At 38.2% G+C, this 53,441-nt stretch overlaps 1 protein-coding gene across 4 annotated transcripts; it reads left to right on the forward strand.

The window, feature by feature from the left end:
- Positions 1–6,586: 6,586 nt before the first annotated feature.
- On the forward strand, positions 6,587–40,796 carry LOC122402453 (protein fem-1 homolog CG6966). Of its 4 annotated transcripts, none has more exons than XM_043405241.1 (9): positions 6,587–7,059; positions 33,732–33,811; positions 34,768–34,927; positions 36,965–37,165; positions 37,374–37,625; positions 37,768–37,924; positions 38,300–38,732; positions 38,819–39,022; positions 39,137–40,796. In XM_043405241.1, exons 1-9 carry the CDS (start codon positions 7,050–7,052, stop codon positions 39,530–39,532), a joined length of 1,893 nt encoding a protein of 630 aa, XP_043261176.1. In that variant the 5' UTR covers positions 6,587–7,049; the 3' UTR covers positions 39,533–40,796. The 4 variants fall into 4 exon arrangements, with proteins under 4 accessions (XP_043261176.1, XP_043261177.1, XP_043261178.1 ...); XM_043405243.1 differs by lacking the exons at positions 6,587–7,059; positions 33,732–33,811 and adding exons at positions 26,198–26,667; positions 26,773–26,936; XM_043405242.1 differs by lacking the exon at positions 33,732–33,811.
- Positions 40,797–53,441: the final 12,645 nt, after the last annotated feature.

Below are 53,441 nucleotides of genomic sequence, written 5' to 3' on the forward strand. Positions count from 1 at the left end.
ATGACGAACAGGATCGGACACGTCTCTCGCGCGAGGAGTGGGGAGTGGGGTGAGGTAGTCACGTAGTCCGTCTCGACTCTTGATGTGTATCTTCGAAATAAAGGTTAAACCTTATATCTCGAAGAACTGAAAATAAATAAAATTAAGACATGAAGAAAATAAAATTAATATAAAAAGATATCAAACAAACAATTAATTAATAATTTATAATCTTTATACTCCTGTGACGTCACAATGAGCAGCATCCGACTTTCGATTATTCGATAGATTCAATAGTGTCTCTTAAAGATTAAATATCGATATAAATAGGGAACTCATTTTATCGAAATATGTACTAATGAATATGTAAATATATTGATTTTTAATTGAAATTTTAATAAATGCTTTTCATATAAATTGAGTGAACGCAACAACAATAAACAAATAATATGTATAAAATATACAAATATATTAATTTTTCACGATGTTTTTCTTTTGCGTTATAGGACTCCCACTGAATACTGTTCCTGTCTGTTACTCGTCTGTAGCTATTTCTAGTGTATTCTATAATATTCTTTAAAAATAATTTTATTCTTATCATTGTTAGCATTCCTAAGCCAAGGATAATGACGCGATACGTTTCTTATCTTTTAAAAGCTCGGTCAGGTTGTGTTTACATTCTCGGACGCCGGCCTCTCGACTTCACCTTGGAGATGGACTCATGAATTCCTGATCTGCGAGACACTAACACTGTTGTTTTATGCGTCTATACTATGTATTGTCTGTGCCCTTAATCCCTGTGTTACGAAAAAATATCGCGTTCGGCGTCTACTACACACTTCGTTTATGCCTGTAGAAGACTTCTTACCAAACTGCGTCAAGTTCAATGTTATCGACACCGCGTCACAGAAGGTTGGATATCTAGTGAGAATTAAAATAAATATCTTTAGAAAATTTAGTAGAAACAAAAAAAACTTTTATATGAAAAACTGATTGAAATTTAGATTGAAAGTTAATACTTACGCATTATATGGTTATAATTAATATATTTTAATTGATCTAGTTATATACGCAACCAATAACAGATCGATATTAGATGAGCCAATGACAGCTTCTCATTGTGACGTCACAGGAGTATAAAGATTATAAATCATTAATTAATTGTTTGTTTGATATCTTTTTATATTAATTTTATTTTCTTCATGTCTTAATTTTATTTATTTTCAGTTCTTCGAGATACAAGGTTTAACCTTTATTTCGAAGATACACATCAAGAGTCGAGACGGACTACGTGACTCCCTCACCCCACTCCTGACACCACTCCCCACTCCTCGCGCGAGAGAGGTGTCCGATCCTGTTCGTCATTCTTCGTCTGGAAAGTGGTGTGATAAGTGCGTTGACAGCTTCGCGTATAATTGGGTACGTATTTTTTATTTTTGACCATTTCTATTCTCTTCGTCATTCTCCATCGATGCAATTATACAATATTAATAAGTGCATATTAACAAATTTGTGTTTTATTTCTCTAAGAGCCCGTAATTACAATTCAAACACGGGACGCTCAACTACGGTCAAACGTATTTTTCATTTTTAACCGGTTCTCTTCTTTTCGTCATTATCCATCGATGCATTTATCCAATATTAATAAGTGTCTGTTAACAAATTTGTGTTTTATTTCTGTGGCAGCTCGTAATTACAATTCAACCACATGAGACTCTCAACTGCGGCCAAACTACGGTCACGCCATAATGCTTTGAGAGTTTGTGAACACGTTTCGACAGGAAACCTGTATCTATACGAAAAAGAGTATTTGGCGATGCTCACGTGCGAAAAATGTAAGTATCCTTTGTATTTTGTTCCGAGTACGCTTAAAAAAAATTGTTTGATTTAAATTTGCCATCAAGTTTTCAAATACGGTAGAAACCTTTCGTAAAAACATTTACTCTTTCCTTCTAAAGGATCCTGACATCTCATCATCGTACTTGTGGATCCAGAGAAACTCGACGATGATCTCGCTGCTGACCTTGATGCTGACTTCGTTTCTAACGTCCCTGATGACTTCGCTGATGACTCCTATTAGGCAACATCGTCGCCCGGGTGATTGAATTCTACAGTTGGTGAGTCGCATGCTATTTTGTTTCCTCTGGTCCCCAACCATGTTGTAGGATAAAATATCCGAATCAACACGGGTGACCAGTTGTATACTTGGTATTTTTGACGAGTTAAGTGACCGTGGGTATGAAAAATACCCATGAGTTATATTTTTTTAGTGCAGGCTAGGGTCTTCTTGCACTCGCGTTCTTTAATGTTATCAATAAATATTACACAATATGATTATTACACAATTTTGATCAAATATATGAAATATGCTTATTATCTTTATATGAATTAAATAATTGAGTAGAATATGAATTAATATAATGTGAAAACATTATATTAATCGTATGATTGAGTAAAATATCTTTCATCATTAATATAATTATTAAATATTCGTTTTATTAATTAATACATCATATGATGTATTTTATGTGCAAGAAGGCGTTTCGCGACTGGTCGATTTTCAACTCAAAGGAACATGCATGTTAATTTTATTTTTTTTTAAATTTACTTTGACGACAGAATCGACCAAGGTTAATTGAATATTTTGAATAATAATTTAACAAATTTATTTCAATTTGCAATGTAAATTATTTTATCATGAAATCTTTATTAAAGTCTTACATTTTGAACAATTAAATTTCAATCACAAATTTTTCTTGAATAATGATATCTTTCAATATTAACTTACTCTGTTGTTGATATATTACATATAACAAGTCGAGTCATTTTAACTGAGAATAGATACCGTTTAGTTAATTATTAATAACCAGTTGTTTTAGTCAGGATTTTCAGGATACTTTCCCGTGTTCGTTGCCTAAGTTCATGCACATGCCCAAGTGTTATTTGCACGAGCGAAGGCAACGGGGCACGATGACTTAGTTTGTAACATTTATAATAATAATTTATCTGTGCGACTGACAATGCTAGTGTCTCGCGCACGATGTACTGTCCACATATGTGTGTTTGTGGTTAGATTGTGGAAGTGCATCGTATCAAAAGTTCATCACAATTCAGATACAGAATTTTTTGACATTAGATTCATAACAATCACAATAATAATATTAAACTTATAGTTATTATTTACTTGGCAATTGTTCGTATTGCATACACGTCGATAATATTGTAAAATGCATAATGAATTAGCTTTTCAATCTTATATAATCATATATGTATAGAGTATATTTTAATAAAGACTATATCAGATATATTAAAATGTTTTACATAAATAATAAAAGTACGCAATGGGCACTAGCTTTGTCAGTCCACTGCAAAAACTGGTACGTACACAATTAGAGTATGAATGAGGTTGTGTCCGGGTGTCGGAGGAACCCCGGGGAGTCCTCTCTAGTTTAGGTCGCGCCCGGACATTGAGAATGAGAACCGTGGAGTGTTTGTTTGAGAGACTGAGTTTTGCATTTTTTTAAATATAGGGTTAGGTAGGTAGGTAACTTATTCTCTGGTGTGTGTGTTTAAACCTAAGTAGGTAGGGTCAGGGCAGGACTGTCCACATTAGTAATTCGGGTAGGCGCGTTTTCGCGTGGCAGTTCTGTTCCTGTAGTTACGATTTCGAGAGTAGAAATGTTGCTGATTCAAACGGTGCACTTGTGCTGTTTGTTTCGGCTTTATTTTCGACTCCTCGAATCGCGCGACTCTTAAAGTCGCTCTCTCGCGCTCGCGGTCGGGATTAGGTCCCTTTCGAAACGTTCGTCCCGCTCGAGATTCACCACGTATGCTCTTGCAACAATTCGTATATTGTTGGAAGACTACGTATTGCACAAAATCTCGAGCCCGGTCTTTCGTAAGTTTCAGGCATCGGCAGGACCGCCGAAGAAAGAAAAGGCTCTCAATGAGCCGAAGAGGCCCTGACAAACTGTCTCAAGAGTGGGCTGCAACAAATGGCTTTTCATCTTCATCCTCGGATGAGAATGGAAAGTCATTCCTGTTACTACTTTGTCACTTAACTCGTCTGTAGTTGTAGTTAGTTTATTTTTCTGACTCGCTCACATATGCATGTACCTGATGGTACATAGTTGCACCATACATGTCAGCCATCCGTCCCCATAACTCGCGGTTATGATATACATAGAGTTGCGAATATCCAATAATCGCGTTTGCTTGTAGAGTTGCGAATCACTGTTTTTCGCGTTTCCTTTTCAGGGTAGTGTTGCGCCTTGACACGATACGTGATTGGTTTTTTGCAAACTTAGGTACCGAATGTTTGCTTAAAAATAGCGTTGCGAATTATTGATAAACGTGATTGCTCGTAGAGTTGCGAAATACTATTTTTCGCGTTTGCTTTTCAGGGTAGTGTTGCGAATAATCACGATTCGCGTCGCTTTTTTACTCTTTTATATATATGTATAATAATGGATGTCAACCGCGTTTGTAATTTTCACGTTATAAATTAGCGTTGCGATCTTGATTAATCGTGCGATTTTTGATTTAGCGTTGCGATATTTTCAATGCCCAAATTCTACCCCAATTGTAGTACTAGTAGTAGTTAGTTTATTTTGTGGCCAGTACATGTCTATGTACATGTACCAATAGCCCCTGATTAAGGTTAGATTTGCGAATAATATACAATGTTCGCGTTTGCTCGTAGAGTTGCGAACAAATATTTATCGCGTTGATATATTAGTGCTGCGAATAAATACGATTCGTGATTGTCTTTATGCAAACCTAGGAACCGGGCGTTTGCTTTAAAAATAGCGTTGCGAATTTTTAGTAAACGCGATTGCGAATTAGAGTTGCGAATTACTATTTTTCGCGTTTGCTTTTCAGGGTAGTGTTGCGAATAATTACCATTCGCGGGTTGCTTTTATTCTAACAAGTCGCGTTTGGAATTTTTTCTATTATAAATTAGCGTTGCGATTGTTGATTTATCGCGTTGTTGCCCCGTAGTGTTGCGATATTTAAAACGTCTAACTTCATCCCCATATGTGCCACTCTATTGTAGTTTGAAGTAGCTTGATGTAGTTAGTTTCTTTGTACAATTTTATTTATTGTCTGATTTATGTTTCAGGGAAACATCGTGGGATTAATCAAGACACCAAGAAGAAATATTTTTTCATATTTATTTGTTTTATATGAGTTATATATTTTATTGGATATGAGTTTTTGTTTCAGGAAAACATCGTGGGAGTGACGAAGACACCAAGAAGAAAATATCTTGTCGTATTTCTTTGTTTCATGTCGGTTATAATTTATCGTATATTAGTGTATGTTTTAGAAAAACATTAAGCAGACTTAATGATTCCTCCCAGCCTCGTCCCTTTCACTTATTTTTCACTTCGCCGAATCGGTAATCATACTTTTATGTGCAAATTAGTGGTTTCGGTTTCTAAATTATCATAAAATTATTTTCACTTACACATTAATAAACACGGATTGTACGTGAAAGTAGGATGGATATCAATTATAGCGTGCATCGTGTTATTAATTCTAAGGACATTGCGATACTTAAAATATCAAGGATGAAACGATACGTTGCAAATAAACAATCGATGTAATGTAACAGCTGAACATGATCTGTATTGTTTTTTTGTCCCTACGTGTAGGTTCTTTTTAGATAATTTTCATTATTTTCATGTGTAATATATTTATTGATAATACGTTTTAATGTCACCGTTGTGGCTTTGTGACCTTTTAGAACGTTTATAAGCGTTGTATTGTAATTCAGGTATGTAGATATGATTGTATAGTTAAACAAATAGGATATTGGTAAATTTACTTGTGGCGTGTACAATTTGATATTAATTCCCACGTTGGTGGAAGTAGCATATCGCGTGGAAATTATTCTCGCAATAAATATATATGTATATTTTGAAATGTTGCTTTTGTATAGATTTTGTGTATTAGGTTATATACTCTATTGATCAATGGTCATTGAAGTTGGTACATTATCGGTTATTAATAAAATTTGTTTACAGCGAAACCTCGATTTAGCAGACTGTTGGGGGGGGGGGAGTTTAGCATTACTGTATTTCTATAAAAAACAGAAGCGCATTCTAGCAATTTCTTCTTTATTGTCTTCGTTTCGACTTAAAGAAATACGTGACATTATTTTTAAAAAATAATAATAAAAATCGTGGAAATATAGTTTTCTGCCACAAGTAATATTCGACCTATAAGTGGTTCTTCTTTATCAACGGCGCTCTTTTAAGCTAGTATCGTGCTGCACTCTATCGGCACGCATACGAATACGACACCATGCAACGCATGAACAAATCTGTGTGCAGGCAGCAAGTACGACGAAGACAACAAAATCTCCGTTGTCCATTTGGAAACGTTTAATGACAATAACAAGCGCCGACAAACTGTTGGAAAAATCAAGCTTCACGTATTTCACGTACTCGGACGGCAGGCAATTCTGGATGCGATTAGGATAAAACGTGTTTACGAAAGTGCAACGCCAAAGAGCGAGAAAGAGAGAAATAGCGAACAGCTGGCACTAACACGATTGATCCCACACGTAGCTGGCGACGAGAGCTCAGTTGTTGACGGACTGTCGAACCGAAAGAACAGGTATCGCCATCTGATGATCGGGCGGGACGTGTGTTCGCAAAACTACCGAAACAAGGCGCTCGAAGATAAGAATTGGTCGGTGTTTGTGTTTCATGCATACGCGTGCATCTAACTGTAAACTGTTCCTCAAGGGAAGCGAAAAACATTAACGGTATCGGTTGATCTTTCGTACGTTTTTTCGGTCGTCTTTTGTATCTACTCCACGAGACAAGTCGTCGTCCTCGCAATAGTGATACAGAGGTTGCGGGTGAAGGACGACGAGAGAACTGACTAGTAACTCAACGCGTTCGCCCGTGCTTACGGACAAAGGGGTACGCCAACCGTGAATCTGGAGAACCTACAACACACGAGGGTCGGACAGTGTCGCCGTGTTTCACGGGATCGTGGCATGTGAAAATGGATTTTAAAAACGTGGTGTACAACGCTGCGAGGGACGGCAAGCTGAAATGCTTGAAGGTGAGTTTTTACGAGATTTTCTTCTCGACGGGGAGTCTGCCGCGACAGTGTAACCAGTCACGGTTTCCGATTCAATGTTTTTCTGTCTAGATTTCGTAAAACTATCACTAATTCTCGATACAGTTGCGGCTATAAATAAACTCGACCATGTTACAAGAATGTACATACACGTTTAGTAATTGACAGAGGCCAACATTTTACCGGTTATTGATTTATCATTAATTGCCGTGATTAAACATCAACATTCGTAACAGTATGATCAATGCTGGCTGTTCTCGCACTTAGTAACTCATATATCGAATTCCGATAGTGTGCAGCATAGATATATACTGTTCTGTATTCGGTAGAAATTTGAGGTTATAAAAACTCTCGATATTAGTATATTGTTCAAAACATTTCTACTTTTGCATTTTACGAACGTTTTCTTAAGGCCACGATTTTATTTACAAAGGGAAGATTAGATATTTCTATAGAAATGTATTCAGTTACATCCATTTTCCAATCAGCAGGATAAAATCAAAATTTTTGTGTTTTAACCCTTTGTAGACGGTCTTGATATACCAGAAAACGTACTGTTACCGTTTTGGAAGCGTGTCAAAAAATTCTCTATAAACACAACGCGACAAATGAACAACTGGTTTTTTAAATACGTATGTGTATCACAGTTCGTTAAACATGTAACGTAGCTTTTACAAACATTATTTTCCTGCTGTTTGTTTCAAAACCGTCCCATTATGCCTTACTGTTCATCTGCAAAGGGGCTAACCAAATTTTGTCCTTTTAATTATCCGAAGTTTTCCGTACTTTATCGTTTCTATGTAAAGATTTACGAAAGTATACTTTATGATTTCTTTTCAGAAATTTTCCAGATATGAGAATTAAGAATTTCTATCGAAAACCTCGTCAAACTTAACATCAATATCGAAACGTCTGATACGTTTTCACAAGATGGTTTACCATCTTCATTCGTACCACGTATGTACTATAATACACCCTATCTTAACACGCAATGAATATAGCTATTTAGCGTCACGTCTGGTTTTATTAATAATTGTCACCTACGCAGTAAACCAAACTACTCGATATCTAAAAACTGTCATGAAAGCAACATTGTGGTACATACGTGTGTCGAGTTATAAATGATTTTAACAAAGGCAAGAAACTAATTTCTGTGTGTTAATTGCACAACGAAAACGTTTAAGAATTCGCGTTTTATTTACTTACGGTCGTCCAGATTTACCCAAAACAGCCGCATGTCATTTTAATGACATTTCGCGTATTCGCGTTATGAAACTTTGAACCCGCATAACTCTCTGTCGTCTATACATGATCTATGGCGTCCTCGTCTTAGTCGCCGTCGAACCTGTGGTCGACACTTAACGCGACAACGGAAAAATTCGTTCGTCCCGTCTTTCCGAACTTATTGCGGCGAAGGGAAGCGAGTTTCCACTCCCTTGGCTCGCGTTTATCTCGAGTAGGAAATAGCCACGGCAAACAGCAGTTATATTTAGCGATCGGAACGTCCATAGACGCTAATGGGAAGTCAGCGTGGTTAGCTTTCCGTACGTATTGCGCTTTTATACTCGTGTATCTACACGCGTCTTGTCCACCATGGTGCACGAAACATAAGAAAGAAAGGTGGCGGAGGGAACGAGATAGACTCGCTAAGATTGCGCTCGTTGGTTGATATCAAAAGTCACTTGCGACAATTTTTCTTGAATAGAAATATCGGCTGTTCCATTAACGTGGATAACTAGGGAAAAATTACGATTTCAAAATAGAAAGTCACGGTAGAGTCGCGGTTGTATAGGCACCGGAGATTTATTTATAGATTGCATTATACATTCTACTCTTTGGCGTAGGTTATAGATTGAGATTGCGATTCCAACAAGCGAGTAGTTCCCTGGAAAAAGGACGTATGTATGCATTTCATAAATTTTAGACGATAGTGAAAACACGTTTACCATCGTGATATTTTTATCATTAATATATCGTCATAACCCCTTTGTAGAAATTCTAATACTTTCACTTCAAAACATAATATCCCAATTTCTTCACTTGTGTGGTAAGTATAAAAATACGTCGTTTTATCCTTTTATTTGATAGTTTTTTATGTGTATTCGAGTGACACAAATTCTAGATACGCCACTGGTTAGATGCGTCATAGTACTCAAACCTATGTTCTGGCTGATAAACTTCTTTAAGTAGATAATTGTTTGATCAGATCCTGTTTCGATGCTAATAATCTTGTTTTCGTTATGTTCGAAATTTTAGTGTTTGCGGTGTATTCTATCGCACGATCGATTAGTCACATAACACAATATTTTTCGAAGGCCTGCGGTTACGTTGTTCCGTGTCAAAATAGTAATTAAATGCTGGGGGTCAATGTCAGTATATCGATCAAGCTGATAATTCAAGTATGTTCTATTTTGTGTATAATTTAGCGACGCTAATATGGTACTTGGCAAACCAACGTTGTTATAGCGCAAGCGTTAACGTGACGCCTACATTGTTCTCAGGCTCACGTTGACAAACTCATTCGATCTGGCTTGTAGCCGACGATCAATATACATAGTATGTATAATACAATGGACAATAATGTTTGTTCTTAATACGCTAATGGCTAAAATATCAGCCGCAGCGTTCAGTTCTCGCGATGGAATTTAAGTATAACATTTTGGTCGCGGTTGAATTTTCGTTAAAATAATTGTATTGAAAAGCGTGGAATCCATTGGGTGAAGAATTTCATTACCTTCAGCCACGATTACAGAATAATTCTACTAAAATTAGATTCTAATTAGTCAGTAATTATCATACGATTATCATTGAATGCTCATAAATCGTAGAATTGTATAATTGCTACATAATTAAGTGCAATTATGATGCAGTTACTTTATAGAAGTATTCATGGCTAATATAATCAGATTTAGTTTTCCCAACATCGGTAGAATTTGACGAATTGTATAGACATGTATACTCCAAACGCTTGTCCCGTTAACGTTGTGTGATCGTGGCTGTTTTGCATAGTGTAAAATAGTCCCAGCAAATGGGAACAAATTGCGTAAATTACAAACAATGGATTACATTAAGTTTCGTCTACCGAACTCGATCGCCAAGACAATCGAACCGCGTGGGACTCTACACAGTCTTAACAAATACATAGTCGAGTATGCTTAGGGCAACGATACTTGGTGATGTTTGAACCATAGGTAGACCAGAATTGAATTTTAACTATTTTAATCGGAAATTGAATCAACTTATTGTTTCGCTGTTCAATAATAATAGAATGAATACCATCAATTTCTTTAATGAATGCACCAACAATTAAAAGGCATGGTTTTTAAATAGCATTCTACACGCGCCCGGGATTTTAACTGTGAAAGCACAATCATGTCCCGATAAAATTATATAATTTGTTTCGTGTTTAGAATTTCTGAATGAAAGAGTTACGAAAGCTAATCAGCGTTTAGTAAAGCTAAGTCAAGCGAATTTTTCCTTAGACGCAACAAAGTTTCGATAACCACTGGCTTGTAATGTCAGCGATCAAGTTTATATACTCAAATATATAAATAATATGTAAATTATAATACGTGTTTGTATTACACCAGAGCTGCGTGCATTATGAAATGTGGAAATCAAAATAAACAAACGTGTATATGGTCCAGAAATACAATTCTATATTGTTATTAGCCTAACCCAAACGAATCGATTATTATTCGGGTAAACAAAAATACACAGGGCATCCTGATGGTGGTAGTTTTATGCCGAAAGTGGAGCTTTTTGAATGAGAATTTGAAATGGTTTCCTACGTTTGATATTATATGCTGCTACTTTGTCAATATCATTTTGCTAGCAGTTGTTTGTCAACTGTCGCGGCACGTGACCACAGAAAAAGCATTGCACAGCTATAAAACTAACTCCACTTATGCATCGATCGTAAACAACAAAGTAGATACAGCGCAGAGATCATAATAAATTGCCATTGAATCCAATGCCAATGAATTTTTTTTGAGAAATGTACTACGTTGCTCTATAAGCCCATCTAAAAATATGTACGCGGGTCATTCAATAAGTAAAGGGTCAAACAGTCAATTTAATACAACCGTTTGATAATTATTTCAGAACGAAACAAACGCGACACGTGCAGTAATCACGCGTACGGAACACGTTTTTAAGTTATTTCGCTACTACGTCGCGTTTTGTTGGATTTTAAAATATTCCTCGACGATTATAACGCCGTTCCGAAGGAAAGTTTCCAACTTCCGATCATTTGCGACTGGTCGATGTTACCCGAGATAATTAAATTCGCTGAATAAAACCGCCTGGAATGACGACAGATTAGATGAATTAAGTCAGTGTTATTTAACGATTTCGTGTTTTGTAGGATAACAATGAAAAATCTCGTAAATTAGCAGTGAAATGTTAATTATCGAATAGGGAATCAAATGGAACGAAAGACCCAATTATTATCCCCTTAATAAAAAATCAAATTTATGCGTTAACGAAGTTCGAGAATTCTAATGAAATCATGTTTCATTTTGTTTATACCTCGGATGCCTACAATAATAGCCTCTCCTAGTATCTTGTTTTCACAAAACGTGCCGCGTTGTTCAGAGAATTCCTCAATCGTTTAACCGCGTTTGAATGAATTCGTGTTGTAAGAATGCTGCTTATAGTGGGGATTCCCGCAGTTCTCGAACCGTGTTGGAGCGAAATCGCGTTGCACAAGTACCATATAAGGTGGTTGACTGCATTATAAGAGGATAGACAGTAAGGATATTCTATGTCGTGTCCAGGGTTAACTCTTGAGAATAAAATTCAGTCAGGTTCGATATATTTCCGCAGATACAACGCAGAATTAACGTTACTAACGAGTCGTTCTCGCGGTCCATTGAATAAACGTGTCTCGACTCTTATTTTGATCGCGATAAATCGTTCGAAACGTCCTACGTAACTCCACGAACAGGCTCGATAACACGTGCTTCGTAGCATTCAGCGAACAAAGAGGAAACGCAGTTTTTCAGTAATTTTTTTTTAGCAAGTTCCTGTCCGTGAAAATCTTGCTGATCCGCTGTAATCGCATTACCGCGGCACACGGTCGCTTATTAAGAGCGATGTCGCGTAATCTACGTTCGGTGTAAATGCACTAGTATCGACGCAGTATGTAATATACGTATGCATATTATGCAAGACGTCGGAGTTGTCGAACTAGCTCGTTCGAGACGGTTTTCCGCGTCTACGTGTAATTGCATAACTCCAATTCTTACGATTCAAGGCTGACACCAATTTGTTTCACTCACGGTCTTGATTTCACGGAGACCTCTCGGGGATCTCGAGCAATATGTACATGTCGACACTGGATACATGAAATATCAGTAAAAAGAGCAGATGCAGCGTCGTGATCACTCTGTACGGTTTCCTTGATTTCGATTTTAAGATAGCTCGGGGAGAAATGGTGCCAATGCAGACTTTACACAACTTCAAGCTCATAGTTCGAACGTACAGAAAAAAGGGACTCGTATCGCGCTACTTTTTGCGAATCGACGAAATTCATGCGACTCGAAAATGGTACTGGAAATATGGGTTAAGATCTCTGTGACAGAATACACTTAGTCAAGGTATTCCCGCTGCAAGGTTCTGTTCTTTGCGTGTTCAGCGCGGCTTTCGAAACACGTTCATTTCATGCCCACACGGATATCCACGAAGACGATCAAGAAGTGTGAAATCTAGGTTAGGATTGTGCACACGTATGGCACCTAACGTCCCAATTACCGAAATAACTCCGAGAAGGGAGCAACATTCTTTTCCATACCGTCTCATATTTTATTACGAGTTTTTCACCGTGTCGATAAAGAGATATATTTCGAGAACATTGTTAAATGCATCCGAACGTATTCAGATTGCATCGCCCTTTCATCTTGGAGATATTTCAACGCTTCGGTGTTGCCTGGACCATTAAAAAAATCTTATTTTTGGACAGGTTAGCGATCTAGATTTCCTCACAGAAGCAACTGTAATGCTGCACAAATTTCATTCTTAGCGTTCTTCGTTTCGTTGGATTTCTGTATTCAACCACGATACGCGTCTTATCTAATCAAACAGACGTTGATGATAACGTGTATACGACTTTTTGTATAAAGTTCATCGTTCGTGCGATTATCGAGATGAAGTTTATGAATCCGCAGTATTGCTGTACTTTACGATATTTTGCAGATAGTATCAATTCGTTAATTCGTCGTTAGTTCAGCAGAATCAATTGGTTGACGATTGTTTATTATTTCTCAGTTCCACGTACAAGAAATATTTAGTTTTTTATTTGAAATTGTTTTCGGTTTATTAAATTATAGCTTAAGGCATAGAACACGAACGAACGTATGATTCATGTAACCATGCATATCGCGTTTTTTCCCGTTACGTAAATTAAACATGAATTATACGTAGTTCCCAATTAAGTGCTACATTCTTCCTTTCTCTGAACGTTATGCTCGCAGAAAAATATACAAATCGTGCGTTGATTAGTAGGAAATATAGTAAGTAATCGTGAAAGTGTGAAAATGGTAACTAATTTTTTTAATCGTATGATTTTCTTAACCGCACACTTTCTTTCTTTTTTTTGTCTCGAAAAGTGGTTTGGAATGTTGTTTAACCAAGTTTTCATTCTACTTGTGATATGCTTAAACCTACTATTAATTAACCTCGTTCAATGTTTAACCGTAATTGTTCACAGTTGATATATTATTTGAGTATAGTTGCATCGATGTACAACGTTCAAGGTCCGTAACTTGGAAAGGCATTTACGGACCCGTGTCTTTTTAATATGTATTTGTTATTACAACGATTATTCGAACACGATATGAAACGTATATCTATAGCAGCATAAGCCTTTGGACAAAACTGTTTATGTTTCGAAACCAATATCCGTCATACGTAAACAATTTGACTAACCTGCACGATGTAATGTATCAGCCGTACTAGTGTCCTAGTTTAGCGTCTCGCAAGTATTACATTCATGTACAGCATGAGTAACGATAGTACAAACGTGATGTTGGAATTGGAGTAACCGTTAAATATCAGTAAATGTTTAAAGAGAATCGAAATAGACTCAAGTTTAGCTAGAGACTACGTGTGTGCAGTGTTGGGAAGTCAACGTTATCAGAATGGAAAATAGTCATTCACGGATATTAGAATTTCAAAACAAGCTCATTGATCAAGGCAATAATCAAGCCGGAAGAGTATAAAATTAGCAGTAGGCGATAAGCGAGACTCGATAATACAAAAATAGACATTGCAAAAAACGAAGCGTCTCTTTGCAACTATTTTCTTCGCGCGAATCGACACTTTTTATAACTAATTTGAATTTTCTAACATTTTTAATTTTCGCGTACCAGTTCAGTACTGTGAAAAATATGTTTGTATAAAAACCCAAGGGCGATACAGTGTTACACAAATTTCACTCGCTATAAGTTCGGATAATCGACGTTCTATTGTATATGCTTAAAGTTTGGCTGTGTATTTTAGGTATACCTTGTATATTAATATTTATACAATAGAACCTGGATTATTTTAGATAACTAATTCATTAAGTAGCCTGGTAGAGCTTATAGTCAGTACTCATACTCCGTGTGTAGCGCCTCGAAGTTTACTTGTTGCTTAGCGATCATCCCCTCTACTTGTCGACATCATGCGATGAATGAGGTTTCATGATCGAGGTTTTACTGTACTCGAAAGTTCACGTCTATTAGGCTGAAATCGGAGGATGCAACTTTTGATCTTTCCCTCTTTGAGTACAAATTAGAATTTTCACATTGAACGAATAAAATCTCCGGTGCTTTTATCCATCATCGATTCTTGGGATCAAATTTTTCATTATATTGTATAATCGTCGAAACAGTTATCGCGTAAAACAATCAGTTTTCAAATGTACTTCGGCCGCAGTAATTCCTTTCATGGTGCTGTTAATTTCCATTTGGTCGTGTTACATAAAGTCTGGTAGCTTCTGAAGCTGCTTGGAAATCGATAAGACTCCGCGTCGGTGTTCCGTGCTTCTTGTTCCCCGAGTATAGGATAAACAAGTCAAACCGAACTACCTAACCTCCTTTACGACCCTGACGTTCGATAATCGACTTGTCGGAAGGTTTCGTTCTGTACCTTGACATTGGATACTCAATCCCTCGCATATCTTATCTTCGTTATACGAATTAATGGCACCGAAATTCATGTTGACCCTGTCTCGTCGAATTCTAGAAATCTCAGGACATTTTGATCGTCACAGTCGAAAGACTATAGGCAATAGGGCTCTAGTTCAAACACATTTCTACTAGAGATGTGTACACGAATTTATTCAGGGCAGGTTGCAAGAATATAGTGCGATCGTTAATTTCTTTTAAGTTTTGTACGAACGAGACACAGTGCGCTTATGTAAATTAAATTAAGTAACAGCACATAAATGCATTGATTTTGCAAGTATCAATTACACGGGAAACAGCGACGATGCAATGCGTCGATTATGTAACTGGTATGGAGTAGATAAGAATTTAATGAATATTGATTATAAAGTACACACCAGTGAAGATGAAGTCTTGTCGTCTTTAGCTTTTTTCGAGCATTTCGAGACTTGGTTGTATTTTAAAAAAATGTAAATATTCAGTCACTCGCGTCAAGACGTTTGTTCCTGAATGTTTCTCGATGCATTCGACGGGCCAACGACTTTTCGTTGTCCTCCTTTTTTTTTTTCTGCGCGTGACCAAGCTGGCTGCACGCTGAGAGTAGTTGACTGACACAGCAGGTTATTCTAATTCTCGACAAGCGGTATCGGAATTCTCGGAAAGCTCGTTCTGCGGTTACGTTTCACAGCTTTGGCTACGCGGTTTGTACGAGAAAGAATTCTGCCATAAATTCTTCACGCTGGAAGATGAAATGAGGTGCATCATCGTCATCCCTCTTCTTGTACCACGTCAACGTACATTAGGTATTCACTTTTCGTGCGCTGCTCTCATTGAAAATTTATGATAGCGATCCGGTTACGTTTACTGGATCGAACGACGAATTCGACGACTTTCAACCCTCGCGCGGCGGATGCGGGGTCATTTTGGCCCAGTTGCAGCTGTTGCCGTATTGTTCAAGGATGACAGTCGTATTCGTGTCATTTCATATCGAATCAGATACTTTTTGGAGCTATTCCAACGTATCTTCAAGGACTCTTCTTCGCCATTAACCTCTCGAATGAAAATAACAAGTTACGCCTTCCAAAACATTAACATTCGATCCGAATAAATTGCTTGGGGCTGGATCGCGAGGCAAGGGGTTGATAATTTTTCATTTTTAAATTTTAAACGCTCGACGCGGACTGGCCTAGCCGCCGCGTGAAAAATGGTTACGGTGTAAACTAAGTCAGTAACGGTCTCGAGAACATTGGAAAGAGTACCAGAAAGTTCCCGTGCAAGCATCCTTTCTTGGTTCGCGTTCGCAGAAATAGAATTGTCTTTGTTCTCGGCCGTTATTCAACATACTTTCACCTTGGTCCGTGCTTAGCTTCGGCCGCGCGTGCACGCGCCCTTTTCTTTCTCCGTTGCAATTAATCCGTCTGTGTCGCGCGAACCAAGAGGAAAAACCGGGAACGGAGGAAGAGTGACCCCGAGGTACGTGTAAGTCAACACTTCTGGCACGTTCTAATATTACTCGCCCGGTGGTATACACCGTGAGTCAGTGGCATAATCGGGCACGTAACGACGCGTCGAGAGGAGACGTCGCGACGCGGGAGCGGAAAAGAGTGGAATGCTCGTGTGCAGCGCGCTTCGCTGCCTTTTAATATGTCCCGCGACCCTTTATTCGCCCTTATACATGAGGGAAATCAAACATACCTCGCGTGCGCTGGGATATTTCCCTCGAAAAGACCAAAAGTCGATTTCAACGCGATTTCGCGTAAACTGAACTATTTTTATCAATTAACGTGGACGAATACTTAAGTCTAGCCAAATCAGAATAGTTAAGAGCTTTTATCGTACGTGTTTCTTTCTTAACGATCATAACTCCTACAATAGTGAACCTATCTCATTGATATTTAGTAGTGGAAGTAGAGCTCAAAATTAAAATATTTCAAATCATTCGAAAAAAATTATTTTTGTTTGCGGGGATCAATTTCAATCATTTTTGGTGAATAGACATACCCACGAAATCCTACGCAGTTTCGAGAAAAAAATTCGGTAGGTGCAGAAATTTTTCGACAAAATTAAAATATTTCAAATCATTCTAAAAAAATTATTTTTGTTTGCGGGGGTCAATTTCAATTATTTTTGGTGAATATACATACCCTCGAAATTCTACGCACTTTCGAGAAAAAAATTCGTATACGTAGAGAAATTTTATTAATAATTTTGTTGATAACTTTTTAACGAAGCTTCAATCAACTAATTGGTATTGTTGATTTTTGTCTTATTTTGGCCTCTAGAATCTCTCATTAAAATTTTTTCCAGGGGTGGCCGAACACCCTGTATGTTTTGAGGGAATTTGCGTACGCTTTATGAATTTAACATTACGCTAAATTGAATAAAATATTTATACACGTTCGATGAAACGTTACAACGATTCGAATAATACACGGTGTAGGACACGGTAAATGTATGTCGTACATATTACCTGCACATTTTGCATGTTTGCCGTGCATATATGCTTATTGTACATGCAGAAATGTCATATGTTCTTAGCGTAACTTAACGTCTATAAACATCCGCAGTCTAGTCATAAGCGATAGGAACTTCCTTTTATTTTTCTGGAAAATGGTATGCGACAATTTGCATACATATATGCAGTTATGCGGAACGATTCCCTATCCAGTCAACGACTTGACGACAACGAGAAATAAATTTACTATTATTAACTACCTGTAAATTTTCATATTCTGTGAACCTTAATTCTGGACGATACTCCTGTGGTTGATGATTTTATTATCTTTTGTCTATAAATAACTACCGTCGTAAAGTTCTAAGATGATACATAGTCGGTTAACGCAACGTTTGGGAAGCGTTTTATATGACTTATGCTTTCCAAGTCAAATTCTTCCAGTTACAGCAATATCCCTTTTATACGATCGTACGTTATGTGGACTGAAAAGTTTCTTATAGTCGTCATTAGGTATAATTATTGTTTTTGAGAGAACTTTTCAGTAGAAACTTCTTCGACTTCTTTAAAATTCTTTACGTATGCCGCAAACAATCGTGGATTTATTTGATTAATGACTGATTCAACAAGATAGCTTTGATAAAAATATTTGATAACATTTACACGAATAAAGTTGATATCGAAATCTCTGAGACAATCTCATAAAATTCCAAGTCGAATTCTACGTTCTTCAACAAATCGAACAATCTTTCTGCATATCGAATAGTTTACGAAATCGTTGCTCATATCGGATATACGGATATATCGATGAGTTTTACAGATAGATTTTAAGTCTTTTTGTCGCGATGACGGAATAAACATAAAACCGAATCAAACAGTCTATTAATTCGCAAGGACAAGCGGAAGATGTTATTTAAGGCTATTAATTTTATGATCGGCGAACGACCTAGCTCGGAGTTATTAATCGTTTTCAGCATCCTTGAAGAATGTCTGAATATTTCTTGATATGTATTTTAATAGAGGTTCCTTGTTCGATCAATTTTGTGGCCTTGGCTATTGGGTCGTTGACTTCTTAATACAGACTACAGGATTCAACACTTTCTAACTTTGAGAGTTCAGCAGCTATAAATCCTTTGATTCAGAAATTATTAATCGATGCACTCTATTGAATTCGATCTGGAGAAAATAGACTCACGAAATAATTCATAGCGATCAGAAAAATTAAGTATCATTGAGATCTCCAAAATTCCATTGTTTGCTTTAGTTTCGTGTCATTTGAACACACGTACCACAATAACTTTAATAGTGTCTTGCGACATACAGGAAGCGATAGGAGCTGATATGGATATAATAATTTACTGGATTAATATGGCACGTCCTTGCACTTGTACGGCCGAGAACCAACAACTGCCGGTCTCTTTAGATTTACATAATCGGTAATATACTCTTTAAGAACGATTACATGATTACATGATTACATGACAATATTCGTAATAATTATATAACATTCATTACAGCTTATTATTTGCTATTTAGCGAAGAAAATAATTCATATCTTTTACATCGCGTCACACTCGTTGCAGATAATAAATATTACGTAACATCGAAACCAATTAAACTTTTACCAATATTGTGATACAATGTGCTTCTTGAAATTAGTTACGTATTCCGTTAATATTCTGTACGTGCAATTTCTTCGTCTTACGTACACTGTCCTATTTAAGCGCGAAGCTTTTCATTACTTATGCAAGACATCTTTGAGGATATCCTTTATTTAACGCCCCAACGATCAATAATATTTCCAACGTCACGACTGTCAGATTACTTTAACTCCTAATTGTTGATTCTATGGACACTCTTTATTAATTTACTTAGTGCATGTATGTACGTTTCACAGCATCTGCGCAAAAGTAGCACAACGTTCTCAACTGTCCTTAAAAATCCAATGTACGGTACATGAAAATTTGTACAGCACTTTCTCCATAAATTAAGAGAAAAAAAATAATTAAAAATAATGGAGTGGGGGATATAATGTAGTGGCCTTCATTTCATTCTAGGTTAAAGTGCCAAAGACATTTCATGTTCATTAATTTTGTTCTAAATATAAGACGAATACAGTGGCCTACAGTTCAAGACTATCCGAGGATACTAAATAACAGTTACAACAAACAAAATATATTAATTCAAGAGAATGACGTAAAAGTTCAGAAATTTGCATCTTCGTATAATTAGTCCCGTTTTAACTGTTCAAAATTGTAATCTTGAACGACACTCTATTATTCCTGAATTATTGGCATTTAAACTTGTAATAAATATAGATCAAATATTTTAAAAAATATGTCGTCCAACGTAGAATGTAATTAATAACTTTGAAATGTCCTCGACGTTTTCACCTGAAATATTTATTTTCGATGTATTTTTCTGAAAATACTGACATCGAGTGATTGACACTATTTTTTCTACTATGTTGAAATATTAATAAGTGTTTACGAGTAGTATTCGAACCATTAATTACGGATAATTTCGAACGTGCGGTTTGACGTACTGCAAATTAGTGTTTGCAAAGTTGGAGTGTCAATTTCCGTCCAAGCTTGTTTTACCGCATTTTTAAGATCTGGAATGTTATTACGCTGCTCGTTGTTTCCGCAAATTTTTCTGACCGGAATCCCCGATGAGTTTTCAATCGAATTCACGCCAGAAGAATGCGCAGACCATTCTATCAACGTTATTTCCTATTGACGAAACTACTTTTTAGTAAAACGTGAACCGTGAACCGTTGCACTATTCTGTTTAAAAATACAGTTTTCTATTTCAGAATCTTCCAGGAAAGGAATTATTACGTCTACTAGCATTTCTGTGTACCTTTCAGAATTCATTGTATGTGTTACACAACAGATCGTGTCTTTTTATTCTAACAAAATTCAGCTCATATCATCCACACTTTCACCACAGAAATGTCTGCTCCTACAAACGTCTTTCTTTTTGTTTACAACTTGCTGGTAATATTTGAAAACACCTGATCCATCCAGATTGAACTTTTCCTCGCTGGAAAATATCACATTTCATTATGCAACTCATGTTATATGATACTAATCACAGTATCTCATTCTTCCATTAGATCACAGTGGAAGTGGAAGTGGAAAAATTCTTTTGTGACTTGTTTAACGTCAGTTTTATTTTTCGAATTTCTAGATTCGAAGTAATTTTGCCTGCTGCCTCATAAATATTTATTTCTGTAATCAAAAACCGTTCTCATATTTGACATTGAGCATTAACGAATTCATTCTTTCGGCTGCTAATTTAAACTCGTTTCGAAATTTAATTCGTCTTCACGAATAATATTATAAACTTTTACATATTCGGTAGCAGTCATTACACGTGTCATATTTCGAACTAGTTTAAAAAAATCTATTCAGAATTTTAACTAAGAAATTAGTGAAGCATCTCGACGACTTTCCAAATGTAAAAAAAAAAACTAAGAATAAACGGATGAGCTGGTTGTATAATCGGAGTGTATTAATTTATACAGACACGTGTCTTATATTGTATATGTTTTATTAAAGTTCTCGAGATTGCAAAAACTTTTCTTCGGGAATCCCGAACTATTTAGAAATCGTTTCCACGAGAAACAGGAATGGAAATTTATTACAAATCACTATTCATTACTGATCGTCTCGGTAGCATGTTACGAAACGAACGAAAACGTAAAACGATAAGTAATATTGTTCGCCAATTGATTGTGGAACACGTGGCGTTCGATGTATTAAATTTAATACAGAACGAGCGAAAAGATTGAGAAACAAAAAATCTTTTATCTTCGACTTCGAACAAATCGAATAAAAGATTCTGACGTCCGTTCGTCGAGATATAATTATTGCGACGATCAGGGCACAATCAATATCGGTTGCTTTGCGACATTTCCGTTGGGCTGCGAAACCACGCGATTGTTTACGCGTTAGAATCGGTCAGGAAGTCCGTAACAAGCAGGCCATTCGTAAAGAAAATAGAAACTTACGCGAGAATAAAGAGCAGCAAATATTTGATTCACTTTGATCATTTTCACGCGACGGTAAATCAACGACCAATGAATGAATCATGTTTCTAAGTTAAACGACGAGTCTGAATAGGTGTTTCATTAAACATTTGTATCTCTAATTCTTTTTGTGGGATAATTGCACGCGGTTTTCCTTATAATAGTAATCTCTTTAAGGCAAGAAACTATGCGATACGCAGTAACGTGTATACAATAAACGTTTTGTTTTGGTCTGCGAGGTGACTATTGTCGTAAGTTCTCAAGGCTTTCCTTTGCAGTCGCGAGAGATTGTAGTAAACAACAGTTTTTCAATTCTGTATAACTTACAAAAATTCAGGATTTTTTTAAAAGATATTATGCATCTCGACACAGAAATGATATTGATGCAAAAGAAATATTAGAATATAACGATCAGTTCTTAAATATACTGGAGTCGTTATTTCTCACGCTTTTATCTTGGTCGATTATAATTTATTTACTCGGTAGTACATCTGTTTGTTGATTAATCATCGACGCTTCAAGGCATTAACGATTTAATAGACACCTGTATCGTGGATTAAACTTCCTAATTCCTCACATGGAGTAGCCAGAAACCTTGAAAATTACAAAGATATTCGAAGGAATTGTAGTGAAATACAGAAAAAGACTTACGTATAATCTATTTTTATCTAACCCAGTCAGCAAAATAGTACCCAGAAAGATTTTAAACAATTTTGATACGATCTTTAATCAACTACTTGAAAGCAACACAAAATTTTACCTTTGCTTATATTTTTAAAAAGAGTCCATTAAAATAGGCATTAAACGACAATGAGTAAGTTATTGCTTCATACAGTTCGTAGACTTTCCGTCAGTATTTTCCCCAAGCCTGTATGCGGGATGGCCTCTATTTTAATTCATAAACGCAATCCCACAAGGAAATTCCCACTGTACTTTTCTACGAACGAATCAACCGGAGATGAGATCTTTCGGAGATCTATTAGAAGTAGTAAACCCCCTGAAACAATCGCGTTATCTGAAATTTTCCCGCAAGAAAATGCATTACAAATGATTCCAACGTAGTTCTATTGTATCGCGAGTATACTAATTTAACCTCAATGCCATTCATCGTTTGTCTGATGAAATACTTACTAATATTTCATCATAATTATGAGATAAACACATCAGAATTTCTCGACGCGCGATCGATACATTTTTTGTTTCTACATTCTTTCGCACGTTATCCGTGTACTCATGCCCTCAGTATCATGCAAATTTTCGAGGACTATCGTTACACCGTCTGGGAAATCTTGTCCAGATATTGTGGTAATGAAGTGCAAATGATACAGCGTAATATTTTTAATGATTCATTTATCGACAGCTGGGATTTACCCATGCCTAATGATGCCGATGAGGGGCTTCCTAAACAAATCGTGTTGTGTACATGTTCAAGGATACATCTTTCCTCGCGATTATGCATGCGCAGGTCGAGAAAACCAGTTGCTAGAATTTCGTTTCATAGTGGTACAATTATTCTGACCCCAGTTGTAAACAACGGTCCGGAGTATACAATAACAAAGCTTTTCCTCGAGATTGATAGGATGTTCCAACTACACCTTATATTCAAATGGAAATTTATATACAAACATTTTTGCGACGCACGTATTCATTTTCATAAAGGACGAACCAGTCTATTTTCGGAAATTATTTTATCGATGTGACACGCGTGTAGAAGCACGTGTCGCGGAAAGGAACGGAAACACCGATTAAACATCGAGGAAAACACGTGAATATTGCGCGTCATTTTACGATCCTCTCGTACGCCGTCGATTCGGTCGTTAATTATCATTAGGGATGCGTCGCTTTAGGTTCAATTTAATTTGTGCGCATGTTACTACATACGGGCGTGTGAACTCATTAAATTTGAATGTAGAGGCGTGTATCTCGCGTCTCTTCGCGAAAGACGATGTCCAATTAGGACGATAATGGGCGAGGAAGCAATTAACGAGAAACGCAGTCGCGACGACGTAGGTTCGAGCAATCGACGAAACAGTTTTTCCCATTTAAGATCAATGAACATGAATTTCCATGACGCTTGAAAAAGATGATTAAGAACCACTGTTACAAATTATTACCGTAACTTTGAGTTATGTCTTATTTACTTATGATTTGCGCATTTAGAAAGCTCGTGGCGTCAATTCAAGATATTCCAACGCGTTGTCTGCAGCTGTTAATTATATCCACAACTCGCGGAACAATAAAGATCGCGATAGATCGAACGTAACTACGGGTTAATTCGACGAAGACAAGAATCTAACACGGTCATTCATCGTCGAATAAGCGTTATTTATGGATCGTTGCAACTCGTAACAACCTAACATTTTTTTTATCGCTTCGACGTGCATTACATAAAATAATTAATAGTAGACGCGACGGTGCGTGTCGTTTGAGTCGCTTTTACCTAGTCGCGGTTTGAATTCTCATCGCTATACATTCGATCGAAATTTCTCTCGTATGGCTTTCCTCGAAGATCCATGTAACAATCTTGCATGGAAAGTAACGTACACAGCAATTTCTCGTAACTCGTCGTTGAACTATGTTTGCGAGCTAACAACTCCTGGTCTCTTCTCCGCTTCCTCGATGATTAACGATCGGGTTGTTGGAAAAATCCAAACCCGAGTTCCATTTAGTTCAGTAATGGCTGATTTTTAATAGAAAGAACGAGGCAATACTAGCACTGAAATTACTTCCCAGTTGGTATAAATAAAACGTTATCGTATAAAATATTAATAAATCGTAAGAAAAATACTTTTATTCGATTCGTACCTAAACCATTCGGAAGATTGGTAACCCTAATTGTAATTTAATCCTCTGAAAACCTTATTGAAACACCGAGAAAATTCTTGCGTGCCACCGTAAGCACGGTAATGGGCAAAACTGTTTATCGTTCATTTGCGAAAAGTATTTCATGCACGGCGCTCGTTGCACTTTGCATCCAAGATTGGAGTTAATTGGATCTGTTAAGAGAGCCCCGAGATTGTATGATGCTCTCTGCACGAGAGACGTGGTTCCGCTATTATCTCAACGACCAGCGTTATTTTACGTAACTCTTTGTATGACGTTTTCCGCATCGAGAATTTCTATCCGCGAAAACTTCTACGTAATAATTGTATACGCGCGATGCCCATTACACCTATGTATGCAAACCGATTACACAACGATACGTCGTACCCGATCGTCTGGTTATATTCGTTCCTTTTTCTCTATCGCGATGTGACGTGTCAGCGTGTGTGACGGTCGAGAAGCAAAGTTCCCGATAATATGTGACGTGTGCAAGTTCTCTTCCGTTCTTGGTAACAGCGTCAGGAAATGGTGACTGTACGCTGTACATAAATGAAAGCTTTCTGTTCGTCCAGGTCTTTCGGTCTTCAATTACGTAATGGGCCATTACGGTTGATTGTCATTGCTATTTCCCGGTAAACATTTTACCGTGAAATCGAGTAATCTCGAGTAACGACACATTTTCGTGTTTCTCAAAGTTCAGCGACCTGGGCTGCATAAAAAACACGTATGTAACGTAATAATTAATAGTCCAACGATGTTTACCGAAACAGCAGACATCTAGAATTTTTGTTTATCAAAAATCGTTTTATTGTACTTTAGCTGTCGTTAAGAATGATATACTTATCGTCGGAACCGATGCAGACAATTTTAACTGCTTGTTATGTAGCTGTAATTTCGTCTGTTGCAACACTAGCACCGTAATGTAGTCTAGTTTTGATGGTAGTATTTTTAGTAACTATGACGTGCCCTGCGCTATTATTTATAACGAAACTACCTATGCATACCTAACTACACCCGGACAATTTCTCTAACATTTCATAATCGCTTTAGACAAATATATCCGTGCCAGATTTTTGATATTTTTTCGAATTTACTATCTATTAAAGATTTCACTTACACGAGACACGAAACCATTTACAAATGTCAAATTCGACTGAAAGATCACTAGACCCCATTAACCCTTTCGCAAAGCTTCGTAGTCGTCGACACTTGACCGTACATTTTTACATTTACAAATCAAATCTTATCAACTAATGACGACATGTGGACGTCACATCTACCCCTTTTCTAAACATCCCTTCAAAAATCCCTAAAATTCCGACCAGCTGTATCTTGTCCTTTGAGACTGAAAGTTGCATCGTATCTGGGGGGATGGAAAACTGAGCGTTGGTTACCACGATAGGGGTTGCAGTTGATTCGTTGCATCCCTCTTTGCCAGAATACAGGCGTCGCATAATTTGTACGCGCCTAACTCTCCCGTTGCATAATAGCCGGTAAAAGTTGGTTAGAAAGAACAATTAGAAAGTACTATGGAGGCGTTATGGCGCATAAACGCTTATGCGATCGGCTCGTCGGTGCCGTTGCATAAATTTCAGTACGCAGGTGCGACTTTCTCGCGCTCGATACGTCGGTCCCTGCCTTTGGAGTTGACCACCTCTTCGATTCTCCCTCTCTTCCTCTTCCACTGTATCTTTCTCGTCGACTAGAACCTTGTGCACACTTCGGGGTAACCGAGAACAGTGGCGAGCCGAGCTCACAGCACGTGTGGACCGTTTCCTTCCCTTCGATCGTGAGGTTTTCGCACATTTTTCGCCGTGTCCTTAAACGCTAATCCGTCGGTTTGTCGGTCGGTGACCGGTGCGCGTCTTTAATCTCGCAATTCTTTAACGCGCGATGTAATTTCGGCCGTTAACGTCCTCGCGTTGTGTGTGCCGGATTCGTTTCTTGTACAGTGGAAATGTTTACCCGGTCACGATTGAAACAGGACGGAGCGTTGATGTTCCGGGTCTAACAATAAGTTACTAGTGTCGCTGCATTTTACCATGAAAACAGCTTCATTCCACCTTGCACGTTTTCTTTTTACGTTTTTTAAATCGCACGTGGCTGGCACGCGTCTCGACTTCCGTCCTTAAAAGGTTTGCATACAACGTTCTCAATTTCTAGTCTTTTTTTTTTTTTTTTTTTTTTTTTTGAGCATTCAGTACGGGTAAATCTCAATTTTCATAATTTCGTTTTTGTAGTTCAGGGTACGCGTAATTATCACTGCGATGCGTGCCCTCTGATTGCAATTGCATCTGTGTTCCGCGTTCTAAAAAGCTTCGTTCACCGAGAAGCAAATAATTGTGGGGAAAACAGAAGACGAGAAAAGGCTTACGAGATGAACGGCGACGATCAGTTTGCGCGGGTGAGTTTCGCACTGTCCCATTCATCAAAATGAATAATTAATTTTCGAAAGTATAATTATAATTAAATGCTTCTTTCTTGCCCCAACAATGGTCCAGTTATTAAGTTCCATCGATAACAATCGCGAATAACGAGCGACGCGTTTGTCAAGCATCCTTGCTAACGAAATTTGCTCCCAGTTCCGTGAACAATGCATTGCGATACGAGTTTTTCGAAACGCTTGTACGATTGCATAATTTTGACGAAGCCGCGGGTCATTTGTGCAGAAAAGGAATCGTATAACCGAGCAGCGAACGATTTCTTAAAAATATTCGGATCGCGTGTTTAATCTATCGTGTTCTATGAAAGCAGGTCATAAAATATACAGAGTAATTCAATAGCTGTCGTGCAATTAGTATGGTCGATGAAACAGAAAAGGGAAACTTTTCTTGCGGCTTCTAGACGCTAAAGGTCTATTTTTATTTTCTTGATTTATCGTTACTTTTAATAAATTGCTTCGATAATTATCACTAACCACAGTTTATTTTCACCCGACGTTAATAAAACAATAAATATTTTTAACTTAAGGCGATCGACTGTAACATGACCGTTTCATTCGATCGCATTATAAATTCATTTGATATCGCTGTGTGGTTTCTGCGAGAGAAGCATTCTGAAAAGGAAAGTAGGAATTCATTCATTCATCAAGACACAGCGATTGCATCTAAACACGTGTATAGGGTGTTTCACGCGACTGGGTCCAACCATAACTTTTAAACGGTAAAAGAAAAAAAATTGCACAAAGCAAACTTATGTGTAGATATCGGACGGTGTGTGATTTTAATGTATGCGTCTACTTTAAAAGTGGATACGTTTCGTTGATTTAAAGATCTTTATTTTTTTTTGTAGAGCATGAAAAAGTGCCAAGGTATTTGAGTCGAGAAACGTGCTTAGTTCAAAAGATATTTTATGCATAAATTTAATACTAAGCACGCAAAGACGGAAACAAAAAAAGGTTCGAGTTTAACCGGTTGAATGTCACACCAGTTTCCCATACTAGTTCTCAATATTTTTTTTATCTTCTACTGTTTAAAAGCTATGGTTGGGCCCAGTTGCGTGAAACATCCTGTATATTTACAAAGGCATCTCTACGTGTTTCTCACGCATTGAAACATACAGTCGAAACATACTGGTCGAAAGTATTGGCGTAGCATGGTTTCTAGAATACAAATAACTACGAAAGAAATTGAAGTACGAAGTTTTTCCATATACTTGAGTGTACCTTAAAATAACAGTGGGGAATTTCACGATCAAACGACGATATACAGTACTTTGTGTTTAGAAAACATACTTTTACGATTATGTTTGGATCACTGTGTTGCACAATAAACTAGAATACATCGAAATAAAGGTTTACGAACCCTTTGGTCTAATTCTTCTTAATGTTACAAGTATTTGTATTCCGAAAGACCATGCTGTAAATGATTCTGTTCGTGTTACTTCGGATGCAACGACGGAGCACTATGCGCGTCCAGACTTCCGATTGGTAGATTGCGATCGATGACGCGTATTCTACAAATCGGTAGTCGGAACGTGCCTCTTTCGTTGAATTCGTGTCGAAATTTTTATTATTTACGTCTGAAAAAACGAATACCTGAGTCGCAAAATGCTACAGGGTTTCTCGATTTCTTTTGTCTCGATGAATATATTCTCTCTTGGAAAAGAAAGGAATATTCTTTGCTTCGTTGCATATCAATCGACATTCCTGAGCAGATAGCACAATAATACGGAATTTAAAAAGGCCATTCTGTATATAATCGTTGTCTTTATTATATTATAAGAAAAACTATGTATCGTTGCATTTTTAATAGCAGTAATCTTCGCGTTTGAAGAATTCCTTTCGCATTTTTCAGACAAATTTGTCTCCCCGGTTGCATAGTTTCGAAGATAGCGGACGGTAATTATTAAATTATACTTGTATCCGACTCGATACGCTTGCTGTCGTCGAATGTGCTCTCGAAATAGAACCTCTGATCCACGTTTTAACGCGCATTCGCATTCAAGCGACGTGCGACCTCAGCGTTCGTTGCCTGCGGAAAAATAAACTCTCTCGACTCCCCCCGCCCCTTTCTTGCTTTCTTTGGATTTATTTTTCGCCGTTTCCGAAGAGACCACGTATTCCGCTGCACAAGATGTGCATGTTTATTTACGTCGTGTCTCGCGATCAGGAAGAGCGCAATAGTTTATCATGATTCCATAGTCCTCGACAATCTTCGCGATCGTTGCTAATTATCATGCTAATAGGTTGGAGCGATCGTCTCGAGGTCATTGTACTTAAAAAATGGTGGCGAGTTAAACAGTATTCGCGTTCCAGGATGCTCAGTACACGAAGGGAAGTACGAACCTGTACTTTGTGCCAGGATACCGAAACAAAAAGGCGACCAAAAGTGTTTGTAACTTAGACAAGCTGTACGAAACCGTTAAGAAAACGCAGTTACTGAAAAGTGAGAAGTATTTTAACGTCGAAGCAAACGGAGTACAGGAAAAGTAAGTATGGAAATCGATGAGAAAATGTTTTGAGAAGAGTAAAAATTAACGAAGTATCATTATCGAGAAAGTATGAGCGTGGATTAGTATTGCGGCTCTGCTCTTGTGTGATTTTAGTGGCGAGTCGCGTTCCGTGCCGCGTATGAAGAATTTCTAAAACATCTTATTATTCGTGAGACGGCCACAGGATACGGATTATATTTTGGGCAGCAGCGAGGCAGAAATACCGTTTCATGCAAATGATTGTTTTCAAACCGCGCGTATACACGAGGGTCATTGAATAAGTGGACAAACGCTCTGGTTTGGATAGTATTAAAACGAGGATCCTTATACTTTCAAAATTATCAGCAAACATCTCAAAGGTTGATTTTATAGTCTGACCTCTAGCAAGCAAAAATTTACAAACATAATTGTAGAACATTAAAAGAGGAATACAAATTCGTCATAAATTTTATTCATTTAAACATAATTTGACTTGCAACGGAATAAAATGAAACGTCTGGCGTGTCGTACATTATATTTTATAAATATCAAACTCTTGCAAAGACAAGTTTCGTACAAACAAGCAATTATATCGTCAACTCTTACTGCCGTGGCTCTATATTTGAACATCGTGATATGTTTACCGACCAGGTGGCTCAATTTCAACCTGAACAAGTTTGGAAAACTCGAGCAACGACAAAAGCATTATTTCTTCGAGATATTTGCCGGTAATAATAACAGCGGACGTCGATTACTTTCTAAATTGCTGTTGTGCTAAGACTCGCCACGTCGTACGATTGTAGACATTATCGACATGATTCACAATTATTCTGTAATACCAACGTAATTTTGCTGGGTCGAGAATCGTCCGGGCAAGGTGTAATGGACCGAGAAGCAATTACAACCGACGTAATTTTCTGGGATTCGAAATGTCGCGCCGTTGTTGCAATCGTTGCACGTTTGAATGTTTTTTTTTTCTCGTCGCGCGTGAAAGTTACACTTTCCTGTATAGAGATACGGAATAATGTCACCGAGTTGCAAACGGGTTGATAAAAATATCAAATCCCGATAGCCCACAGTGGAAACGAAAATGTTCTCGACGGTACAGCACGTTAGAAATAATATCGTAACGATTGGGTCCATTGGGACGAGGAATGAAAAATGTATTTTGTAAGATACTTTCGTAAGAATGAGAGGTGGTCGTAAACATCCCGTGGGCGGAATTATCCAACCACGCCAGATATAATAGAAATCATAAAATTGTCTTCTCGTAAGAGTTCGTTTCGTAAAGTGCAAATTTTCGGGCGATTAGTGTTGAACGTTCCAATCGTGATATTCTGCGATGTTTTCATTTAGTAGAACCGTGTGTGGGCTTGTTATTCGTATATACATATACGCGAATGCAAAATGTGCCCAAGGATAAACGGAGAGAAAAAAATAAATCGAGATCGCAATCTGACGAGGAGAAAAGGTCCAGCTTTTTTCATTGAAATTATAACCATGAAACGTCGGTCGTGTCTCAAGCGTTTTTCGAATTTTAACGAGTGCAAGGGCATACGCAACGGCGAAAAATCGTCCAAATTCCAACAAGAGCATATTTATAGTCTGGAACGTGTATTTTTATTTTACTGATTTCTAATACCGAATATTTCGAAAGGAAAGATTTAAGAATTCCTCTGGGAAACGAAGTATACGAATGGAACATGAACAGTTTACAAGTTGGTCAATCGTACTCGGATATTTAATTTTACTTCTTACAAGACATTACAAATGGATTTAATGTTCGGTGTTTGGCAATTAATTTATATTTGCCATTAACGGTTTTTGATAGCGCATTCTACGATGAAAATAAAATTTGTATAACGAAATGCCAGCGATCTATTTATTTGGAAATTTCACGTTCCATAAATCTTCTAATAGTACTCTTTATAATCTGATACTTAAGAGTTTAACGTCTTTTTTTTTATATTGTTTATAGTTATTACTACGCTTACCAAATAATATATTTCTAACCTCTTTTCCTGCGCGCACCGTTTATTTTACATCGTAAAGGGAACGGTCGTAAAATCTAAAAGCAAGAAGTCATAAAATCCAGTTGTAATGTTGACGTTGGTACCGATATCGTGATTAACGATGAAGTGTACCGGCATATGCCCTATTTTCACGTAGAAAACACAAAACGTGCATAGTGGACTTTCAGTCGAAGATGGCTGTTAGTAAAATGGCAGGAAGTAAATATCCATCAAACCGGGCAACGTGTAAAATAATAAAAGAAAGAGTAGAACTCGTATCGAGGACTGAACGAGGGTGTCCCTGAGATAAGGAACAGCTTGTCAGTTCCTTTTCGACGAGATATTTCGATGGCCAATGGCGATAGGTTCCTTCATTTAGTACAATAGTCGTCATCCTTGAAGAGTACAGGAACTACCGTGCGAATCCTACAATTTTTTTGCGAGCTACTCCTTGAAAAGAACGTAACAAACTGATTAAAAAGGAAGGTACTTCTTTCAAACGAATATCCTTCCATTTTGTATCTATTTAAAACTTCTTTTCGCCTCCGTAAGTCTGCTCTTGTATTAAAAAATTACGACATTTATACGTAGTTCGAGCAAAGTATCATTTGATGTTTATTATTAGGGGCAAGAGATCAGTCGGCAGACAACTTATGTTTTTAAGAAAATAATTGTTTCGATCTAACGACACTACAACGGTACATGGATTTTGTTATTTTTCACGGTAAAGACTCGGTGCTCCAATTGTTTTTTGTTTTCTTCCAAAGTCGTAACTTAATCGCGTTAACAAGCATCGCCGGCAGGAAGACCAATTACATTGTTCACCGTTAACAGAAAGAAAACGCGTTCGATCTTTTACGAGGGAAACGACCGTGTTTCGTTCCCGTTACCTACATTCTCTCGCCACGCGGAGATTCAAAAAGTAAGCGGGCTGGCCCACGGAAAAGAAAATCGGTCAGCCGGGTAACGGAATGTGCTGTCCGTTTCAACGAGCATTACGTGCGCGCGAGACGTCCTAAATGGAGAAGGATGGAATGGAAGGAACGGTCGGTAGGAGGCTGAGCGAGGCGTGGACCCGAGAAAAATGCCAACGGAAGAGGGGATCGACGAAGAAAGAAGGGGACAAGGTGATAAACGACGAAAAATATGGAAGAAAAGCGAGGCCTCTTGGGCCTCCTTCCTCCTCTTCTTCCCCAACGCCAACCGTGGGGCACAACGACGTTTTGTCCATTCACCGTTCTTGGTCGCGGGCCCAATGTCACCCACCGATTTATTCGTTTAACGGGACCCACACGTCCGATGGTGGAGGAGACACCGATCATTTCACCGGGAACCAATCGGTTAGGGGTTTCGTGCCTCGGTCAGTCGAAGACCACGCCGTTGCCCGTGAGGATTGATTTTTCGAATCGAACCGTCGCCCAATTCGTCGCGCCGTTCTTTTTTTTTTTTTATCTCGAAGTTTCACACCGATCGGTATCGTCTCGCCGCGAACCTCGAGGCGCAGGAAACCGAGATCCGGTGATTCGTTTCCACCGGTGCACTTCTGAGTCCATCTGGAATTTACTCGAAGGACGTGTGTCGCAAGAATCCTCTGCTAACGTGTACCTGGTTAGAATCGCTCAACCCACCACGTGGTCTAACACCGACTTTGCTCGGCGTCCGTGTACACACGTTGCACGAGACTTTTTCTTCGCGAACGATACTCGTTTCGTCAAGTGTTTACATTTTTCTTTTCCCTCCGCGGTACATACGCGTGATTGAAATCGCGATCGTGCACCGTGTCGACTATAATGGTAACAAACGTCAGCCGATACGCGAACTATCCTGCGACAATTGTACCCTTGTATCGATAGATCTCAGCGAAATTAGCTTCGTAGAAGGATTAACGAGAAGTCGTTGTCTGATCGAACGAGACCGAGAATAAAAATGCAGAAAGACGAACGGGAGTAGGAGATTAACCTCGATCAGGATTTCACAAAAAGACGATACGCGAACGAGCAGAGATCGAGTGGGAGGGAGGGGGGAAGAACGAGCCGAACAAAAGCGTTCGAGTACGTAAAAGAAGAACAGCGGTTTTGGGAAGAGGCGAGTCTCGTCGAGCGCCGCGCGACTACGTAAGAGAGAACCGACGTATTTTACATACTTATTATTCCCCGAAAGAAGGATCCGACGGTGACGAGTGCCTTTCGCGGGAATTCGTTTATGTACAGTCGTGTCCGTGTCCAGTTAGCGAAGCATCGGGGCAGTGCAAGTGCCGTTATCGTTTTTTTTTTCAGACACTTATAAAGTGCACCCTTGTCCATTTTACGAGTGCAGCCATCGAAACCGGTTCAACACGGGTACTGCACTGTCGAACGTAAGTCAACCCGTACGAACGCGAATACTAAAATTTCGTCGCGAACTTCACATTCGACGTTTCGATGGAAAATAAATTTAAATAAAGGAACGATTAACTTGCAGAAGTTACAGTTCCCATGACATTTGAGTAAGTCGAATGCAGAAACGATCGGTTCTACTTCAAAACAAACTTTCCAAACGACTATACAACACGAGTAACGTGTATTATAGCTAATACTTCGTGCGATAACGCGGAGATATTCTCGAGCTCGTTGAACTCTTTCAAGCAATCTGCCTCTTCGATTGCACGCGCACTCTTCGATCAATCTACATCCAACAATAATATTAATAATTAGAATTTCTGAAGCTGTTCGAATCTAAGTTGTATTCCCTGATATTTCGTGCAGCATGAAACGATCGTTTGCGAAAGATTCGAATGCCGGATCGACTGGGATGAACAACGATCTGGTTTGTTTACCAGCCATATTTTTTCGTACTACTCGAAGCGCGACTTGGAAGATTTCTACCACTCGTGCAGCTTGAATAATGTCACTGGGTCGCGACGGTAGGAAGCGATGCTCAGCTAATATTTAAGATTTCTCTCGATCTTCGTAGGATACAATTAAAAACTGATTTATAGCCTGCAATGGCCGGTATTGGTAAATGCAGTTTCATCAGCATCGAAACGTTTGATATTACGTAGAGTAATAACCTTTTATAGATAATTAAATACGAGACGATTAAACGTAAGCTGCGATAACTGGTTGTTTACAAATGGTGCTATTAAAAGATAACAAAGAGTACCTACACGACGTTTCGATTATTGCAAACGATCGACGCTATCTACGTTGAAAGTATAAAAACGCATTTATCGTAACTTTGTAGAACCGCGAGAAACTGATTGTTAATGAAACTTCGAATAAGTCGAACCCAGAAAAAAGTGACTAAAAGATTTTTTAATTTCGTTGATTGCAGGTGTTTCTGGAGAGTCGAGGAAAAGATGAGGTAGAACATTTAGTCGGCATCAAAACTCACGGCGCCACACCGTTAGTCATGGCCTGTCGAAACGGACACTACGATGTAGCTGAATACCTCATCGAACAATGTGGGGCAGACATCGAGCAACCTGGGTCAGGTAAATTATCCAGCCTATCTGTCAACACGTTCACTACCACGAGTCACGTATTCGCAACGCGTAAATTGTGATGGCGAATCAACGTCGTCACATATGTGTGACAGCGATGATTCAGATCTATTTTATATCCGTAAACACTTTCGACCCTCGTCACTATTCAAAATGTTCAGTCGATCCACAGTGTGTCGCGTAAATAGGAATTCAGAACAAAAATCATAGCTTTTAAACCAGTCAATTTTCGATCTAAGACATTGATTTTTTGTTGCATAAAAACTGTTTTGCTAATTTCTACTATTGCAATTTCTTGTCAAGTGATTGCTGTGTAACTTTTGTTCGAAAAGTTTTTTGATTGGCTTAGAGGAAGTGGCTGAAATATCGGGAAGAAAATCATAACTTTGCATCTGTCTAATGTTTTCCCTTTATTCCTTTTTAATTAAAATATAAAATAGATACAGATACAATTTCTTATCTTGTAAATAAGTAAAAGAACATTTTTTATTAGATTAATTACGATTCTGATTTGAAGCAGGTATAAGTAATTGCGATAACGATTTAGATCATTTTCTCTGTTTCGGGCAAATTTGGGCAGCTAAAATTGGCGTTGAATTAAAGTTTAATGTGCCTTAAATTAATATACAAAAAATCATCGAGGTATTTTTTGGTATTTTTTTTTAAACTCAATTCAAAGTTGATGATCATTTAACATGAAAAATTGGGACCAATTGTTAATATTGTAAAAAGATTGTTTAGTAGTTTGGAACAAACACAACTTGCAAAAATCAAATTAAAAACACAAATTTTCGGTAAATGGCACATGTTTAAGAAAATGCACCGAAAATTGCAATAAATTTCTGGCATCATTTTCCACAACAAATTGGTAAATGCAGTAAAAGTTATGGATAGTGTTAAAATCTACGTTCCTTTATTAACATTTTAGGATATAAGAATTTATAAAACATCAACTTTAGTATTTTGACTTTTGTCCATTGCTGGACACACTGTACGGCCTATCAATTATATTTTATCAATTTAGTTCGGTCCGTCGACGTCGTCGAAATTGCAACAGCAGCGAATGGCGAAATTGAAAATTTTCACCAATGTATTATGGAAATTCAGTAGTCCTTGAAGATCAAATGATTAATATTCTCATTATTGCGTTTCTTTTTGCATTCGAAACGATGCCAGCAACCCGAAAGCGTGCAATAAATGCCATAGAAAGAAGGCAGTGTTCATTATAAACACAGATTAGAAATCCGATAATTCTCGTAATCTCGTATGTTAACATATAAGGGAAGTCCATTCGAGTAGAAATGTAGCACTAAGAGCTATTTTCCTCACAGACATCAGACAAACGGTGTATTGTTTTGTTTTAGAGTATAATTAGTGTTTCGTTAGCAGAGTTTGTATCGTCTACGATACCGAAATCCCAGTGTATATTTCTTGTTAGGACGAAGTCCTTAAACGAATTTATTCGAGAAATAAATTTCCAAGAAAAGTGCTTCGAATTCCTTTTTTAGAAGAACCTTAAAAAAAAAAGTGCGATGTCGTAATTCACTTATGCTAAACTGCGAAAAGTTATCCTCTAGCTGCTTTAATATTCTCATTGCGAAATGACTGACTTCCACCGTCGTGTTGTCGACGTATTACAGATGATTTAAATATAGGATCTCACACTTGTGCGACTCATCGGTGTGTGCAATATCTGAAATGGTCCGAAGACAATTCTACGGAATTAGGAGATTGTCGAAAATTGGTGAAGCCAAGTTTGGAGTTTAAAGTTTCGGTCGTGCTTAGTTATTTATGACTTCCTGGCTATCCTTTCTACGTTCTGTCCCAAGGGGTGTGTTCGGGTCTGGTTAGTTTCTAGGTAGGTTTCAAAGTAGTTGCCTCTTCAATGATCTGACTTTCTCTGTTTCTATCTTTTTTCTTGTGACCCTTTTCTGACTATACGAATCATTCGATATCTTTACCGAAGGCTATTTGTTTTGATATTTATAAATGTTTGATTTCTAATATCGTGTTTATTTTGTCCAACAGTTGTGGTCGATGGCGAAACGATAGAAGGTGCTCCACCCCTATGGTGCGCTGCGGCTGCTGGCCATGCAGCATTGGTCAGATTGCTGGTGAAAAAAGGTGCCAACGTGAACTCGACCACCAAAACGAACTCCACACCCTTGCGTGCAGCTTGCTTCGACGGCCATTTAAATATTGTCAGATATTTGGTATACCACGGGGCTGGTATGTATCTGTTTGAATCAAGGAAAATATAAAGTGTTCTAACAAGGGGAGGTCACGACCTGTAAACCTGAGATTTGAACCAAATTTGGCAGAGTTGTAGGGTAACTCTGTAACTCTGCCAAATTCGGTTCAAATCCCAGGTTGGCAGGACGTGACCTCCCCTTGTAAGTAACGACACTCTACTGATCAACGACTTGTTCGATTGCAGACATTGAGATGGCGAATCGTCACGGGCACACGAGTCTAATGATCGCCTGTTTCAAAGGTCACATTAGAATCGCCATGTTCCTACTTCGACAGAGAGCAGACGTTAATCGACAATCCGCGAGAGGTAATACGGCGTTGCACGATTGCGCCGAAAGTGGATCGTTGGAAATCGTGAAGGTACTCATCCAGCATCATGCTCGGATGTACGTGGACTCCTACGGGATGACACCTCTCCTTGCGGCAGCAGTAACAGGTTAAAGCAGAATGTTCCACGCACAACCCTGAAGGTTCCCTTAAGACGATTACAATTAATGCTTATCCAAGTGTTTCGTTATCTGGACAAAGGAAACGCACTCGCCGGAAAAAGTATCGTCAACGAATTGTTTTTCTTCCAGGTCATAAGCACATCGTGGAATACTTTATCAGTATACAGCATTTCATCAGCCGGGAGGAATGCATAGACGCGTTGGAACTTTTGGGCGCCACTTACGTGGATAAAAAGAGAGATACGATCGGTGCGCTCGAACTTTGGAAACGTGCGATGGACGAACGGTACGTTAGCGTTTTTAGAAACGAACACAGTCGAATATAAGTATATCCATTGTCAGAAAGACCGCGGAACTGACCCAATTTATGCATACCCTTCTCATTATTGCACATTATCGCAATACAAAACAGATAAAATTTAAAAAATTAGTACGTGGGAACCAGTCCCACGGCCCCGGGATATGCAAAGAAGCACAGCATTGTGCACTGTCTATAAAGTATCGTCAATGTTCTGCCGTCAGACAGGAAATAAAGTAACTTCGGTGTATTAAAAAATATCACCCTCCAAAGTCCTGTATATGAACTGTCTACTGTAAATCTTTTATTTACTGGTTTGTCGTTTACGCGTTAAAAACAATAACAATTGATATTGGCTTTCAGATATCGACCCGATCGTCCGGTGGTATTAAAATCATCGCAATCATCCGCTATAGCTGCTTACAATTACACGCGAGAGATCTCCGACCCCGACGCGTTGGACGACTTGGTAACCGACCCGGACGAAGTGCGAATGCAAGCGCTCGTAATTAGGGAACGAATATTAGGCCCTGCTCATCCCGACACTAGTTACTACATTCGGTACAGAGGTGCTGTTTACGCGGATAGCGGAGAGTTTAATCGTTGCATCGAACTGTGGAATTATGCCTTAGACATACAACAGAGTATGTTGGAGCCGCTCGATCCGATGACTCAGAGTTCACTCACCAGTTTTACCCAGCTTTTTAGCTTAATGCTGTGGAGAGAGACGACAAGCACGGGGCGTAGAGTACCTCCAGTTCAAACGGAAGAACTTATTAGAGTGTTTAAGAAAGCTGTAAGTCCTGGAGCGTGAATTGTACGAGAAATGTTCGGTGGTTGCTTCGACCGATGGGCGTGCGTAAAGTGGATTTGTCGTTTCAGGTTTTAGAAGTGAAATTAGGAAAACAAATATTGGACAAAGCGCCGACCAGCGACCGTGAAATATATTTTAACAGGGTTCTCGTGATCACGTTACATCTGGCGTGTTTATTAACGCGCGAAATACCGGAAGAGGGCACCGAGAAATATATCGCGCTACACAAAGCGATTTATGAATTAGTTCAAATAAATGCCAAAGGCAAAAATGTGAGTTACTCGTATATATTATCAACGAGCAGTATTTTAAGCGTGTTAATACGTCGTACGCGCGCAAAAATAAGTTGACAGAATATTAATCGCCTTTCCGTGTTTTATTTTCAGGGTCGTGATGTATTGCAATTAATTCATAGTGGGGATACCTCGATAGGCCACTCTTCCAAGTTCCCTTCTCCACATTTGGCATCGGCTCTTATAAAAGTTAGCGCCGATGTCACGGCAAGGGACAATGACGGAAATACAGCGCTACACCTGACCGCTCTATCGCGTTTTTGGCGGCCAGATCTTGCCATCGCCCTCCTCGAGGCCGGTGCTCATATCGATACCGTGAATAACGAAGGTAAAACTTTCGAAACGTTGTTATACGATAAACGCCTTTACGATTTGGTAAATCCCGTAAAATACACTACGCTCGCCTGCTTGGCAGCCAGAGTGGTCAGAAGAACATATAGAATAGAAAATCTTCCAAAACATCTTCAAGCCTTTGTTCAAATGCATTAATGATATTGATTCTTGGTTACGGAGGTGATATGCTATCGTTTAAGATGCCACGAAAGAATTGAATTTGTTAACTAAAACATGGAAGTGTCGACGGTAAAGTTCTGAGTCTTTTTGAAGAAGTAAACGACAACTAGAATATATTTCTGAATGGGAAAGTATGAAACCTACCCTAAGAGAATTGCCATTATTATTCATGTGATAATACGATAAAAACAGTGCACTTAACATAGAATATGCTCTTGGACATTAACTGATCGTATAAGACTACGAAATTTTTCTTTAAACTGAAAAATTACGATTGTGATTCAATATGAGGAATGTCTCTGATATTAATGTTGAACAATATACGACATTCGGTCCTCGAAATAAGAAACCTATGGGAGTATTTACTGGCATCGATTACAATGGCTTAGAAATATTGATCAATGTGATTTTATTATTGTATACTTGGCACATAGCCATTCCCTTATACATAAACCCCATACAAGCCATAATACACACAATGCGTTTATAATATTTAATTTTAACATGAATGTATGTTAAATTGAAAAGATATGTAATCATAGAAAAAATTATTTTATTTTTAACGCTGTATGAAGAAATAAAATCAGCGATAAGATTGTGTAATACACATTTTTTTGCTACAGCATGAATAAGTGATTTGAATAAAAATAAGTGAATGCTTTTGCGTGAGAAAGCAAAGAAAATGTGAATAATTAAACATTTCGTTAATGCCACAAAGTTTTCAATTATTATATAAGCATATGTGTTTTATTTTTAATAGATTCGCCAAGATGTCATTGAAGTTGTTTTACTTAAAATGGTTTATTACATGATAGATTCGGAGTTATATGCATATTGGTTCATAATATATAACTTATGAACGATTCATTTACATCGATCCTTAAGTTTAATTTTATTTAAAATGTGATAAATATACATATAGATTATACGTATTATACAGAATTATTATTATATATAGCCATAAGAATGATGATACACGAGGTGTTCAAGTAAGGTGCTTTTTTTGAGAACAGTTAAATACTTGCACTTGAAACTAATTATTACGACTGTAAAAGTTTAAATAGAGCGGGTAGAGTTCATAGTTTCATTAATAATTATTGACGCAACATAATAATTTTGTACTATTTGAACACGTTTTTGTTGCAGCAAGTGTATTCTACACACTGCTGTAGTTTTACACAAAAACTATGATTCTCTGCAAAAAAAGTATCTTACGTTCAAATTCACCCAATTTAACTGTTTTATAATGTAAAGACTCTGGAAATACAGGTGTGATTAATAATATAAGGTAATGTTTATTTATTTTTATTTGGTAATATAAGATCCTCGTTCCGCAAAACATAGAACTCAATTACTTTATGATTTGGCAAGATATTCTTTCTAAAAAACAACAGTTGTGCAAAAATTTTTGAAATTTTTGAATCTTATTTTATTGTAATATGTTAGTCCCTGTTAAAAACTTATTAACACATTGAGCCGCGGCACCAACAGCATGTAAAAATTTTTTATATTTTGTAATGTTACCATTGAACTCAATATACAATTTAAATGCATTAAACATTGCACAATTTAAAAGAAGCAATACTGTCTCACATTATCGCGGGGCCGGCGCTCAATGTGTTAATATATCCAAACTTTGTGCATTACTATACATGCCATACATATACATATACTGAAAACTTCATTTTTAAACATGGCTTACAATTCTTTTCTTTGGGCAATGAGAACTTTGATAAAAAGTTCAACTATAGTCCAAATAGACGGTTTAATTAATTAAAGTAGTTGCAATCCGATCAGTTAATTTCTATCTCCTAAAACTGCATCCATAAAATAGCTCCAAGCCCTACTTCAATTCCCCTATAACCTAATCTATAAATACTATTTATTTCTGTTCCTGCATGAATATAAATATGTAAAGTGTTTTGTCTCGTTCATTTGATAAATTAAACTGAATGGTGGCATGTCTGATACAAAAAATGCTGTTAAAAATAACGTTAAAACGTTACTAAAAAGTTAAATTAAAAAATTTCAAATCGTTCTGAAAAAATTATTTTCGGTTACGGGGGGTCAATTACAATCATTTTTGGTGATTACACATACCACCGAATTCCTACCCACTTTCTAGAAAAAAATTCGGATAGGAGATGAAATTTTTTGGCGAAAAAGAAATTTTGCAAATGATTCTAAAAAAATTATTTTCTGTTGCAGGGCTCGATTACAATCATTTTTGGCTACTACACATACCCCCGAAATCCTAAGCATTTTCAAGAAAAAAATTCGAGAAGATGTCTAAACTTTTCGACGAAATTTTTCTTTACCGAAAAGATACTGCGTGGCTGGAAATGTTTCTATAATTTTTGGAGCCTCAATCAACAAATTAGCATCCTTGATTTCCGTCTTATTTTGGCCTTTAGAATCTCCCATTAAAATTTTTTCCTGGGGTGGTCGAACACCCTGTATACGATATCGATTTACATACAATTCTATCGATCGTATTTTTAATAATTTTCATACCTCGTCTGTGATGTTAGGTTCGTTCCAGACCTTCTCTGTGGTTGTAACATCTACTTTTCATGATAGTCACTCCCTCCCCCATAGGCGGTACGATTCATTCGACTATACCGTATATTCGAAACAATGCGATGCTACGTTTGTAGGTTGCGACATAATTCATCCCGTATCCGTAACATATACAAAGCCATCTCTGCATTACCACTGAGGTTTTGTTCGCGTCTGTAATTTATTTCTGTTATTACAGAACGCCGTAAACCCTCTGCTAAATTTTGAGTTCTGCAGACAATATTGTCATTCATTCTATATTGTTCGTATTAAATGTTTACTACGTAGTAGCTGTCACCCCGATTTTGCTCTCGTTGAAATTGTTTCTGCTGGCAGTTTCTTTCTTTCACATTTTAATTAGTCTGCTGAGTTGATTTCGTTGTAAATTCATTCAAGTAAAACAGCCAAACTCGTGATATCTGTAATTTTCTGGACCTTTCAGCTCGAATTTCATGAAATATCAAGATGTAAGTACGCTGTCCTTGACACGATTGTCAAATGTCTGCCATAATATTCTAATAGAACAGATAGTGGAATAGGCACCATAATAGAGGAAAGCGACAATACGAGCTGTTGTTTAGGACTATAAACCTTCGTACTGCAGGAAACTGTTTCGGGTCGAGGGGAGACACCGTTGATGCCTCGTATCAACAGAATATTGTATCTGATTCACATAGATACATACGGTTTCGCGTGTAATATACCTGCACACGGAACGATGCAGTCTGTATGCTTCATCCTAGAATTACTCCCTGATATCCGATTCCAACGTCGTTTTCTACTATTTGCGTTGCGTCGACCGGTTCTATTAATACTTCATCCCTCTGCCCCAGGGGGATCAAGTATAATCTCGAGTGAAGCCGATTTATTGGTTATACGTAATTAGGTGGCAGCAATAAGTAATGAATGATAACTCCCGCTAGACTACGAGAACTGTACTAAACAGGGCGACTTTAGAAACTGGGTTAGCACTTTTCTAAGCGAACGTATAAAAATCTCATAAAGGGAAATGTTTTAACGACGTAACATTTTTCTTCGGTGCAATATGTGTTTTGAACTTGCTTTTTAAATTTCTTGTTATCAGTCTGCACATAAAAGCGTCGATGGTCTTCCAAAACACAGTGATTTAAATTTACTTGAAGCTACGGGCAAGCAGTCGCCTAGTTTGAGAATCCCTGACACAAAGGGTTGAGGCAGGAGATACAGAAAGGCCGAGGGAAATGAACGAAAGAAGACACATGGGAGGAGAAGGGTGGAAAACAGTAACGGAACAGGAACAAGGAAAAACTGCGACACAGTTGGCGGGTGGTAGGGTGTTGCACACGAAAGTATGAAGGAGGGGACGAACGTTATTAACACTATGCATCATATACCCGAGTCAGTCGGGGGCCGTAGCAAAGCTTTTTATTGCCCCGAAGATAAATCACGATGAAATTCTGCAACTTGACGACTCTCTGTTACACGCTTTATTCTGATTAAACTTCGGTACGTCTCAGCGGTAGGATGTCTCGGTTTTAAGGTGTTCCGACTATCTGCGTTCGTCAGTTTTTATCGGTGTTCTTCGAACCATTAACAGTTGGATGGCTAAACGTTGAAGTTAGGTTACATTTAAATCACACTTAAGGGGGGAGTCTCATGTGAGACCTCAAAAATATCAATTTTTTTTTTGCTTCATTTTTTGAAAGTATATATATTTAAAAATGTACTGTTAAATTTTGAAAGATAAATGTCAAGTATTGTGGATTTATCTATGTGTATTTATATATGTGGTTTTGTCATCTAGGTGACAATATTCTGGAAGGAATTCTAAAGTTTTCTCTCAAAACGTTACTTTCTTAACTGGCGTAGATAAAATCACAGAAACTGTACGATCGATCGCTTTTAAATTTTTACACGTTGTTTCACATACTAACAGTTCTTGCCTGTACCAAAATCAAATTGTTAGAACGAGTTTATCATATCGTTTTTATTAAAAAGTTGCAAAAGAAACGACGAACCTGTCAACCTATCGAATAAAAATTTTTTTGATTTTTTTGATTTAGTCAACCTTGAGAGCTGCAATTACCTACGCCAGTGTTTAAACACATGTTTACCGCGGACGTGATAACAATATTAAAAGTTAATAAAAATTAATACAAAAATTATCTTGTATTCCCAAAGTATAGCTAAGTAAACTGCAGAAAAGAATCATAACGCCGGATGTAACATTTCCTTAAAAAAAATTAAGAAGAATGGTTCAATTTTCTATCATTCACATGAGACTCCTCCCTTGTAAATGCTTGTACCTAACCATCGGTTCGCGAATATGTTCAGGAATAGTCTCGCTGTACGAAGGAAACGTGACAGAGCACGAACCACATATCATGCAATAATTCTTGAAGCTTGTTCCGTAAAATGTCAAGATAAACAGTCCCATTTAGTCCAGTTGGGAGAAGGATTGGTCCTAAAACTGTCTCCAAAAATTTCTTTCCACGCATTAACGGTCGAGGCACGTAGCAGACAGTTCTAAACATTTTCTTATTCCACCCGTAACTCGAGAAGCAACGTTAGAATTGACCCATCTCTCCCCGCACTCTGTTAAGTTCAGAAACCATCTCGTTTGACATTCGTAAAAGCACATTTCTTGACATAAAATTAAAAGATATCGAATATAATGAATTGATACTTATTGAACTGTTAATAGTGAATTCAGATAGTCTTTCATTTAGATCTTTGGAAGACAAAGAAGTCCACTTGCCCGGATAAAGTATTATCGTTACGAACGAAACTCTTTAGAGGATATTGGAATATTGGATCAATATCTTTTTATCGAATTTCCAAGCGTTCCTGGTGATAAGTTACCTCCGACGTACACGTTTTAAATCTTCTTCCCGCCTTTTAACCGTTTTGTATCGCAATGAATAGGACAGTGTTGTTTTTATGCATGGTATAGCGAGTCCCTTAGTGTCTATAGGCATCCCAGCGGCCGTAAACATAAATCGGTTCCCGTGGAATCGATTGACCCGGCAGCGTACAATACCATTCCTCCCGATTCAGCGGCGTAACGCGTTAGCGCCTGCTAGTCTCCATTTGTATGTACGTCTACCAAATTTCATTTCCAATTCCAATGGCCGCCAATCTCCAAATTGATCGAGGTAAGGTGAACGGGACATCGGGAATCACTGTTTGGCTCGAACCCGGGGGAGCTGTCGCGCGTTTTGGAATTCAAAACAGAAATCTCATACGCGCAGAGTCAGAAGCTATCTGGACCGTGCGTGGGCTCGCCTCGAATTTAAATTTTTCCCACCTCCCGGGATAACGGTGCACGAAAAATCGAAAAACCTAACCAAAACACCGAACAATCGACTCGAGCATTTTTCAAGATTTTCGTTAGAAGAGTCAGTCCGAATCAGTTTCTCGGACGGTAGCGCGGAATCGTAGAGCAAACGTTTTGAAAAACAATCGGGAACAAGGGAGGGCACAAGTTTGAGTTGGCTGGAAGTACGGTTGACAGGAATCGTCCGTGATATCGCGTCCGTTTGCGGCCAAGCTAGAACAGATAAGGATGCTACGATCTTCCGCCAGGTTCTCGACGAGGTAAATGTAAATTTGGGTAAGTCAGTTTGGAAGTTGGTATACCGGGTGTATGCGGGGTACGGCAGCTTACATAACCGCAGTGCTGCATAGAACAAAATGGCTTAGTCCTGATATCTAGCTCCCGGCACCGTTGCGCTATCCAGCCCGGAAGTTGGCTAATTTCGCTTTAGACCGAGTCCAACGTTTGCGTCTCTCCGGTAACGCTAAAAGTTGCTTAGCCCTTTAAGCAGAGGCGTACCTCTACCAGATGGAGATTAGCAAATATGTCGGGTTTCCGATTATACGCGTTTATCGCCAGTTATTTCTGCGTCATTGTCCCGGGCTAATTGAAAACCGCTCCATTTCCCAAATTATACTCGAATTAATTCTCCGACTGTTACCCGTGGCTCTGGCTGCGTTCGAATCGCCTCTGTCGACGATTCTTTTTAATATTTTTATTCGCTCGTGTACGCGTCAATTTTATTGCATTTGTTTTCTTCGTATTACGCGCGAATTTTATTCTCGTTTCAAATTATCTCCGCAGTACAGTGTACAGGTGTCCAATTTCAGTTAGAACGTATTCCATGTTTAATATTTATTTCAATTTCTTAACGTAGCTTCTTTACGAATTTCAATGTTTGCTTGCGATCTCGAGACAAGTTTGTCGCGCGAAAGTTTCTCTAGATATTCGACGTTCAAAGTAAGAGCAGTCTTAAACCCGGAAGCACGGCTTTCAATCAATTACGCGGACGTCAGCGCGAGATAGAAACACTCCTGGGGCAACGGTACATTTTAATTTACTCCGTACTTTAGATAGTGAGCGTGCCCCGTCGCGGAACAAGTTATTTCGACCTTGGTACCTAGGACTTCCTTATCGCGACTTTGTTACATTAGTGATAGTGGCGGTGTAAATTCGCGAGGAGATAATACTTTCCATTAAGGGGCTTTACATTATAACGCTCGTAATACCGCCAACTGTTTCTCGATTATCGACCACTCGGTTCTCTATTGTTATGTTACATGTTTCCATATTTACTCTTTTCTGTAAAAAAAATCTATAATAATCATCTCCCGAAATTTCCCCGAATTGTTAGTCCGCAATTATCGAAATAGGACAAATTCGTCAACAGTGTTCGCGCGGTATACTGTTCGTTGCCTTGTCGTGTACGTGTAATAACATCTATGCAACGAATCTGTATAGGAAACGAATCGTCGCGCTGATTAATTCTACTGTACGCGGAATGCCATTGTCATCATTGAGATAATACCGCGGACGAGCAAAGTAGGTTAGTCTTCCCGATATTCGAGTTTACTCCACGCTGCAATAGTCTGCCGAGTTTGCTAATTTCGCCTTAGGTGTTGCTGTATTTACAGCACCGTGCCGCGGTCCAAGTTATTTCGTCTCACCGATACATTACGAGCGTCCTTATCGCGTCACAGAGATACGGGATTGGCGTGGCGAATTCGTCTAATGTCCACCGAGACACAACTTCGTTGATGCAAGACCGTCTCTCAGTCTTCGTACCAGGAATCCATGATTTCTGTCGTCGCTCTCCGTCTGAAAATTACCGTTGGAAAATCAACCGAGAACGCTAGAGAAGTTCAAGACTGAGAGTAGTACGACTTGGTTTTCATCCTCGTATTAGCGATGGCACTCATTGTGAGAAATCTTGCATAAGAGTCCACGAAATACGGACCCTATAATTCAGAGCATCCGACGAACCCGTTTTAAATATGAAACACGGCGCGAGTAGGCTCGTTTCCGCTTCCTGTTTAAAGGATCCAGCAAAACGTGGTGAGAGTTAAATTCATCCGGGGGGCGCGCGAAAATCCTAGATCCAACAGCATCGGCGGCCTTAACACGGATTATCCGTATCTATTATAACGTTCTAGTCCCGCGACGATAAACGATGCTGATAATGCCGGATACTTGTCCCGCGTTGATATTTATAAAGCTGGCTCGCCGGCTGTCTCGGTGAATCTTAAGAAGCATTCGGTGCACGCGCACGCGCACGTGCGCGTAACACGTACACGTACACGTATATTTCGCCGGGCTTTTTCTACCAGACGAGCATCTGGGGAAACATGTTGTCAAATATTCCGGGAGCGCCCCTCGAGGCCTGTTCCTCTTCAGCCGCGACTTTGGATTCATCTCTCGACCGCTCGTTTCCTTCCGTCCCCGAAGAACTTTCGCGTCGGCTACGACGACGACGCCGACAGGCCTTTTGACCCGAGGAGACGCCTTCGCTCAGCTACGGGATATTCCAAATTTTACATCTAAGACGTGAGCTGGGGTCGCAATAATAAATTAGGGTCCCGACACGACGCGACGAATAACACGGCAGGATTGTCCCTGTGAAAATATGAAGCGCGAGACAGAAGTGGAAACGTCGCGCGGGTCTTACCGACGAAGCGTATACGTTTGAGTATCTTCTTCGGTAAAGACATTTTTTGAAAATATCTCGAGATCTAATAATTTTTTTGCCATGGTACCCTAATCATTTTTTACGTAGAATGAACAGAAGAATCGATCTGTGTAAAAAAAAAGATGCATTTCTATTTAAAGAAATGATGTAATTGTTAATTGCACATGCACTGCTGCATCTGAAAAAAAATTTTAAGGCCTACAGATGTAATACTCTTCGAACCATCTATCTTTCTCCTTTGGCATTTTTTCGTAAATGCAATAATAACGGAGTTATGACTTGAAACAATTTGCGTGGACCACCCTGTATTTTTGTAATTTTATTTGGTTTACTCGTTTCGCGACGATCGAACGAGGATTCGGCTAAAAAATATAACAGAAAGAATTTCACAGGAAGCGTCGTTTTGAAAATTCATCGGACACGCCCGCGATCGAGCACGACTGTCCATTTACTCGTTATTTTGTGTTGCGGCGGTGCTTGCAAACATTGACTGCGTTACGATATTATCTGCTTTAACTGGGTCTAGCTAGTTTAAAGACAGTACGATCAATGGAAAACAGATAATTTCATCGATGTTTACAAGCACCAGCACGATTAAAATTAATTGATAATAAACAGATCCGGTAAACATGTTGCATCAAATGTCACACGTGTCTAATGAATTCTAAAATTTGTTCACGAAGAATGATGTGTTTTCTTATCAGGGATTAAGATTTCACGTCTTAACACATCTTTCATGTTTAAACAGAAGACGTTTAGCTCGACACGAAGGTTTAGATTATGCATTCGATGAATTTAGATTGTTCCGATCGGATTTCAATAAAGCAGAGAATTCTGTTTCACACGATGTTTATTAATTTTAGAACGACATCGTACACGATGATAATATTATTTATGTAGCCAAGCGACGATCATCGGAATAGATCTCTGATTAAAACAATAATATCCTTCCGCCTTTGCCCCAGTTATAGTGAACGTCACGCGCGCTGTTTGGTGTTACTAAAAAATTTAACTTGTCAGTTTGTAATGTAATTTTTAAAGCAATCTTCTCTAGCGAAGATGATTTATCTTCCAATGTGGATGAAAATAGAATAGAAGTTCACTCCGAGGATAGACAGGTTAATATTGTAAAATAATATAGTTTATGTAAAAATTTAATTCTTCATTGCGACAACGCTTAACAACAACCCTTGACATCATTTAAGTCGTGCTGAATAATATATGAACGAAAAGAAATATTACAATTCCCTGATCTGTTGGCGATAGTCTAGTCTTTTAATCTGAAATTGTACGCCACGATGAAAAAGATTTTTTCCATCGACGTCAGGACGTTTTATGCGATTGCACATGTTCGAGACGCGTTTAAAATAATAAATGTAGAAGCGTGTGGTTCTGCGATCCGAAGAAGTATTAAAAGCAGCGAAAAAATACATTAGAGTCTGCGGTTGCGGAGTTTGAGTGGTACCGTCTACCGTGCACACGTGCCTCAATGTATATTTGCGCATGTCTTTCTTGTATTTCGTTCTACATGTGTGCAATGGCGCTCATTCCTGATTTAAGCAGCGCTCCCTACAAGCTAGAAACTATCTCTGCTTGCTTCTCGAAAGTAAAGCTTCCCGTTGAAGGTGGTAAAGGAATTTTAAATTTCTCTCGCCCTTAGGAATTTATGCGTTTCAACTTACTTTTATCTTCCCTTAACATCCTACAGACGAAATAAAAGCTAATGTAATCTATCGTTTATCTGTTCGTTGAATTTACAAAGAATAATACCGGAATATGAAATTTTAAGGTAAATAAAATTCAAAGTACAAACAAACGGGGATCAACGAGTTTTCGCAAAGCAGTACACTATGGGGGAAAAGTTTTACAGCGTCGTAATTGTTTTCAACGTGTATTAGGGGTTGAAACCACCCTCCAAAGTTGAACTTCCGTTAAAAAGATACGTGTTCGTAATTTTTGGTCGTTCCGCAAACCTGCTAAATTTCATTAGAAGCGGAAAGGGACACATTGCGGTCGTTCCTCGTTAGTCGAACGCGATTGAGAAAAGATAAATACGAAGTGAAAAGTTTGCAGCGATAGCTGACGCGCGTCTAGTCGTACCGGAAACGTAATTTGCACGGCGAAACGGATTAGTTCGGGAAGTCAAGAGTTTCGATCGTTTCGGCGACCGATCGGTTTAGTATTTAGTGATTGCGGAATTGATGTTGCGGTTGCTTGTCAATTGTAACGGCATACGATAGATGACAACATATCGAGCACGACCGCAAAGACGTTATCAGTCGACGGCATTCTGACTAGATGCGTCTGTGCTATTGGCTCCGATACTATTGGAATTTGTCGCGATACGATAGAGTTAAGTAGGTCTAATGATATTTGAATCGATTATCAGAATTTGTCTTTCGGTATATCTAAACATTTGCTACTCTATGACAGGGATTTTCGACCTCGTTTATTTCTACAACGAGAAACGAATATATTTTTGGACGATTAAAAAAACTATTTTAGGTATTTTTACGAGTTTCCAAACGTTGTTCTGTGTTATTAGCGGTATTACTTACGTGTACAGGCATTTTCGTAAAAAATATTGTCGAACAAGTATTAAAACATCGTAGTTTAACGCGATAACCTCGAAAAAGAAGCTAAGAGAAAATAGTAGTTTCCGCCCGGTATACGCATTAATGCAAAACATTACGGATAAAGTTTATAAAAATATTTTCACAAAAGATTTTTAATATTCTCCGTATCATACTGTCGCCAGTTTTACATGGTATTTACGTATAGAATGTACAGAAGCTTTTAACATTTATATTTTGAATTATATCGTTGAAAATATAAGATTACGCTCATTGCTGCGGAATAATTCTTCATAAAATAGGATTCAAAAGAAAAAAAGAGGAGGAAAGGACACTAAACAGAGTACGTAATTCTGTAAATGAATTAAAAAATTCCTTGTCGTTTAAAGTGTAAATTCAAAGCAATTTCAATTTGAAAACTTCTTTTGTAGAAACTCTTTCAATCAGAATCCGAATCCGTTACTTTGTACGATCCGTGATCGACGCACGGGGCTATCACGCGTAAAACAGAAAAATTCTTGGCACTGTAATGAATTTCATTAAGCTTGCAGTAGAAAGTAATCGCGTGTAGATTCGTCGCTACGTTTCTATCCGACACACGTTTGACATTTTTGTTATATCGACACGTAATACGAACAATGAGAATCGGAGAAGAAAGAGAATAGGAAGCGGACGGAGTAGATTTCCTTGCATTGTATATTTTACGCGGTTAGTTTTAGCAGAGACGGGCTAAGCTGAACTCTAACCTATACCACCGAAGTTCCAGAGTTCGTTTCGTCGAGTATGCCGTTGGTTGAAATATTTACCATTTGCCTGGTTCCGTCCACCACCCCTTCAGCTTCCCGTTTGTTTCTGGTGTATTCTCCCTCTTGCGCGCCCTCCTGATCTTTCTTTCCCCTTATTTTTTTATCACCATTGTTACTTAAAGTCGCATCGTTGTGCCTCACAACCGTTAGATACGGATACCTAAACCTAAACGGTATTATTTCGAGAAATGCAGCTATCGACTGGCTGAACTTAATTTACCCTCTAAAAAAAGTTTGACAACTTGTGGGTATCCCTAATACAGAGATAAAGGATGTTTCTTCACCTCTTCCTCCTCCTCCGATTTTTATTGTATTATTTATTCTTTTTCCGATAGATGCTTGTTTGCAAAAGCAATTTCAGATAGATGCATACGTTTGAGCGTATCAACATTTAAATTGATAGACATATATTCAGTTACGATGCATGTAACTTCTACCTGACAGGTTGCACGAATCACTATGAAATGACGATGCTGTCAATACAGTAAATCCTTTGAAAGGACGGGAAACGAATTTCAATCACTCTTTATCTCCTCTCGGCGGAAAGCTCACTCGTGTTTGTTCAATATATATTGAAAATGGTAAAAAACTAGTTCTTGCACAAGCTACCATCAGACCACGGGTAATCGTGTATCGTAAGTTTTGAAACTTTCACTTCAATTTCAGAGGTAACTTAAAAGATCTTCTAGCTGGTGTTTAATAATCGCAGGAGCTACAAAATTCGTTAGCGATTATGTTACAAAAACACTGTACGAATAAGTCTGTACTCGACAAATTTCAGTATTGGCACATTCGGCGGATACGATCATTATCGAAAAATTGGTTCTTTTTTATACATATATATTGTACAGTGCTTGAACATCGAAACTGTTTGAAGCTTCAACGAGATTATGTGACAAGAACGCAAATCAATTTTCCGTATTATTTTCCTTTAGAGCCTGTCACATTGAATGTTTGTGCACAGTTCATTCGTTTGCTATCAGTAAACACGACACGAATACGAGATCACGCGAACACCGATATCTGCGTACTTGGTTTGAAGCGCGTTTGCTGATATCAATTGCAACTACAATGGACAAAATGTCTACAAAAACATGACTGTTTCGAATTAGAAAAATCAATTGTGTTGATAATATAATTAAACAAAGATTAGGAAGTGGTTAAGAAATAAAAAAAAATGAGAAGAATCCTTGTTTTTTCGTCTGCTTATGGTCTCAGCTTTATGAGCACGTAATATCGCGTCAATAATATTTGAAACTATCAGAACCGTCCAAATTAAATTTTTTTTTTTGTCTAAAAATATAACATTTTTCTACTCATGGCGCTAAGTTTTGTGTCTTCGTGCTAATTTCAATCTTGCAAGCTGACCTCGCTCGTTGCAATTTTGTGGTATACGTCGTATAGTCACAGTGGCTCTCTTTACATCATTAGTAGTTTTATTTCTGGTTGATATCTTTTTAAAAACTCAAGAATATTCGTGTCTCTCTTGTTATTTATGGTTTCATTCCTTGACACTTTCGCAGTATGTACTTTTCAGTTCTAGTTTTTATTAGAGCCACTGTAATTAACAAGGAAGAAAACGAGATTTTTCCAAAATAAAGTAGATTTGGTACTAAAAAACTTCATAGCCGCTACGCTAAAGGAAATCGACTTTGGGGGAATGTATTAAAGTCGGAAGTCATTAAAGAAATTAACCGAATTTCTGAAAAGTTTGAGTACTGGGTCGGATTAAAAGTAGATCAGACGTCGTGCGTCGGATGTAGATATCGCGCGAAATATCGAGCATGACACGATGCCTTTGACTATTACGAACAGAAAGTTATTTGTCACAGAGAGTAGATATACAAAACGGAGTTCTACTTTGCTACCGATAATTCGAATAACGCTTGTAATAGAACGATCGAGCGGGTTAAAAATTGATCGTTTCAGGGCCGCGTGTTCGGCTTGTATTTCGAAATAACTCCGT

The sequence above is a fragment of the Colletes gigas genome, unplaced genomic scaffold (assembly GCF_013123115.1).
Source record: "Colletes gigas isolate AHSC1104 unplaced genomic scaffold, ASM1312311v1 Colletes_gigas_Sc00036, whole genome shotgun sequence".
NCBI lineage: Eukaryota > Metazoa > Arthropoda > Insecta > Hymenoptera > Colletidae > Colletes > Colletes gigas.

Coding starts and splice junctions, on each gene's coding strand:
- LOC122402453 (XM_043405241.1), top strand. Junction 33,812..34,767: donor CGGGTACTGCACTGTCGAAC/GTAAGTCAACCC, acceptor CGTTGATTGCAG/GTGTTTCTGGAGAGTCGAGG. Junction 37,626..37,767: donor CCTTGCGGCAGCAGTAACAG/GTTAAAGCAGAA, acceptor TTTTTCTTCCAG/GTCATAAGCACATCGTGGAA.